Below are 72,089 nucleotides of genomic sequence, written 5' to 3' on the forward strand. Positions count from 1 at the left end.
AGGACTTTGTGGTATATTGTGATGTGTCGATCTTGGGGTTGGGAGCGGTGCTAATGCAGAGAGGGCATGTTATAGCATACATATCGAGGCAGCTGAAGCCTCATGAGATGAGGTATCCCACCCATGATCTAGAGTTGGGGGCAGTGGTGTTCGCCCTCAAAATTTGCTGTCATTATCTGTATGGGGTTCGGTGTACGATATACTCGGACCAAAAGATCCTGAAGTATTTGATGGACTAGCCTAACCTAAATATGCGGTAGAGGAGGTGGTCGGACATGGTCAAGGATTACGATTGTGAGATCCTGTACCATCCGGGCAAGGCTAATGTTGTAGCCGATGCACTGAGCCGCAGGACAGAGAGCGCCCCATTGCGAGATGTATGTTTGCGGTTGACTGTGATGGCTCCGGTGTTGGACACCATTCGTGGGGCACAGGATGAGGCTGTGAGATCAGAGAACCAGAAGCGAGAGCGAGTTGTCGGGATGGTGTTGGAGTTCGTTACCGACATCCAGGGGCTTATGACATTTCAGGGTCATATTTGGGTACCGTTCATGGGCGAAGCGCGTACCATTTTGATGCAAGAGGCTCATCGATCAATGTTCTCGATCCATCCTGGGGCCACTAAGATGTATTTAGATCTGAAGAGAGACTATTGGTGGCCCTGTATGAAGAGAGATGTCGCATGGTTTGTTGAGAGGTGCTTGACCTGTCGTAGGGTTAAGGCCGAGCACTAGAGGCCGCATGGTAAGTTGCAGCCGTTGGAGGTTCCCGAATGGAAGTGGGAACAGATTACCATGGATTTTATCACCAAATTGCCAAGGACTGTTAGGGGAGTCAATGCAATTTGGCTGATGTATGTTTCACTTCCAGATTCTGGAAGAAATTTCATGAGGTATTGGGTACTAGGCTGCATTTGAGTAATACCATCCCCAGACTGACGGACAGAGCGAGCGGACGATTCAGACGCTCGAGGATATGCTCCGGGCATGTGTGTTGGATTTCGGTGGGAGTTGGGACACGTATTTGCCCTTGGCAAACTTTTCTTACAACAACAGCCATCATTCGAGCATTGGTATGCCACCCTTTGAGTTGTTGTATGGGAGAAGGTGTCGGACCCCCATTTGCTGGGGAGAGGTCGGGCAGCGTATTATGGGTAGTACTGAGATCGTGCTTCAGATGACTGAGTACATACAGCAGGTCAGGCAGAGGTTATTGACCGCACAGAGTCGTCAAAGGAGTTATGCGGACAGGCGTCGGTTCGAGCTCGAGTTCCAGGTCGACGACTTTGTACTCCTGAAGGTCTCTCCTTGGAAAGGAGTGATCCGATTCAGGAAGAGGGGCAAGTTGGGGCCCCGATATATTGGTCCTTTTCGGGTGATCGTGAGGGTAGGCAGGGTAGCCTACCGGTTGGAGCTACCTACAGAGTTGGGGCATATCCATGACACTTTCCACGTGTCGCAGTTGTGAAAGTGTATAGCCAATGAGTCAGAAGTGGTACCATTGGAGGATATTCAGGTGGATGCAAGCCTGAATTACGCTGAGAGACCGGTGGCAATCAAAGATCAGAAGATCAAGGTCCTGAGGAACAAAGAGGTGCCTCTGGTACAGGTTCAGTGGCAACATCGGAAAGGACCCGAGTTGACCTGGGAGCCAGAGCGTAAGATGCGGGAGCAACATCCGGAGCTATTTCAGATATGAGACTTCGAGGGTGAAGTCAGATTCAAGTGGGGGAGAATTGTAACATCCGAAATTTCAGGTATTATATTTATTCTTTTTATTTTGTGTTTTGTGGAAGAACTCGGCAAGTTGGTGCGTAGAATCGTCGAGTAGAGACGCGATTTCTCACCCGGATTAATGACCGGACTCGACGAGTCGCATGGGTGGACTCGGCGAGTCCGTGCTGTTTAATGAAACCCTAATTTGTCGGGTTTGGGGCCTATTTAAAGGGCCATATGGCCGTTATTTGTGCTCACCAGCCCCCAGAGCGAAACCCTAGTGAACTTGAGCGTTTGGAGTGAGAGAAGGAGCCATTATCAACCTTGGAGGTGTCGTCTTGCAAGGGAAAGGAAGCTATAGCCAAGAGGAAGCAAGAGGGTTAACCTCCTGAAGATGTGAGGTCCAGAACGTCACGTTTGAGGTACTATTTTCGAACCATTTTCTGTTGAGGTGATATTCATGTTGATTTAGGGCTTATTGAGCCCTTTTGTTACCAGATCTAGTACTCCCATGGTCCCTTAAGCGAGTTAGATTCTGGATCTAGACTCATGGAGGTCCAGAGTGCCTCTTTGTCCATGCTTTATATGAGTCTATGCAGGTTTTGGTTTAGTATCATTATGTGTGAGGTTAAAACACCATTTATGAGTCAATGGGTGTGATATGAGTGCCAAGAAATAAAATTTGCGTGATAAATAAGCTTGGAAAGACTGGATCTATGAGCTAGTGGAACAGATCTGACCTCAGAAGGTCGTTCGGGGTTATGCATGGAATGCACTCGTCGAGTCCATTGGCAGACTCGACGAGTTGGAGCGAGTTGTTCCGTGTTTTCGAACCAGCGGTTGAGTAACCGAGTAGGGTGAGTGACTCGGTGAGTCAGAAGGGATTCAGGGGAATTGGGTCCCCATAGGGACTCGGCGAGACCACGCTAGACTCGACGAATTGGGTCGACCGTTGACCATTGACCAGAGTTGACCGGTGTTGATTTGATAGAGTTAGTCAACCCTAGTTAGAAAAGTGTTAATTAGAGATATATTTGTCTTATAGGAGGACTATAGCTCGGGAGATCGAGCACTAGTGATTTCAGGGATTTACGTGTTACCGAGATACGCGAGGTGAGTCTTCTCACTATACTTTACCTTGAGTAGGTAACCAGAGTTATGTGACAAAGTATTTGTATGCTATGTATGTTATGTGTTGTACTGCATTATTTCTATGTGATTTATGCTGTGCATGTTTATAGAGTTAGAACCGGAAGGTTCCAGAGTTAGAACCGGAAGGTTCACAGAGTTAGAACCAGAGGGTTCATAGGGTAGGGTCCACGGACCCACAGAGTTATAGCCTTGAGTGGCTAATATGTGTTATTTGTGGAATTTTGGGGAACTCACTAAGCTTTGTGCTTACAGTGTTTGGTGTTATTTGTTTCAGGTACTAGTGAGGATCGCGGGAAGGCGCCGGTCTGATCAGTACACACATGGGATTTTTATGTTATGAGATCTTGGGATTGTTATATGCTGTGAATTTGAGTTTCAAACAATGATGCTTTTATGAATAATAAATGAATTATGTTTTTATAAAATTTGAAAAATTCTTTTGAAATTTATGGTGTTACGAATGTCTTTAAGTTTCCGTATGATTCCGAATTTATCATACAAATAGATTCAATTTGATCTACACCATACCAGCTTCATACGTACATCTCTTTCTTCGAAATCTCCCTTCCAGCGAAGCCGTCATATCAGAACACCGAAGTACTCTGGTGTAGAGTACCTCTTAGTTCTTCTTTTTTCTGAAGAAATCCCTGAAGTACCACTCGTGCAGTACGTCACGTTCAATCCAGGGATTCATGCGGTTAATCTATCACTAAGGAATGTATACATAAGGGTAATATATAATCAAGGTTCTACAGGTTTAGAATTGATGATTCCACTTTAACTTCCTTTTCCTTGATGGAATGTGAGCTTAAAGAAGAATCGGTTAGTCGACTACCTTTTCAATCTTAATTATATACGACTCGTATACACGAGATTGTGATTGTGAAACCATGTACTAATTCTAATATGAACTTCAGGACGGAGAACTGCCCAAGCTTACGAGTAATCGCATCGTCATGTGAAAAAACTTTGAACGCAATATGACTCCCATAAACTGATCGCCCTACAGTCTAAACACTATGGAGATACAAGAACAGTACAGAAAACTTAGCGAACTACACAAAAATAGAATTAGAAGACTAGGCTTCTCACCCTGGAGAACTCCGGTCTTATTCTTCCAGAGATCAATGGATTGCATCGTATGTACCTCAGATATCGAGGAATCCGTCAAGATTTTCCATTAGAAATCATTTTCTCTGCCTCGCATAGATGAAGCGGTTGAGCAAACGCAAGGAAATTATTACTTTCAGAAATGGATCTGAGAGCCGAATATCACCAGTTCGAGTGTTAGGGAAGGATGTCCGGAATACCATCTTCCGAACTCAATGAGGATACTTCGAGTCCGTAGTGATACCCTATGGATAGGACCAATACACCCATAGTTTTCATGAGCTAAATGAGTAGGGTACGTCTTTCTTACTTGGATCAGTTCGTCATTTCTACATGAAATGACTTACTTATCTACCCTCATCGTAAGAAGGAACCCATGGAAGCATTACTCTCAAAGCTACTTTTCGCGAAGTTCACTAGGCACGAGTTTTGAAATTGAAGAGTCAAATTTCTATGACACACTGTTAGTGATGTGGGAAATTTTGAGTACTCTTACAATTTGTCAAAACCGTTGAGAATTTGTCGACACCAGAGACGCCGACAGTCATTCGCCAAATTTCAGGTCTTACAGACCTACTGTCATAGTTCATCTAGAACCCCTCACAAATCACAGGAAACCGTACGACTTTGACCCAGCAAGGGGTGGCCCTTGACTGGGAAGTTGAGCAAGAAAAAGAAACCTTTGGAATTCCAAGTGAGAGACCAAGTTCTTTCGGAAAACTCACTTTGGGAATGGCTTAATACGCTTCCTATCGCGTTAAAATCTAAATCCAAGATAGCTAGGACCTCCGAGATTCTTACCATGATCAGTCCTGTATCTCGCAGACTAGACCTACTCCACGAACTCAGTAACGAACATTCTACTCTTCGCGTCTCGATCATGAAACCATACCTTTCCGTTAGGACTCTTGTAAGTCCACTCGTCGAGATCCTCGCCTTCGTATTAGAACCGTAGTGACCCTCGATCGAGAGGTCAAGCGGACGAAGCAACGCCATCGCCCGTTAGTGAAGGTTCGTTAGGATACCAACTGAGAACCCGATTTCACTTAGGAGCGCTAGGACCAATCAATTAGGAAGTTTCCTCCTCACGACTCGATCATTCGTACCTACTTCCTTGCCTAAATTCTAATTTCGGGACGAAATTCCCTTTAACAGGGGGATGATGTGACAACCCGGAATTTCCATTCTGAACAAACCATATCAAGTGAATAGAAGTTAGAACAGTTACAGTCAAATTCCAGACTTCGGGTATAAGTTTGGCAGTTTTTCAGGATTTATACTTAAGGAGATATCAGGAGAGTGGATGTACTAGGGTTTTGTACAACACTGTTATTCCAATACTCTTGGATATTAGAGTTCATTCCGGGAATAAAAATATTTTCTACCAAAAATCTCAGGACTATATATAGAAATCTAAACCATATTCGTTCCTTAGTTACATTTACAACTAGAGAAAACCCAAATACTCTGTCATGGATCTTCGGGTTTTTATCCCAAATCGTGAGTACTTCTATCTAGTTGTATTATATAGCTTGCATTATGTTTTATAACATCGAAATCGAATCAAAACCCCAAGATTTGGGAGTTTACCACCCAACAACACTTGGAGAGTAAACTCCATTTTAAGGGCCAAAAGTGTGCCCAATGTCCCTCAAAGCCTTGGAGCTCAACCTAGGGACTACCATTACATGCTTAGACCACAAAATCAATTAGAAACAAAGGGTGAAAGTGAGTTCACGGCCAAGGAAGTTCTTGGGCCGTGAACTCCATTTTTAAGTGACAAAATGCCCTAAAACCCCCCCTTAATCCAAGAGACTAAATTGGACATGTACCTAAATGAGTTTAGGACTAGCAAACACACTCAGAACACCAAGAGAAAGGTGTTCACGGCCCAAAAAGTTCTAGGGCTATGAACTCCATAAAATGGTGCCAAATGGTGCCGTAAACTCTTCTAAAGCATAGTACAAAAGCCTAGTCTAATTCCTAGTTAATTTAGGGACATGAAAACACCATAAACATCCTCCCAAGGGAGATTATGGCCGTAATCTCCAAGGGATATCCTCCCAGGGCCGTGAACTCCTCAAAGGAGTTAAAAGGAAGCCCAAACACTTGTTTTAGCCTAGAAGCACTTCACCACTTGAGTTGTAATAATGTTAAGCTTCATTTAGGTGCCATATATAGAGTTTACAGCTAGGAGTTTACTCCCCTGGGCCGTAAACTCCAACACACTTGGTCTATTGACCATAAACTTCCATATGAGGTCTTGCACCCCTTTGTTGCAACCCATTAGCCTCCTAGCACTTGACCAAAGTGTTTTCCTCGCATTAGGATATTTATACATGTTTAATTAGTGTTATAATCACTAATTTTTTTATATAAATAAGTCTTCATATGTGATTAGGACCATTGTGCGTGTCTAAAGTCTTCACTTGACACCTAGCAGTCCTACCTCTTTAGTTCATCCGTATCACCCACAACAGGTGAGTTCATACCCCCTTAATCAATGTTTTAACTATTTTTTAAATGTTTTATGGGGGGGGATACAAGTAGAATTATGCTACTTATTATATCAATCACATGTGATTAATAATCAGGATTCAAATGGTTGGTTACTCATTAGCCGTTTTACCAAACACTTTACTTCAAATGTTTTTCATAAACACTTTGTGTGTTTAAAACTCCTTATTACATTGTACATTTTACTCTGTATGTTTCATTTCAAACTCATTTAAAATTGTGTTCCAAACAAATGTTTCTTTATACTAAACTGTTTATCAAACCCATGCCATCAAAACCGCTTTATACATTGACATCAAGTCGATCTTTTCTTAGATAATAATTATGTACAAAGGTTTTCCTTATACTTATATCTGTTCTTATATACTGCTTTCAAACCATTTTACAAACTGACATCAAATCATCTTCCTTAATAGTTTAAAACTCTTTAAAGATTTTATCAAAACTTATTTTATGCTTTTGTATTATCAATTGCATGCCTATATATATATATATATATATATATATATATATATATATATATATATATATATATATATATATATGTATAGATATATAAGAAATCTTTAAAAGACTTAGGAAGGCTATCCACCCTATTTCCTTTTCGCGCTTGAGATGTGGTCTGGTGGGATATCGGGTATCCGTCCGAAGGTCGTTTAAATATTAGTTATATATCATATGTACATATATAGTCATAAAGGTCCTTCCAGTTCATCCAATGCCCTTGGGTAGCAAGGGTATACATCCATGTCCATACGTACCAGTTAGATTACTAGTAAACTACCATATGGGTAGTTTAGGAAGATACTAGAACCATTACTATAACGCGATATCATACAATGAGTTAGTTCATTCATGAGTCAATACTTGCTAGAACATTACAATACATTATTGTACTTGCTAGATAGAGAGCACATACATTACAGCTAGAACATTAGAAAACATTACTATACTTTCTAGGTAGAGAGCACGTACATTACAGCTAGAACATTACAGTACATTACTATACTTGCTAGGTAGAGAGCACGTACATTACAGCTAGAACAGTTCATTACACTACGTATACATAAATACGTTAATCATTGTGATATGAATCGGAGCATGACTTAAATGTCATGGCCCGTGTTGTAGCCATAGTCTCTTGAAGGGAGAGCATGAGTTTGCGTATAGAACTATACTGGATTGACTATCTTACACCTTGCTGCTAGCTACAGCCGGACTTGCAGGTCTGTGGGTGCCAAACGTCATTTCTTTTTACGACCATACTTATGTCGTTGTTACCAGTCAATATTATAGTGCAATTAATCACATGATACCTTAATATAAATCCGTTTTAAGGTAGTTAGTACATCAGTAGTTCCTATAATACAACACTACAGTACTACATTAATTTCCCCTTTACATATATTTAGTGATCATTTCACTTAAACATTAAATGTAAAAACTATATTTTGTTAATGATAGTTACACTGGGGAAAATTACACACTTTTACAAGAAATGTACATTCAGAACAATTAGGTCTTGGTAGAAGACTACATTCAAAGCAGTTAGGTCTTGCTAGAAGACTCCCTTTTATAACAGTAGGAATCATAGGGATTTCTACGGTTTTTCAAACGTTTATTGTTGTTTTACAAACATTTTCATACTTACAGTTCAAATACGTTTTCAATAGTACAGTTCTTATACATACAAATACTTACATTCAAATTAAGACACTAAAATACTTATGATCTCACCAACTTTAAAGCTGATACTCTCTTTCAAAATTACTTGTATTCTCAGGTGATCAATAGACAGGTACCGATGCAAGGTTTAGAGAAGATGGAGCTCGTTCAAGACTCATCTTTCGTTCTGCTTTATGCTTTAGTGTTTATCAAAATTTGACAGAACACACTTGTATAATAATTATATTATTAATGCAATGGATGATGTTGCTGCTTGTTTACTACTTCACATTGTTGTGATATTGTACATGACGTCCTCCACAGCAGAACGTTTCTGCCGTTCTTGGTTTTGGGGTGTGACACTACATGCTAAATATCATCTTCCTCACCTGCAGATTGCTACTCATTATGATCAGAACTAGAGGGTGAAGGACTCTTTCATCTCCGTGCCATCTTCTTAACTTTCTTCGATGCGGAATGATCAGCTTTATCAGCTTTTCGCTTTTTAGACTTTACAGCCTGAGTAGAATGGCCTTCGGTTTCCACCTTCTTTGTCTCTGGATTCTTCCCTCTCTTAGCCGGCTTCTCAACAACCTCCAATGTCGCTTGCATTTCAGGAGTTAGTTGCCCTGGACCTTTGGGAGGAAGCTTCCGGTAATCAGCCATCACTTTACTTTCGTCGGAAACACACCGGTACATTGTTTCAAGAATTAATCCAATGAAGGAATACTTGGATGAATCAGTTATGATAATCTTTGTGGTGTGAAAAGTGGCTACGGAAGAGAGCATATCATCATTCATAACCGGAATCTGAAAAGACTTGATGGCTCTGCGAGTTACTATAGTCCAGAAACGACGACAGGAAATCTCTGAACATTTGGTTTAGGAGTTGAGACTTTGCACTGGTTGAGACCAGATGAGGGAACCGTAATCTAGATTGGTGCCGTTATAGAGACCATAGAGAGTGGTCATAAAACCTTTACTATTTCCATCCGACCCAGCTACCCGTTCTGCAAATCCCTTGTTGATAAGAGAAGTAATCCATTCCATTGAGGTGGCAAACAGGAGTTCTTGAATTTCTTCATTGTTGTTAGAACATCAGTATAATCCATCTCGTAGAACATTAAGAACAGTTGAGTCATAGTGATGAAATTAGGAGAGATGACAGACGCATCAGCAGGAAGCCCTAGCAATGAGCTGAGGCGGGCTTTGGAAACGGAGGTCTTGTGATTAAAGATCTCAAAGTAGATGAGTTCCTTGTTATTGTCATAAGAAGCAGTGGTATAGACTTGTGATAAAAGGGACATTGGCACAGATTCAACTTGCGTAAGAGCAATCACGAATGGAGAGTATTTGAGACACTCGACCACTTGTAGCATGTAGGCATCACATAGAAAAGGACTCAGTCGGATAACAAGATTCTGATTCGATATGATAGGAAGCAAGGGAGATGATGTAGTCTGATTGTGCTGAGAAGATGATTTCGCCATTGTTGTAGTAAAGAAGAAGATGAATAGTAGAAAATCGCCTGTTGTATTCAAGAGAGAAATCGAAAAAGGTAATGAGGTACAAGATGTGTGAGAAACCCATTATATACTATTGCCAGAAGAGTGAAAAAGTGCTCTGTGATGATTATGTGATCTCTGACATCGCCTGAAAAAGCATGATCTGAGAGCTTGGTTTCCCCAGATAGACGTCATCAAGCGTGGTATTAGGAGCCGTTTCAAATTCACGCGCCCAATTTAATGCTTATCCAATGACTCAGTTCGGATTATTACCCATATATGATCTCATCAGAAACGATCTTTAACACTCAACACAAATGATGTTTAACATGATTCATCCTTTCGCTTTACATTTAGTGACCTTCGTTCCATATTACATAGAAACACTATTGTTGTGAGATCCACAATCACAAATCTGAAATGTGTCGTTAATACCATAAACAAGAGTTTTGGAAAATCATAAAGATTTTCGTGCAAGAGTGTGCCAAAGATAAAGAAGTAAAACAAGATGTGTATGGGATGTGAGTGATGTCTAAAAAGACACGAAACAGATGATACCAGGCACGAATCTCTTCCTTTAAAGTCAAGAGAGACCTGAAGTCCTTGTGTGGTTCCCCGAAAAAATTGATAGAATGTTTGTTGATAAACAACAAAAAGCTTCTTTTCATAGATAGGCTTTAAAAGGGTGGCTTATCTTCAACCGAAATTGGATACTTAATAGAAGACCAAAAGTTGGGTGAAGTACTTGTGAGGCCGATGTGGTCTGTTGAACAAGTAGGTAGGATATAGTATGTAGTGACAGGATGTTTATTTGAAATCTCAAAAAAAAAAAAAAAAAACGAAACTGGATCTTTTTGGATAGAAATGCCTTGGTGTTAGACAGTTTCATAAACATCACACAAAAATAAAGTGAGACTTCATAAGATAACAAGTAATAGCTTGGATAGTAAAATTCACCATCAATTCATTTAAGGTATTAGATTTTGCGTTTCACTTAGCTCGTGGTGAACGTATCTAAGATCATAAACACATATTTTGTGTAATAATAAACCTTAGTGGTAATAGCTGAGAGTCTCAAGGGTTACTTTGGCGAAACGAAACTTGATGGAGAAAATAAAGGAGGAGGTTAAAGAATCGAAAGTAGCTCTGCTATATAAGAATGACAAAGCATAAAACTCCTATCTCATATGAGAAGAGTAAAGTACCTCATGACTTGAGTGAATTTACCAGCCTAATTGGGAAGAAACAATTCGTATGGATTGAATCATTAAGGCTTCACTCAGAGTCTTGGAGGCTTCGGTCTACATGCAACAATATGCTTCTAGGGACACCTAACTAGTTCATAAAACTCCCTCGCTCTACTACAAGTACATTTTGTGTTTTTGAGACCTAACAAAGAAAAGAAACCACATGAAATACAAAAGGAAAATATTTTTTGGTTTTTGTAATGTTTGAAATAGAAAATAAAATGTTTTTGTACTTTTGGAATTTTTGAAAAATAATAAAAACAAAAAATAAAACATTTTTTATTTTTGGAATTTCTGAAAAATTAATTAAAACAGAAAATAAAATATTTTTGTATTTTTGGAATTTCTGAAAAATAATAAGAACAGAAAATATAATATAGTAGAGAGGCGAGCAAAAAGATGAAAAAAAAATATAGTAGAAAAAGATGAAGCGATATAGACCGAGCGTTCGGTTCATTTCGGTTCCGAAGATTCCAGAGCTGAAATAGACCGAGCATTCCCTCTATTTCGCTTGTATAATTTTTAGATAAAAGGAAGGGGTTTCGGTACCGACTCTGCTTCCATCATTCCCAAGCGTTGTAATATTTTATTAAAGCTCGCTTCTAGTAAGGCCTTAGTGAAGGACCGAACGAAATGAACTTCCACATTGCTATCTTCAACATGGTCCTTGATGAAATGATATCTCAGTGCAATATCTTTAGTCTTGGACTGTACCGCCTGGGTCTTGGTACGTATTTCTTTATAAGTATTTTGCATTTTTGCCCTTGGACTCGGCGAGTTGAAGGACCAACTCGCTGAGTAGAAGCGAGACGGGACGCGGGATTCAAGTGATGGACTCGGCGAGTCGGGTCCCAGACTCGAGGAGTAGACCCTGTCTCGACAAAAACCCTAATCCGAGGGTTTGCACCCTATTTAAACAATGTTATGTCGGCCACAACGTCCCTTATGCTCCCAGAACACCTCTCATTGAAACCCTAGCCGTTATTGAAGCAATCTAAGCCTTGTTGGTGGATTTTGGTACTTGTAGTCTTAATAAGTAAGGAGAAAAGCTTGAGGAAGCAAGTAAAGACCAAGGGAACCCGAGTTTCTGCACCTTCTATAGTTCATTGAAGGTAAAAAGTTGTAACCTTGCTCTTTCATTTGTTAGATGCCTTTTGGGGGAGATTTAGGGCTTTTATAAGCCATTTTTGATGGCCAACTATGATTGCAAACATGCTTGGGGTTAGAGCTTCTGAATCACATCATTAAGGGGGTCACAAGGCAGCTGGGGACTGCTTTTGCACCCATGAAAGGTCTCATGCATCATAAGAGCTTGTTTTATGTCTTTTTGAGCTCACACTCCCATGCAAGCACGTAAAGTTTGACACTTTACGTGCTAGATCGATTATAGAAGCTTGGATGTACCTTTTGATCAAAGGATGTACATCAGAAATCATTGATTTAGAGTGTGAACGTGACTGACTCGGCGAGTCCGTTCCTGGGACTCAACGAATCCAAGGTTTTGAGTCCCATATCTGTTGAAGGTCAAAAGAACTCAGCTGAGTGTTAGAAGGGTTGTAACCGGACAGAAAGAGTGACCCAACGCATTGGACATAATTTTATACATGGAGTTCATGGGACTCGACGAGTACTAGAACAGACTCGGCGAGTCCAAGGCAATCTTCTTAAGATTGAAGATAAACTCGACGAGTTGGTCATGCAACTCAGCGAGTCGGATGAGTTTCATGCGATGTTCATACAAGAGAGGAAATCATCGAGTCAATGCCAAACTCGATGAGTCGAGACATAGATAAGGACGAGTAAAGGGTTACCGACTCGATGAGTTGATGCCCCAACTCGGTGAGTCGGGTCAACTTGAAGTTGACTTTGACTGGACTTGGACTAACCCTGTTTAGGGTTGCACGTGCTGTGTGTTGACTTGAAGGGTATCGTTGTCACACCCCCGAACCAGACGGCGGAAACGTCCGGGGGCTTGTGCGTGACTTCATCTTGAAATATCATTACAATGAATATACATGAAACATAACATCATACATCACCAAGCATTGGATTATTACAACTGGTAGTGTTTACATTTAATACATTGTTCCCTAACATTACGTGCCCAAAAAGTAGATTGTTCGGTACTAATTAAACAAGCAGCAAAACGTCACTGAGTACACTTATCCCTCCGATTTATCTGTTACCTGAGAATACAAGTATTTTGAAAAACATCAACATATGAAATGTTGGTGAGTTCATAAGTAATGTTTGAAATCCAATGTTTGTATTGTTTCGAAAGCCACCATAAAATCCGATATTTTCTGAAAATAGTATAGTGTAAAAAGTGTGAAGATCCATAAGTATGCTTGTTTGTTTTCTATATATGTAAACGTACGATTTGTAAAACTCGGTATGTAGTTCGTAAGTGTATTATTTAAAAACCCTAGGAAAACCCAACGTTTTCCTATCACTTTGCTTTAATTAGTTTATGTGTTGTTGTTTCGTTACGTTAGAGGTATTCGTTGAGCTCGGGAGGCATTGGGTATACAGTGAGTTGTGAATTGTTGTAACGTACGTTAATGAAAACGCGCAGTTAACAACCGTACAAGCAATCCCTTAGGCGTCTCTCGCACTTATTCACATAACCCAACCCTCCCGGACTTGTGTAGTCCCACGACCGAAGGGAAAAAAAGAGAAGGTGCGAAGCCCTCGGTATTTCCCTACGTCGTTCAAGACCATTGCGAATGCGAAGGGCCCGAAGCCCAACTCGCAATCGTGAGTTACCGACTTTACTAGCAGTACCGAAGGACCGTTGGGGACCAGTAGCACGTAGCCATTGAAAGTCCTTTTACACGAGGTTAAGTCGTATTGGACCCAACTACATGTAAGCAAGTATCCTTTGGGGCTAAAGATCATGTCATCGGGCTAGCTAGGCCAAACAAGCATGATTTGAAACTTTTGGGCCTAAGGAATATACGTCGACGTATAGAGTAGTTCCACGAGTGTATAGAGTTCCGAGAGTTCCATGTGTGTATTGAGCGTCGTAGTGTTAGTAGTTTTGGATTTGTTATTGATTCGAGACCGAATCAATTCGTTTGATAACGATTGTTGGTGATATTGTGTATTGTAATTCATCGAGAGTCGTAGTGTCAGTCTTGGTTCACAACGAGTGTATTGACGTAACATTGCAAATTTTCAGTTTACAACCCCTCTCTATTTTGTAAATTTACTTTTTCACCCCTTTAAGAAAATTAATTTTTCCGGTTTAGTCCTTAAACCATTTTTCTTGGCATTTTAACATCAAAATGTAACACCTTGATTTCCAAAAACAAAATTTTCATTTAAATAATCAATTTAATATTAAAAACACTTGTTTAAAATCTTATCCACATTCGAATTACAAAACATAGTTTCATTATCATTATAGTAGAAGACCAGGATCCTCCAAAACACAACTCTTTCTTCGGTGTGTACAATCGAACCGTTGCCATCCCGCGTTACTGTAAGAACCTGAAACAACATAACATAAACAATGTAAGCACGAAGCTTAGTGAGTTCCCCAATATACCTTACGCACATACGCCTTTCCAGGCCCTGACCTTCCGGTCAACTGTACAATGCCTTCCGGCCATGAGATACTCGCCTTCCGGCCCATAAGATATTTGCCTTCCGGCCCATAAGATAATTGCCTTCCGGCCCATAAGATAATGGCCTTCCGGCCCATAAGATAATTGCCTTCCGGCCCATAAAATAATTGCCTTCCGGCCCATAAGATAATTGCCTTCCGGCCCATAAGATAATTGCCTTCCGGCCCATAAAATAATTGCCTTCCGGCCCATACACATATATAACACATAATACAAATACTCTAACACATAAAGCACATATATCATATATCAACCTGCCTTCCGGCCCGTAACATATTCTAACACATAAAGCACATACACCATATATCATACCTGACCTTTCTGTCACATAATACTTTGCCTTCCGGCCCATATATAAGCATGTATATCACGCGTAGCAGCTAACTTTCCATTTATAGCATATAAACATAACACATAACATACTTGACCTTCCGGTCACACACAATCAAACCCTTCCGGGTGAAGTATAGTGAGAAGACTCACCTCGCGGACACTGGAAGATAGCAACTCCTGAAATCTCTTGCACTTGATCCTCCGAGCTACAAGCTCCCTGTCTCATCTTATATCTCTTTTTAATACTTCTATCTTCCACGTTAACTGACCCTAAAACGTTACACACAGGTCAACTCTGGTCAACGGCCATCTCGACTGGACTCGGCGAGTACCCTGGCGACTCGGCGAGTCTAGTCGTCCTCACCAATTCCTGCATGATCCCTTTCTACTCGTCGAGTATCCCTCTTGACTCGACGAGGTCCTCGTGGAAGAATCGCGGGGCCACCCCGACTCTACTCGCCGAGCCTGAAGAACAAACTCGGCGAGTCCCAGTGAATCTTCAAGCTACTCGCCGAGTCTGATCATCCGACTCGGCGAGTCTATGCCATGCAGTCGATCGAACTGCTTCCTGAGATACATATATTCTCGAATATACAAACATGGGACCTTCTGGACCTCTAAGGGTCCTAATACAAGGTTATAAACGTTGAATAACAACACAACAATCCATCTAGACTCCAAATGGGTTCCATAAACCCTAAATCTATATACACATCAATCACAGGAGAATGTAATCCGAATTATTACCTGAATGATGTACCTTCCATGTCCCCAAACTTCAGAACTCGAACTCCCTGCAGTTCCTTTAGCTAAAACCCTTCTCCTCCTTGCACAACAATTCCTTCAAGGTCACCAATGGCCTTCAAGCTTGCTCTAGCCGCCCCAGTCGCCTAGGGTTCTTCCCAATCGATCCAAAGTCGTGAAATGACGGCATAATAACCCTTATATACGACCCAATACTGAACGGCTAGGGTTTCCGCTGAACAGCGTCGACTCGCCGAGTCCATATCTGGACTCGTCGAGTCCAGTCGTGAACCCGCGACCAAACCTGCGACCCTACTCGGCGAGTCTGGCTCCAACTCGTCGAGTCTCCCCTTTAAAACACCCCCAAAATGCAACTTAACAATACTTGAGATTTTGGGCTGTTACAATTCTCCCCCACTAGAATTAGACTTCGCCCTCGAAGTCTCACTCTGAAAATAGTTCTGGCTGCTGCTCCCGCATCTCACGTTTCGGCTTCCCTAGACACTACCGATCTCTTCCGAGGCCGCCACTGAACCAATACCAGAGGTACCTCCTTGTTCCTCAGAACCTTGATCTTCCGATCTCCGACGGCCACTGGCCTCTCGGGTAACACAGGCTCGCATCCACCTAATCGTTCTCTAGAAGAACCACTGCTGACTCATCTGCTATACACCTCTTCAATTGCGACACATACAAGTGTCTTGGATCTGTCCCAATTCCGTTGGCAGCTCCGAACGGTAGGCCACCCTTCCTGCCTTCGCACCTTCACGAAAAGACCCAACATACCGGGGCCCCCCATTTACCCCTCTTCCTAAATCGAAACACCCCGTCAGAAATACGAAGTCGCCGACCTGAATCACATGCTCGAAACGGCGTCTGCCTGCATAACTTTCCTGCTAACTCTAGACGATCACTAACTCTCTTGCCATCACACACACATACTGAACTAGTCCCAACACTCGCAGGTTGAAAAACCCGATACACTTATGATATCCTCGAACATCTCCCAAGACGAACCACTAATATCCGTCCTATACCCTGATCAGAATCACACTGAGAATTCAAGATTCTCTATTCCCTTGCATCCTTTCTGAGTCTCGTCAGTCATCCCAACCCGGATGGGTTCCTACTTCACTGCTGCAAACACAATGCTCGAAACCATACTTGAAATACTCTAATCATAACTCTGCTCTGCAGCTTTCACTTTCGTGAACTTGCACCCCTTCGGAGTTACACACCTTCCTCTTTTCCTTTTTCCAAGGAACCCTCTTGGCCATAATGCCACTCCAACCGGTGCCACGGTGCTCGCCCCAAGCGACACCACCCTTTTTGCGTAACCGCTACCCACATACTCTGGTTCTCATTGCAGGGGCTCTCAATCTCATGCACTCTCTCCACTCATCAAAATCACTGCCTCAGCTAAACAAGATCACCAATCCCGGGGCCCGACTTTCCAATGTAATCACACTGCACATACCCCATCCGTAATCTCACACTGATCCAGCAATACCAACAGAGTCTCCAGCATGACTGGACCGACTCTCATAACACATACTAGCCACTCGAGGCTATATCTCTGTGGGTCCGTACACCCAACTCTGCGAACCCTCAGGTTCTAACTCTGGAACCTTCCGGTTCCAGCTCTAGAAACATGCACAACATAATCCCGTGGGATTAATGCAGTACAACCCATCACGTACCTCAAACATACCAATACTCTGATCACATAACCCCGGTTACTTACTCAAGCTTGATCCCGGCCTTCTCTCAGGCCTCCACCATCGAATGCCCTAGGTCTGTATCCCGCCCCGCATACCCGACACTCGCTCTCGTCGGCCTATACTCTGCGCTGACAAACACTGCTGAATCCCAACAGCTAAGCACCCTCATATACTCATCGATCTCCCGGAGAATTTTCTAATTCTCTCCCACTAAAACACTGACTAACTGCCACCGATCGTCATTAACGACCTTACCGAACAATCCTGTACAAAGAGAACAATTACACACTGACTGCTTCCCGCAAGCACAAGCAACCCTCAGCAAAACACACCTCCTCCCTGATCAACCCACTCACAAGAATCTAGTCCTTCAATCATCCACTCCACGACTGTAGATGCTACCCGACAATCAACCCAGTGCCGCATCTCCCCTAACAACCCCCACGGACGATAACCAAAGGAATCCGCGACAATAACCCATAACCAAACCCACAATCTGCCCAAAGGATGAACACCACATCGAAAACCGCACAAGACTACTGACACTAAAACACCAATTATAACCATACCCAACCATCAGGGAACAACGAATGCCAAAGCGAAAACCTGAAGCACCAATCCATAACCATGCCAGACCCGCGAAACAACGAATACCGCATCGAAATCCATACAAGATACCAGCACAACCAATACGCCAAATCAATGCAAGACAATTAAGACATCATGAAAACATCATACCCGCAGCTGCCTCCGGCACTGCTCCGTCTCCCTCTGTCGTACGCAGATAAACACGACCCTGAGCCCTCTGGGGCTCCGCTCCATCCTGTCCTCCTCAAGTCCCGAATTGGCACTGACTGCCAACAATCCCGTGCACAGTGCCCCTCCTTTCCGCACTTGCGGCATGCACCACCGGACCCGCAAGCTCCGATGTAACCCCTTTTTACTCGATCATCGACACCTATGGTCTCATGCTTTCCTACTGCATCTCTATACTCCACTTATTACTACTCCTGACAATTCTTGCTTTCTTACATACTGCACCCGGTTCTCCCCCACTAGGGTTCGAACCAACACCAATTAGTATACAATCAACCCACGACTATCTTTCACCAGCGAAATCGTACCTGCCCCAGTAAAGTGCTGTGCAACACCCGATAGTCCCTCCCCTTATGAAGTCAATCAATCCCCTATACTCTGAACCTCTAGCTAACTCTCCAAGAACTTCTCATCACGGCTGCCTCTAATCGTTCCAAATCCCATACTGATCTAATACTAAGCACCTGCACTGCTCGATAACATATCTGGCTCGCAGACTGCACCGCAGCATCATCGTTCCTCCCATCTCAGCTCATCAACCCGTATCCAATGCCGGATTTGTCCCAAGGACAGGGACTTACTCTCAACATAGTCGACAACTCTCCGCACTGCAAAACTCGTCTGAACTCTTCACTGCTACCACTATAACCCAACCTGTTATTCTCAATTAGGTGTGGTGTGGTTCTCGACTACCTCAGCCCCAACTGACTGTCTGTTCACGGTAAATCTCTGTCTCGCGGTACACCCGCTACCTGATGCTCTGAGGGAAGTCATTATCGATAACTACCTGCAGGGTGTACTCCCAAATCCAGAACTGAAACACCAGACCTCTCGCGTCTTGCACACGAGCATAAATGACACTACCCACCCAAAAAGGTGACCTCTCCTCTGTCGTCTGATTGCTCGACTCAACTGAAATTCTCCCCTGTCTTTGACTCTTACCAAAATACTCTGATAGGCACTTGTCTTTCCCCTCGAGGAACGCCTCTCCATACTCAATCATGGTCTACAGGCCTGAAACCCATAGCGTCCAATCTCTACCTCATCGGTCATAACCGGATAACAAGATAGCCACAAGCATCATCCACTATGAACCATGGTATTCATCCCATGACATCCCTCATCAACATGCTTCAGTGTATGGTACCTGAACCATAGCACCACTCCTCAATCTGCTCCAATGTATAGCACTCGGACCACAACATCTATCTCAATCTGTTCCGATGTATGGTGCCCGGACCATAACATCACTCTGTATCTGCTCCGATGTATGGTATCCGAACCATAACATCACCCCTCAATCTGTTCCTTAGGACCTTTAGGATGCCCCCTGTATCAAGTATGGGTCCTCTGCTTTCAGTAGTACGGGCCCATACTACCTGCCACATCTACCCATACTTTCCACACGGACCATCCCAGAGTTCCTAAGTAGCTGATAAACCTGCTCTTTCACCCACCTCATCGCGCGTGCTCGCTTTCCAGCGAAATCCTCTACTCTACCAGCGCACTCATCTGGCTAGGTTTACTCCCTAGTCCCTTCCGCTGTCCTCCCACTTCCTTGCTATCAGCTGCTGAAGAGTTACTAATGATGCCAGCCCTCTACCTCCTGAGTATCGTCATACTCACTTAGTAGCTGACTCCCATCATCGATAACTCCACAAAGCACAAAGCAAGCAGCATTCGAGCATTGAAGCATACATAGGACTCCCCATCTGTGGTAGCTCCACCTTCTCGGCTCATCCTCGGAAGTACCTCCGTACCCCGTAGCTTTACCCCTTGTGCGTTCTAACTAGATACTCTCACTCATCACATACACACAAAAGCATAACGCACATATAACAGCAAACCCTAGACTAAGGCATCACAAATCAGGCCACTCTAGTCCTAAGATGTGAAATACCTAGCCTGTCTCTAGCATGCAATAATGTCTCATAAAGTGCATAATAGATATTTCATAATACAAAAGTAAGGGTATTTTGGGAAATCACCGTTTGGCTCTGGCTGATTGTACACACTGCTCTTTCTTGCTTTCTCTTTGAACTCTTATTCACTTTTAGAAAACTATTTATTTGAAAACCTTTTCTTAATTCCTCAGTTTGAGTCCAGACTCACCTGTAGGCGCGTTCGAATCCCTCAAACCAAGGCTCTGATACCAATTGTAACACCTTGATTTCCAAAAACAAAATTTTCATTTAAATAATCAATTTAATATTAAAAACACTTGTTTAAAATCTTATCCACATTCGAATTACAAAACATAGTTTCATTTTCATTATAGTAGAAGACCAGGATCCTCCAAAACACAACTCTTTCTTCGGTGTGTACAATCGAACCGTTGCCATCCCGCGTTACTGTAAGAACCTGAAACAACATAACATAAACAACGTAAGCACGAAGCTTAGTGAGTTCCCCAATATACCTTACGCACATACGCCTTTCCAGGCCCTGACCTTCCGGTCAACTGTACAATGCCTTTCGGCCATGAGATACTCGCCTTCCGGCCCATAAGATATTTGCCTTCCGGCCCATAAGATAATTGCCTTCCGGCCCATAAGATAATTGCCTTCCGGCCCATAAGATAATTGCCTTCCGGCCCATAAAATAATTGCCTTCCGGCCCATAAGATAATTGCCTTCCGGCCCATAAGATAATTGCCTTCCGGCCCATAAAATAATTGCCTTCCGGCCCATACACATATATTAGACATAATACAAATACTCTAACACATAAAGCACATATATCATATATCAACCTACCTTCCGGCCCGTAACATATTCTAACACATAAAGCACATACACCATATATCATACCTGACCTTTCTGTCACATAATACTTTGCCTTCCGGCCCATATATAAGCATGTATATCACGCGTAGCAGCTAACTTTCCATTTATAGCATATAAACATAACACATAACATACTTGACCTTCCGGTCACACACAATCAAACCCTTCCGGGTGAAGTATAGTGAGAAGACTCACCTCGCGGACACTGGAAGATAGCAACTCCTGAAATCTCTTGCACTTGATCCTCCGAGCTACAAGCTCCCTGTCTCATCTTATATCTCTTTTTAATACTTCTATCTTCCACGTTAACTGACCCTAAAACGTTACACACAGGTCAACTCTGGTCAACGGCCATCTCGACTGGACTCGGCGAGTACCCTGGCGACTCGGCGAGTCTAGTCGTCCTCACCAATTCCTGCATGATCCCTTTCTACTCGTCGAGTATCCCTCTTGACTCGACGAGGTCCTCGTGGAAGAATCGCGGGGCCACCCCGACTCTACTCGCCGAGCCTGAAGAACAAACTCGGCGAGTCCCAGTGAATCTTCAAGCTACTCGCCGAGTCTGATCATCCGACTCGGCGAGTCTATGCCATGCAGTCGATCGAACTGCTTCCTGAGATACATATATTCTCGAATATACAAACATGGGACCTTCTGGACCTCTAAGGGTCCTAATACAAGGTTATAAACGTTGAATAACAACACAACAATCCATCTAGACTCCAAATGGGTTCCATAAACCCTAAATCTATATACACATCAATCACAGGAGAATGTAATCCGAATTATTACCTGAATGATGTACCTTCCATGTCCCCAAACTTCAGAACTCGAACTCCCTGCAGTTCCTTTAGCTAAAACCCTTCTCCTCCTTGCACAACAATTCCTTCGAGGTCACCAATGGTCTTCAAGCTTGCTCTAGCCGCCCCAGTCGCCTAGGGTTCTTCCCAATCGATCCAAAGTCGTGAAATGACGGCATAATAACCCTTATATACGACCCAATACTGAACGGCTAGGGTTTCCGCTGAACAGCGTCGACTCGCCGAGTCCATATCTGGACTCGTCGAGTCCAGTCGTGAACCCGCGACCAAACCTGCGACCCTACTCGGCGAGTCTGGCTCCAACTCGTCGAGTCTCCCCTTTAAAACACCCCCAAAATGCAACTTAACAATACTTGAGATTTTGGGCTGTTACACAAAACTTAATGATATTGATATTTTTCAGCACCTTTTTATTTGAAAACAGTTTTAGACCCTGAAAATACACTTTTTCTCGGTTGTAGCCCTTTATTTCGAAATTTTTACACTTTTGGCCCAAATTGGAAATTTTTTGCAACTTTGGTCCTTTTTAACTATGGAAAGCATTTTTGACCTTTGAAAAGTATTTAGAACACTAATAACCCACTGTTTTGCAGAAAAATAAGGTTCAGCCCCTCAAGTTTGGGAATTTTCGCATATTGGGCCCTATTGGGCCGAAAATGTCATTGTTAGCCCATTAAGCTTAAAATTTATATTTTTAATCCTCCAAAAGAGTATATTTTCAGAAAATACTTTATGGAAACTGTTTTGACTCATCTCACCCATCAGATTTCGAAATATTTCATTTTGGGCCCTTCAACTTTGTATTTTTAACCTTTTATGTCCAAAAAATGAGTTTTTAGCCCAAAGTGTGTGTTGTTAAGCCAATTAGCTATTTTTCTTGGTATAATTTATATGTAGTAGTATATTTTATGTTAGTATCATATAACATAAGGTATTTCTCGGTTTTTAGTGATTCAAGACTAGATCCAACATCATAATCATACAAAACACACATATAAGCATAGAAATCATACAAGACATACACATAATGATAGATCTACACATTTGCTTGTATTCACCCCCACAAAACTTTTAAAAACCGAAAACAAGGGGGTATGAAGCTCACCTTAGGGTGTGGTTTTCGGTTTTTGAAGAAAAGATGGAAGAAAGCTTGGTGATTTTTGGCCTTAGCACCCTTTTCTTGAAGATCTCGAGTTTGAGGTAGTTCTAGGATGCAAGATCACGATTTTTGCATGGATTAGGAAGAGATTTTGATAAAACAAAGAATCTAAGTCATAGATCCAAGCATAACCTTACCTTAGATGAAGAGTTTGTAGAAATATCCTCTTGAAAGCCTCTTAATTTTCGAGATTTTTTAATGGTGAGGAAGGATGAGTTCTTGAGTATTCTAGAGAGAATTTGTGAGGTGTGTGTGTGTGTTTGAAATGGCCGAGAGCAAGAGAGAGAGAGAGAGGGAGAAATAGACCTTTGAGGTGATATGCATGGAAACATGGAATAGGTTGCATGGAGATCCAAAAGACAATAATGAGGTGTCAATTGCAAGTCAACTCTCTTCATCTCTTATTGGGTTTGGGCCTTGGGCTGAGAATTTGGAAGGAAAAGGGAAAATTTGGGATTTTATGCCCTCTAGCCCATGTAGAAGTTAGGTTGGATGAGTTTTAACCTAAAAGAAATATAGTATGATTTTTACACTTTGTTGGACTAGTTTAGGTTATTCATGGCTCAAAATTCTTAATTTATTTCATTCTAGGCCCAATATGGACCATAATAATGAAATAAATTAATGTGGGTCCAATTAGAGCCCAATTAAGGGTTCTAAGCCCATGATAGTCAAATTGGAAGCTTATTGGTCCATTGAGTCCAATAAGGAAGTCCTAGTCCAAAATGGACCTAATCAAGAACTTCTAGGGTTTCCAATTGCTTGATGTAGTGACTTCAGGTTTAGTTTTCCATTGAGTATGCATCATACATGCTCTTGAGTTTTTGAATTCAACATTTACTTGAGTATAGTGATTACAAGACACAAAATTTCTAGTTGTGACATCATTCCCCCGTTAGAGGGAATTTCATCCCGAAATTCTGTTTGAAAGCTAGATATGAGAATGCTAAAATAGGTGACGATACTTTTGCTTCATTTGGTCTTCGCGTTCCCATGTGAATTCTGGCCCACGCTTTGCGTTCCACCGTACTTTCACGATCGGGATGCGACTTTGCTTAGTACGCTTCACCTCCCTGTCCATGATTTCAATTGGTTCTTTAATGAATAAGAGATTCTCGTTGATTTCGATTTCGTCAAGGGGAATGACGAATGTTTCATCTGATAGACACTTCTTTAGATTAGAGGCATGGAAGACGGGGTGTACACTGTTTAGCCCTGCGGACCGTTGTAGCCTATAAGTCTTTGGACCAGTCCGAGCAAGAATCTCGAACAGTCCGACGTATCGTGGGTTTGTTTTTCTCGTTTTCTAAAGAGAATCATTCTTTTCCAAGGAGATTCCTTTAATAACACGCGATCCCCGACTTGAAATCCTATTGGCTTACGCTGCTTGTCGGAGTAGCTCTTCTGTCGGTCTCGCGATGCTTGAAGTCAGGCTTTGATTTGGATTATCTTTTCTGTTGTTTCGCCAATGGTTTTTGGGCTCATAAGAATACTGGCGAGTAATCTGCACTTATGACTATAAGGAGTTTCGAAAGGAGCAATCTTAATGCTCGTGCGATAGTTGTTATTGTATGAGAATTCAGTCAAGGGCAACCGGGTATCCCATGACTTGCTGAATTCAAACACCTAGACTTATAGCATGAATTTGAGTGGTTGAATAGTTCGTTCGCTTTGGCTAGTGGTTTGAGAGTAGCAAACAATGCTCATATTTAGCTATGTTCCCATAGCCTTCTGGAATGACTGTCAAAGTCTTGATGTAATCATGTTGTCTCAGTCCGAGATGGTAGTTACTGATACTCCATGGAGTCTCTTGATCTGTATTGGCAGGAAATGGGCAGATCAGGTTAACCTATCGATAGTCACCCAAGTAGTGCCCAATTTAACTCTTGTAAAATAAGCTTCGTCTTTTGAATTTGAGAGTTTTATCCATCCACGTAGTGTTTTCTTCGCGATAATCTCCGACTTTGACGCTTTCAAGGCTGGTAGTAGGTGCTGACAGTGTTTCGTTCTCGCTTCGTGGGCAGACGAGTATGTTATTGATGAAAATAATGAAAAGGCTAACTAGGAATGATTGGGAAAACTTGGCTCGTAGGGTCCATGAATAGTGTGGGAGTATTCGTTAGACCGAAGGGTATCACAATGAATTTGAAATGGTTGTGACAAGTTCGGATTGTCGCCTTCTCGGACTTAGAGTTGATGATAACTGATTCATAGATCTATTTTAAAGAAGTAACGAGCTCCTTGGAGCTGGCCAAATAGATCGTTAGTCCGTGGAAGTAGGTATCGATTTCTAATGGGGAGATTATTCAATTTCCTAAAATCGATGTACCCTCGGAAGGATCTGTCTTCTTGAAAACAAGACCGGAGCTCTCTAGGATGAGAAGCTTGGTCTAATGAATCCTTTGTGCAACAATTCTACTCAGTTGACAGGATAACTTGTGAATTTTTGGCAGGAGTCAACCTATAGGGTGAATTGGCAATTGATGTGGTTCCCGATACGAGGTTGAATCGAAATTCGACCTGTCTCTCTGGGATATTCCCGAAAGTTCCTCGGGAAACACATTTGGAAAAATCACATGCTACTGGAATACCTTGTATGCCTACCTCTTCTTCGGTCTTGTCAACAACATGAGTGAGGAGAACGTAGTTCTTCTGGTGCAGGCACTTCTGTGCCTTCATGCACGAGATAGGAAAAGGATTGTTAGAGTTTTCGTGATTGGGAAGGTGAAGGCAAACGGCCTTCTCGCGACACATAGTATCAGCACGGTGGGGCCTTAACCCAACCATGACGATTATCACATTAAAACTCCTAATATTTACTGGCATGAAATCCATTTGTAATGAATGGTTGTTTAGTGTTAAGGTGTACTCCACATAAGTACCCTAGGTTAAATCGGTTTTTCCCTGTTGGCCATGTCCATTGAGAAGGCTTAGCTTAGCTTTGGGGATGTTGTGTTAGTAAGTGTTTGAATATGTTACTAATCGAAACTTCGCTCGGGTTTACCATTGAATAAGAGGTAAGCGAAAGAGTTTTCAAGTGGGAACATACCAATAACAACCGTTGGGTCGTGGACTGCTTCGCCTTGACCGCAGGTCAGGACCATTTCTGATCTTTCTGCACCTTGATTGTTATCCTTGGGGCAACTACGCCTGAAGTGACCGGTTCCTCCATACCCATAGCAGGTGTGAATGTTCTCATCATTGGTGTTGTTCTTAGGGTTGTTGCGATTGTTGTCATCTTCATTTGGCTGACGATTCTGGCATGGATAAGTTATACAGAATTTAGCGGTGTGATTCTTTCGGTTGCATTTGTCACAATGCATCTCCCGGCAGGCTCCACTATGATGGAATTTGCATTGGTTGCATTTTGGAAGGATTCCAACATATGGTCTCCTAGTTATTGGTGTAATAGGGGTCATGGTCTCATGAACAGCAACAACATATTGCTTCCTTGAGAACCCTTGAGTGGGATGTCCCTCTCTCTTACTTCCAGTCCTCAGTTTCCTGCTCTTAAACTTGGGGTTTCGAGTTCCTTGATAGGTTGTTACTTGTTGGTTTCCATGTTCGTCCCTTTGGCTGGAGTTGTCAATGCTATTCCCGCCTCCATTTGGGTTGTTTGCATCGATTTGTGCCATAGTAGCGGTTACTGTCGCCATTACCACAGCTTGAAAGGTAGCAGGGTCCATCTGCAGGAACGGTGTCTCACGAGTGCGCTTGTTATTCTTGCGAGATGGCATTTTCCTGCTGCTCGTTGATAATCTAGTTTGTAAGTAATGATCGTCATTCCTGGTTGTACTCTATAATACTTTGCATCTTGTTGTATAGTTCTTACTGCTTCCATCAACATCCCTATGATGTATTTACCGTAGTTGGTAATCACAGATTTGGCATGATCTTCACGTCTATCCTTAGAGTGTATTGGGTGCTTTGGTTTCGAGATCCTTAAGTCTCTAATGGTCTCGAGGGTTCTCTTGTGCATATAATTGAGTCTTTGTAGCGATATGAAATAAATATAACACATAATTGTTTCAGGGGTAAGTACCATCTCTAATACACGAAAGAGAGTCATGTCGGATAGTAGGGGGAACTAGAACAGGCTGATCCTAATCGTAGCGGGAAGTGTCTGGTGGTGATGCTGATGAAGTGGGTGCACCTCGGAGACGAGCTGCTTGTTGCCCGATACCTCATAGGCGTACTTTTCACACTAACCGTCTCACTCGGGAATCTCCGCTCACTTCCAATGTTTGCCTCTCATCTCTCAATATCAGATCGCAGTTGTTCCGTTCGATTTGGGGTGTCCTGAGCTTGGTTATCAATACCTCGGGTGCGTCGGACCAAGACTGGGAGGGCCTGGTCAGCGGGTCCTTCATGACTAAGATTAAAGAGACCTCAGCTCTTACTGTAGTGTGGTCGTATTCCCTACTGGTGACTCTATCCCCAAATATCGGGTGCCCGAGGGGGCATGGGGTCGCCGGGGTCCACACGATAAGTCGGTGTCCTGGCTTAAATAGAGGATTGATGTCATTGGATTCTGCACCCGTGTCGTCATCATCATTGCCCTCCGGCTCTTCCTCTTCCAGGTCCACTTATTGACTTGGCGGGTTCACCTGCGAGTTCTACTTCGTGTTCCTCCTGTGGTTCTTCCTCTAGGTCGAGCCACCCTACTATTCCTTGACTAGGGAGATAGGGTTTCCTGACTAATGATACTTGTCTATAGCGTATTGCACGAAGGACTATGAATACTAGAATCAAATAGCACACCAATTACTCCTATAATCCTACAACTATTGCATAGATTTTGTTGGGGTTCCCTTCTTGGAGATTAAGGGGTATGATTTTAGATTCCCTAGCTATCACGATTTCTTCAAGACATGTGATGGTTGTACCTTGGAGGGGATGTAGTTGATCAGGCTACATCCGCTCCTTGATACAACTAAGAACAGTCCTGGATTAACCGAGATACTAGTACTATCTTGTTTGGTTCGGTGTTAGGTTCTCGTTCATAATACAAGCAAGGGTGTTTTATTGTTATGTTTTACTTGTTTTGTTCAGAGTTATGTTAGTCCCTCTTTTGGTTTATAGTTGCATATCAATGTATGGTTAGATATGCTAGTTCACTATAAACAGAGCTCTGATACCAATCTGTCACACCCCCGAACCAGACGGCGGAAACGTCCGGGGGCTTGTGCGTGACTTCATCTTGAAATATCATTACAATGAATATACATGAAACATAACATCATACATCACAAAGCATTGGATTATTACAACTGGTAGTGTTTACATTTAATACATTGTTCCCTAACATTACGTGCCCAAAAAGTAGATTGTTCGGTACTAATTAAACAAGCAGCAAAACGTCACTGAGTACACTTATCCCTCCGATTTGTCTGTTACCTGAGAATACAAGTATTTTGAAAAAGGTCAACATATGAAATGTTGGTGAGTTCATAAGTAATGTTTGAAATCCAATGTTTGTATTGTTTCGAAAGCCACCATAAAATCCGATATTTTCTGAAAATAGTATAGTGTAAAAAGTGTGAAGATCCGTAAGTATGCTTGTTTGTTTTCTATATATGTAAACGTACGATTTGTAAAACTCGGTATGTAGTTCATAAGTGTATTAGTTGAAAACCCTAGGAAAACCCGACGTTTTCCTATCACTTTGCTTTAATTAGTTTATGTGTTGTTGTTTCGTTACGTTAGAGGTATTCGTTGAGCTCCGGAGGCATTGGGTATACAGTGAGTTGTGAATTGTTGTAACGTACGTTAATGAAAACGCGCAGTTGACAACCGTACAAGCGATCCCTTCGGCGTCTCTCGCACTTATTCACATAACCCAACCCTCCCTCACTTGTGTAGTCCCACGACCGAAGGGAAAAAAAGAGAAGGTGTGAAGCCCTCGGTATTTCCCTATGTCGTTCAAGACCATTGCGAATGCGAAGGGCCCGAAGCCCAACTCGCAATCGTGAGTTACCGAATTTACTAGCAGTACCGAAGGACCCTTGGGGACTAGCAGCACGTAGCCATTGAAAGTCCTTTTACACGAGGTTAAGTCGTATTGGACCCAACTACATGTAAGCAAGTATCCTTTGGGCCTAAAGATCATGTCATCGGGCTAGCTAGGCCAAACAAGCATGATTTGAGACTTTTGGGCCTAAGGAATATACGTCGATGTATAGAATAGTTCCACGAGTGTATAGAGTTCCGAGAGTTCCATGTGTGTATTGAGCGTCGTAGTGTAGTAGTTTTGGATTTGTTATTGATTCGAGACCGAATCAATTCGTTTGATAACGATTGTTGGTGATATTGTGTATTGTAATTCATCGAGAGTCGTAGTGTCAGTATTGGTTCACAACGAGTGTATTGAATTAACATTGAAAATTTTCAGTTTACAACCCCTCTCTATTTTGTAAATTTAGTTTTTCACCCCTTTAAGTAAATTAATTTTTCTGGTTTAGTCCTTAAACCATTTTTCTTGGCATTTTAACATCAAAACTTAATGATATTGATATTTTTCAGCACCTTTTTATTTGAAAACAGCTTTAGACCCTGAAAATACACTTTTTCTCGGTTGTAGCCCTTTATTTCGAAACTTTTACACTTTTGGCCCAAATTGGAAAAATTTTGCAACTTTGGTCCTTTTAACTATGGAAACAATTTTTGACCTTTGAAAAGTATTTAGAACACTAATAACCCACTGTTTTGCAGAAAAATAAGGTTCAGCCCCTCATGTTTGGGAATTTTCGCATATTGGGCCCTATTGGGCCGAAAATGTCATTTTTAGCCCATTAAGCTTAAAATTTATATTTTTAATCCTCCAAAAGAGTATATTTTAAGAAAATACTTTATGGAAACTGTTTTGACTCATCTCACCCATCAGATTTCGAAATATTTCATTTTGGGCCCTTCAACTTTGTATTTTTAACATTTTATGTCCAAAAGATGAGTTTTTAGCCCAAAGTGTGTGTTGTTAAGCCACTTAGCTATTTTTCTTGGTATACTTTGTATGTAGTAGTATATTTTATGTTAGTATCATATAACATAAGGTATTTCTCGGTTTTTAGTGATTCAAGACTAGATCCAACATCATAATCATACAAAACACACATATAAGCATAGAAATCATACAAGACATACACATAATGATAGATCTACACATTTGCTTGTATTCTCCCCCACAAAACTTGTAAAAACCGAAAATAAGGGGGTATGAAGCTCACCTTAGGGTGTGGTTTTCGGTTTTTGAAGAAAAGATGGAAGAAAGCTTGGTGATTTTTGGCCTTAGCACCCTTTTCATGAAGATCTCGAGTTTGAGGTGGTTCTAGGATACAAGATCATGGTTTTTGCATGGATTAGGAAGAGCTTTTTGATAAAACAAAGAATCAAAGTCATAGATCCAAGCAAAACCTTACCTTAGATGAAGAGTTTGTAGAAATATCCTCTTGAAAGCGTCTTAATTGTCGAGATTTTTGAATGGTGAGGAAGGATGAGTTCTTGAGTATTCTAGAGAGAATTTGTGAGGTGTGTGTGTGTGTGTGTTTGAAACGGCCGAGAGCAAGAGAGAGAGAGAGGGAGAAATAGACCCTTGAGGTGATATGCATGGAAACATGGAATAGGTTGCATGGAGATCCAAAAGACAATAATGAGGTGTCAATTGCAAGTCAACTCTCTTCATCTCTTCTTGGGTTTGGGCCTTGGGCCAAGAATTTGGAAGGAAAAGGGAAAATTTGGGCTTTTATGCCCTCTAGCCCATGTAGAAGTTAGGTTGGATGAGTTTTAACCTAAAAGAAATATAGTATGATTTTTACACTTTGTTGGACTAGTTTAGGTTATTCATGGCTCAAAATTCTTAATTTATTTCATTCTAGGCCCAATATGGCCCATAATGTTGAAATAAATTAATGCGGGTCCAATTAGAGCCCAATTAAGGGTTCTAAGCCCATGATAGTCAAATTGGAAGCATATTGGTCCATTAAGTCCAATAAGGAAGTCCTAGTCCAAAATGGACCTAATCAAGAACTTCTAGGGTTTCCAATTGCTTGATGTAGTGACTTAAGGTTTAGTTTTCCATTGAGTATGCATCATACATGCTCTTGAGTTTTTGAAATCAACATTTACTTGAGTATAGTGATTACAAGACACAAAATTTCTAGTTGTGAGAGTCGTGTAGGAATCAAGGAGTCGAAGGGAGTCCACTTGTGCACCGAGGATAATTCAAACACTACACGACATTGAGGTGAGTTACCTTCCAGTAGGGGTAGGTCTAAGGCCACAACGCCGATCCACCAAAAAGGAGTATATAGAAGATGATTGTCTTTGTGATAATTATCTTGCTCTGGTTATGTGTTCTGGTCATGAGAATTAATTGTATGACATGTTATGTGTGTAGTAGGGATTAGCTTCACTGATAGTGGTCCTTAGGACCTAGGGGTAGGTCAGTACCCGGATATGCCTGACTGTATGCTTATATCTGTTGTTGCATGCTAGTGGTAGGGGTTAAATAGTCCCCAGTTAACGGTTGAAAGATACCGATGGCAGTTACCGGTTGAAAGATACCGATGGCAATTACCAGTTGAAAGATACCGATGATGATTACTGGTTGAAAGATACCGATGATGATTACCGGTTGAAAGATACCGATGAAGGTTACCGGTTGAAAGATACTGACGATATTGTATGGTGGGGGACCTTACTAGGCTTTGTACTTACGGTTTTAGTTTTGGTTTTAGGTACCTCATCGTCGAAGGGGAAAGAGTCGGCGGTGTAGCAATGCATCACACACACACATGGTTTCCGCATTAAGTTTCTGGGATTGTGCTTTGATTTTCATTGCTTTTGATGTCATGGTTTGAGACACAACATTATGATTTTGTAAGGTTTTGTTTTATCGACAATGTTTTGGTAAAATTTTTATTAAACATACTAATTCAAAAATGAAATTTTCGGGCTTGAATTTTGGGATGTTACAAGTTGGTATCAAAGCCCTGGTTTGAGGGATTCGGACACACCCTCGGGGGTGTCTGCTCTCACACCAAGGGACTAAAATATTTTTACAATGAAATTGGTTTTCTAAAATCTAAATTGAAAAATTTTAAGAAAGACAAAGTGTGTGATGCGTGCGACCGGCCAGGGTCAAGTAGGCTTTCCCCAAGATACCCATACTTGCTATGTTATGTTATATGGTTTTGATTCAGAGAACTACATGCTAGAATAGGACTAAGGATCTAGGAGGATGCCTTGTGTGCCTGATATATAATTCTGAAAATTGCATGATAGTTAGGGCTAAGGGTCTAGGAAGGACGCCTTATATGCCTGTTGTATGAGCTGTATGCTAGGAATTATTAGTCAGCAGTAGGATGGCCTGTGTAGGTTATGCCTGGTTTGGTTACTCAATGCACGAATGCTGCTTGCTTTGTGATATGGGGGTTCTGGCCAACTTCAACTAACTAAGGAACGGATATGTAATAGTATCTGCAAGCTAGTTAGGGGGAGGTGGCGTGGACTCCTAGTGCAGCTGATGGCGGAGAGTAGGTCGGAGAGTGCCCTAGGGAAGCCTAGGATGAGGTCAGTGGAAAGGGTATCGGTAAAAGGGACTTGGTGAAGTCGAAGCAATCCTTGAGGAAAGTACGGGTAGATGTGGAAGGTAGTATGGGCCCGTACTACTGAAAGCAAAGGACCCGTACTTGAATCAAGGAGGGCCTAGATGGAACCTGCAAACTTGGAATGTTTTTGTGAACTCAGAAAAAAAAGGGTATATGTGACCCTGACATTTGTATGTTTATTTTCAGAATGGTGGTCACGCGACATGGTGCAGGAGGTTCAGGGTCGGGCTCGGGTGCAGGATCCAAGCATGTGGATGATGGATTACGCGAGTTCATCGCATCCAAGATCATGAGAGGTATCCTTGATGTGACACCGGTTATCTTCGGGTCGATCAAGGAGGGGATCATTGAGCTGATGGAGGATCGCCTCTGATCGTTCAGGAGTGATCTGGCGTATGGCTAGACGAGCACGCACACACTGTCGTTTAAGGACTTCAGAGGGAGTGGTGCGCTAGATTTCCATGGGGTGAAGGACCCTATTGACGCTAGGAGATGGATCACATACATCGAGTCTGCGTAGCTAACTAGCTTCTGCCCGGAAGGGTCGAAAGTCTGTTTTGTTGCAGGATGTTTGAGGGACCGAGCCAGAGATTGGTGGGAGTTGATTGGTGACACGTTGGGAGCCCCATCCATTGAGGCTATGACGTGGTTAAATTTTGTGGCCCGATTCAGGGCCGAGTTCGCACTAGCTGTGGAGCTTCAGAAGCTGGCCAGTGAGTTCTTCGATATGAGACAGACTACGGAGACTGTGGCGGAGATCACCATCGTGTTCCAGGAAAGGGCCTTGTTGGTGCCCCAGTATGCGGGTGATGAGGACATGAAGAGGACCCGCTACCATGACAGGCTACGAGCTGACATCCGGGAGCATGTCGGTTTTTCAGCTTGCCCTACCCTGGATTCCATGATTGCTAGCACTAGGGAGAGGGAGATTGACCTGGAGCACAATTGGAAGAGGAAGGTAGAGGAGGGACAGACGACGGGGGTTTGGGGAAGAATCCCAAGGGATCTGATGGTAGGCCGAAAGCCCAAATAGGACGGGACAACTGTGGGAAATGTGGTCGGTCACATGAGGGGACTTGTCGCACTGGGCTGGGATCAGGCTGCTATAAGTGTGGCAAGGTTGGGCATTTTGGCAGAGATTGTACTGCCCCTACTCCTACGATTCAGACATCAGACCTGATTTGCTTTCATTGCAATCAGAGGGGCCATAAAAAGGTCAATTGCCCTATAATGACAGCAGCAGTGGCGCTAGCAGTGGTGCCGACTCCAACGACAGCACGAGTTGTGGATGGTCGGAAGGTGAAGTCGGAGGCTCTAGTGGTTCGGAGCCGAGCATTTCAGCTAACAGCCGAGGAGGCACATGCTGCACCCAATGTGGTGACGGGTATGATTTCTTATTTATGCTTTTATGTTATGTCGTTGTGATTCTAATATATTATTTGCCTTGCTTACGATCGTTCCATGCGAACGGTATCTGAGTTTAGGTATTGTTTGATTCGGGTGCCACCCGCTCATTTTTCTCTCGTGCGCTTAGCAAGAAGTTTCATGAGTCTTCGGGCATGTTGGATTGCCCTCTAGAGGTTGAGATTGCGGACGACCGGTCTGTGCGAGCGTTAGAGGTCTACCGGGATTGTGTTTTGCGGTTGTTCGAGGAACATTACCTGGTGGACTTGGTTCCTATACCTTTGTAGGGGAACAAGGTTATTATTAGTATGGGATGGCTGAGCCCCAATGGGTCAGTGATCGACTGCACAGCAGTCAGTGCGGGTTAGGACCCTTAGTAGGGTAGAGCTGGTGGTTTAGGGCAAAAGGCCATAGCGAGGACCAGCCTTATGTTCGGCATCGAGGGCTTGGTGCTACCTCCAGCAGGGTTGCGCATGTTATGTCGCCTACGTTATGGATACCCGAGAGATGGGAAAGGTGACGGTGGGCGATGTGCCCGTGGTGCGAGAGTTTACGGACGTATTCCCCAAGGAGTTTCCTGGGATACCTCCGGAGAGACAGTTGGAGATCAGGATCGACCTAGTCCCTGGTGCGGCTCCGATAGCTAAGGAACCATATCCGTTGGCTCCTCCTGAGATGCAGGAGCTGTCTACACAGCTGCAGGAGCTGTTAGACAAGGGGTTCATTAGACAGAGCAGTTCACCCTGGGGAGCCCCGATTTTGTTTGTGAAGAAGAAGGACAGGTCGCATCGGATGTGTATAGATTATCGGGAGCTGAATAAGGTGACGGTGAAGAACCGTTACCCACTTCAAAGGATCGATGATCTCTTTGACTAGCTACAGGGAGCATCTTGGTTCTCCAAGATTAATTTGCATTCAAGATACTACCAGATGAGGGTCAGAGAGGAGGATGTGTAGAAGACTGTCTTTCGGACACGCTATGGCCACTATAAGTTCGTGGTGATGCCTTTCGGGCTAACATTGCTCCCGTCGCGTTCATGGATCTCATGAACCGCGTGTGCAGACCGATGTTGGTTCGGTCCGCGATAGTTTTCATCGATGACATCTGATAGGTTTAATACAAACAATCCTATGTGTGCATGCAACCCTAGTTGGATCTATGTTTTCACTATGAGACATACAACTTTATGAACACAAAATAAAACCCTGGCATGCTTCTATAATTTTCGAAAATTACATAGAAGTGTAGTAGACATACCTTTGTTGTTATATAGCAATAACAACTAGTTTCCTTGATCTCTTGAACTCTCTTGAACTCTTGAAAGCAAGCACCACAATTGTAGTGCCTCTAATGGCTCACAAACACCTTGAAGCAAGAAGGCAACTAAGAGAGAGAAGGGAATGATGCTAATTTCGGCCCTAGGGTTCCTTTGGAATCAAGTGGCCTTAAATTGAAGCATAGGGCATGTATTTATACTATAGGGTGCTAGGGTTTTAGTCTAAACCCTAATGGACAGCTTAGCCACCAAGCAGCCCAAGGAACCTTATGGAATAAGGCCTTGGACGAAAAATATGATGATCCTTCATCATAATTTCGTTCCCCCTTAGTCCATTAGGTTTCCTAGCCCAAAACTCAACTATCACACATTTGACAGTTTATACCCCTTTATTTAATTAATCTCTTTTAGTCACCAAATTAATTCCTAATTAATTTATGACTAATACTAATCAAATAAATATGATTTCTCCTTTAATATATTATTCTTATAATATATAAATAAATCATAATATCTCCTCTCTCTTATCAAATTACCTTGTCAAGTTGCTTTGGTGAAGGCAACCCAAAAGGACCATGCACACTCGGGTCAAGTATATACCAAATATGGTTACTGACTTAGACACTAATCCAACAGTCTCCCACTTGGATAAGTCTAGTAACTATATCTCACGTATAACTTCCGTACCCGATAGCAATCGTAGCTTTCAATAGCCGCTGTCAACTCTGATCAATAATCTGTCCTTCAGATAAGGGATCGTATAATCCTCTGTTCTAGATATCATGCTAACAATACTTATTGTCTAGCACTCTATTTCTTGATCTCTGATTTGTTCGACATAGAACTCAGTTGAACACATCAACTTTATCCTGACCGGGCCCGGCACATAAGTCAAACCAAATCATCAAGTGGCCGAGATATCGCTTTTATCCTCATAGAATAAAAGGAACAGAAAAACGTTGACTAATATGCCTTTATCATTTACTAGTTAAACCACACACAATAATACGTTTTATAACATCAAGTTACTGATGCGTTTTCGCATTATCAATGTATAATCAACTAGCAAACAATAACCATATCTCTAGGTTTAAAGATTATATGATATTATCATCTTGCGATCACTTGTGATAACATTCATGAAGTAATACCAGCAAGTGTGGGTCTATTTCAATGCTCAATACAAATTTCATAAGCACTCATAAACTTTGTAGCAAACCTTTGCTATGTCTAAAACTTTTCAGACAATCTACAAACAAATTTATGACAATCTTCCTTCATATCTACTTCCAACATATGAGCGATTGTGAACTGTTCGAATAATCTTATTATTCAGGAAGTCAAAACATGCAAAATCGACACAATAGATAAATAATCAACACAAGATAGAAACTTTCTTATAAATAACACACCTTTATTTAATCATCATTTGTTGAATATGACATTATCTATTACAAGTTTCCTACCTATCTAATCTAAACTAATATCGTCCTTCAGCCCTACGCTCCTAGCGTGCTGCAAATGCTTGACCCTACTCAGTCCCTTAGTAAGGGGATCTGCTGGGTTATCTTCTGACGATACCCTCTTCACAACGAGGAGTCCCTCTTCTACCCGATGTCTAATAAAGTGGTATTTCCTGTCGATATGTCGAGATCTGCCATGATCCCTTGGTTCCTTGGTTAAGGCAACCGCTCCTTCATTATCACAGAAAATTTCCACGGGCTCCTTTATGGATGGCACAACTCCAAGGTCTCCAATGAAGTTCTTCAACCATATAGCCTCCTTTGACGCTTCGCTCGCCGCAATATACTCTGATTCGCACGTTGAATCAGCTACGGTCTCTTGCTTGGAACTTTTCCAAGTTACTGCTCCTCCATTTAGGGTAAAGACCCAGCCCGACTGCGATCGGAAGTTATCTCGATCCGTCTGAAAACTAGCATCACTGTACCCTCGTACCCTTAAGTCATCACTCCCACCGAGAACTAGAAACCATTCCTTGGTCCTCCGAAGGTACTTAAGAATATTCTTAACCGCAATCCAATGTGCTCTACCAGGATTCCCTTGATATCTGCTGACCATGCTTAAAGCGAAGGCCACATCAGGGCGAGTACAAGTCATAGCATACATGATAGAGCCTACTGCGGAAGCGTAAGGTACTCGGCTCATATCAGCTATCTCTGTCTCTGTACTCGGGCTCTGAGTCTTACTCAGCTTGGTATTGCTTTGGATTGGCAACTCCCCTTTCTTGGAATTTTCCATACTAAAACGCTTTAGCACTTTTTCCAAGTATGTATCCTGATTGAGTCCTATCAGTCTCCTTTCCCTGTTTCTTACTATTCTTATTCCCAGAATATAAGCGGCTTCTCCGAGGTCCTTCATAGCGAAACATTTCCCAAGCCAGGACTTGACTTCCTGCAAGGTTGGGACATCGTTTCCTATAAGTAGTATGTCGTCGACATACAATACGAGAAAGCTTACTATACTCCCACTGGCTTTGACATACACACAAGATTCATCTTCACTTCGCAGAAAGCCAAACTCTTTAACCTTCTCATCAGAACAAAGATTCCATCTAGGAGATGCTTGTTTCAATCCATAAATAGATTTCTCAAGCTTGCATACTCTATTGGGATGCTTCACATCGACAAAACCCTCTGGCTGATTCATGTAGACATCCTCAGCCAACTTCCCATTAAGGAAAGCGGTTTTTACGTCCATCTGCCATATTTCATAATCATGAAACGCAGCTATGGCAAGCATCACCCTAATAGACTTTATCTTCGCAACTGGTGAGAAGGTCTCATCATAGTCAACTCCGGAAGTTTAAGTAAAGCCCTTCGCAACCAATCGCGCTTTATAAGTATGCACTTTCCCATCCATGTCCGTCTTCTTCTTGAAGATCCACTTGCACCCGACTGTCTTACGACCCGGTACATTATCAACCAAATTCCAAACTTGGTTGTCGTACATGGACTGAATCTCGCTGTCCATAGCCTCTTTCCATTTTGCAGACTCCGGGCCTGCCATGGCTTCCTTATAGCTGCTAGGTTCATCCAAATTTACCAGTGTACTATCACTAATAAATGTATCCCCTTCAGTAGTAATATGAAAACCATAAAACTGGGGTGGAACACTAGCCCTAGTGGAACGCCGAAGAGGTAAGGACACGTCAACAGGTTCAACAGGAGTTTCCTCCTCAAGTTGAGTGCCAGTGTCAGAGGTTCCTTCATCGCTTTGATCTTGAATTTCTTCAAGTTCAATTTGCCTCCCACTGTCTTCTTGGCCTATCAATTCCTTTTCTCGGAAAACTCCTCTTCTAGCAACGAAGACAACATTGTCACTCGGTCTATAGAAAAGGTAGCCAAAAGACTTCTGCGGATAGCCGATGAAATAACACTTCTCACTGCGAGGTTCTAGTTTGTCGTGAGTTTCTCGTCTTACGAAAGCCTCACAACCCCAAACCTTGATATGTGCCAACGAGGGAGCCTTCCCTGTCCACATCTCGTGAGGAGTCTTGGAAACCTTCTTAGTGGGAACTAAGTTAAGTATATGGGCGGCAGTCTCTAAGGCATACCCCCAGAAAGCTATTGGTAACGAAGTCCGACTCATCATAGAACGAACCATGTCCAACAAGGTCCGATTACGTCTCTCAGCCACACCATTCAATTGTGGCGTTCTCGGAGGCGTCAATTGCGAAACGATTCCACATTCTTTTAGATAGTCGTGAAACTCAAGACTTAGGTACTCTCCTCCTCGGTCTGACCGAAGCATCTTGATTTTCCTGCCCAGCTGATTCTCCACTTCATTCTTAAACTCTTTGAACTTTTCAAAGGTTTCCGACTTTTGCTTGATCAAGTAGATATATCCATATCTGCTATAATCATCTGTAAAAGTCACGTAGAAGCGGCAAGCATCCCTTGTGGTGGATCTAAAGGGCCCACACACATCGGTGTGTATGAGATCCAATAAACCCTCACCCCTTTCACAAGTGCCAGTAAAGGGTGACTTGGTCATCTTCCCAAGTAAACAAGACTCACACGTGTCATCGTCCCTAAGGTCGAATGACTCCAACACTCCATCCTTTTGGAGTTGGGCTATGCGTTTCTTGTTGACATGGCCAAGGCGACAATGCCACAAGCATGCTTTGTCTAGACTAGTAGACGAATCAATATTCAAAACATTATTTCCAAAATTATCAACAATCATCACTGATTCATAAATCCCATTACAAGGTAATGCATTGAAATAAAAGACACCATTCAAATAAACATTAATATAACCATTACTATTATCAAAAGAATATCTGAAACCTTGTCTAAACAACCCATGAAAAGAAATAATGTTTCTTGCCATATCTGGCGAATAATAGCAATTCTCTAAATCTATTCCTAACCCATTACTTAACACTAAAGAATAAACACCGACTTTGGTCACAGGCGACGATCTTCTGTTTCCCATAATCAGGTTCATCTTCCCATGCTCCATCTCCCTACTTCTTTTTAGGCCCTGCAAATCAGAACAAATGTGGTAACCACATCCTGTATCAAGAACCCATGAAGTAGCAAATGATGAGTTATTAGATTTAATAGAATACATACCTGCAAATGTGGGCTTGATCTTCCCATCTCTTATGTCTTGCAGATATTGTGGGCAGCTTCGCTTCCAATGGCCCTTTTGGTGGCAGTAGAAGCACTCTGCTTCTTTAGGGTCGGAAGAGGGTTTAATGGGGCCAGCTTTGGTCCCACTTGAGGACGAACCATCACGGGGTTTCCCCTTATGGTGGCTCTTACATGGAGCCTTCCTCTTTTTACCCTTTCCTTGACCTATCGCCATCACAGGAGCGGCCACAGCAGGCGACGGTGCAACGGATTTGTCTTTGAGGTTGCTTTCAGCAGTCCTCAAGAGTCCTTGGAGCTTGCTCAAGGAGACCTCCTCTTTGTTCATATGGTAGGTCATCCTAAACTGATTGTAGCAGGAGGGCAAGGAGTGGAGGATTATGTCAATAGCCAAATCCTCATCAAACTTAACATTAAGTTTGAGAAGACGATCAACATACCTCTGCATTTTCTGCAAATGAGAGGTTAGGGATTCTCCACTCCCCATCTTAGCGGTGATCATGCTAGTAATGATCTCATAGCGCTCTTGCCTCGCGCTCTGGTGATACCTGTCCAGCAAATCCTGATGCATTTCATATGGATACATGTCCTCATAGGACTTTTGGAGTTCGAGGTTCATGGTGGCCAGCATGATGCAGTGAACTTTCGTGGCATCACGCTCGTGGGCCTCAAAGGCAGCCAGTTCCTCAGGAGTAGCAACATCTGGGATGATCTTCTCAAGCTTTTCATCGAGGACATATTATTTGTCCTCGTAGCGTGTGATCATGCGAATGTACCTCATCCACTCGTTGAAGTTTGAACCATCAAATGTCACTTTCTGACACAAGTTCATCAACGAGAATGACCCAGAAGCGTTGTTGTTGTTGTTGTTAGCAGACATCTGAAAAAGAAAGGGACAAAGCTTGATTAGAAATGAATCCCTAATTAAACACCCAAATGAGAAATTAGGGCTAGGATCCAACAATATTATTTACAACTTAGAAAGGGATGCCGTACTCTAAAAGTAAATAACTTGAAGGTAAGTGAATGACGATTCACTAATTCTCACCATGAAAAACGAAAAAGCAATTTAGGTTTTAAATGTATTGAAAACTCCTAGATCTTTGAGATTCATTGAACTTTTCAATGGCATGTTTAAATCTCGATATGCATTTCACATTTGCGACTGGGATGCCGAGGATCGCAAACAAATTTGTGAATAACCATGCGAATTAACGTGGTGCACTCAACGTCACTATCACCTAATCAATGTGCCGGTAAACCACACACGCCTCATTGATCTATGACAAACATCGAGTCACCCTTCGCTACCTATGTGATCCCCAAATTGATGTGCCGGTTAACCACACGCGCTCCATCAATGTTTGACAAGGGTACGAAGTGTAATTCCATGGATTAGCATCATTTTCACATTTTACCCTAAAGTAACTAAGAGTGGGAATTTGTAAAATAGTGTAGTTACTTTAATATTTTCATTATACTTTTAATGAGGAATTAAGTGCCCTATCCTATCCGTTCGGCTAACGACCCTCCACCAGTCAAGCAAGCGGTAGATGTGAGTGTACATCCATTAAGCGCCATTTTATAGGCAGCAACCTTATACCCACCTTATAGACCGGCTTCGTGAATGAGGCCTACTAGCGATAAGACTAGCTTATTCTTATACATATATAATAATTAATCTTATAATATCATAATTGTATAAGGGTGTATTTTAAAGCATTTCAAAATACTAGTATCTTAATGTGTATTTAAAATTTTCGAATATTAAGGCTATTTAATTTAAAAATTTTAAACACCAAGAAAACTTTGATTTAATAATTATCAAAATTAAACAATTAATTTGAACTATTAAATATTTAAAGTTCATCATAAAATTAAATTATTAATTTAATTAATCCTTTTATCCCCTAGATTTTTAAATATATGGAAAGGATAATACAAGATCTTCAATTATCTAGTTTAAACAATTAAATGGATAATCATAAAGATAGCAATATCCAAATCCCTAAAATCTTGGGATCTTATCTTGGGGGGCAAGGGATTTTCGAAATCCTTAGGGTTTCTTAACCCTAATTTTCGAAATATGGAGGCTAGGCAAAAGAGTTTTAAGAAACCAAAAATCGCCAACTAGGGTTTTGCAACCCTAATTTGCGAAAATCACCAAGCCTTAGGGTTTACTTGCCATAAACCCTAATTTGTCAAATTCATAATATGCATCAAATCCAATTGAAAACAAAAAACCAATGGCTCTGATACCACTGATAGGTTTAATACAAACAATCCTATGTGTGCATGCAACCCTAGTTGGATCTATGTTTTCACTATGAGACATACAACTTTATGAACACAAAATAAAACCCTGGCATGCTTCTATAATTTTCGAAAATTACATAGAAGTGTAGTAGACATACCTTTGTTGTTATATAGCAATAACAACTAGTTTCCTTGATCTCTTGAACTCTCTTGAACTCTTGAAAGCAAGCACCACAATTGTAGTGCCTCTAATGGCTCACAAACACCTTGAAGCAAGAAGGCAACTAAGAGAGAGAAGGGAATGATGCTAATTTCGGCCCTAGGGTTCCTTTGGAATCAAGTGGCCTTAAATTGAAGCATAGGGCATGTATTTATACTATAGGGTGCTAGGGTTTTAGTCTAAACCCTAATGGACAGCTTAGCCACCAAGCAGCCCAAGGAACCTTATGGAATAAGGCCTTGGACGAAAAATATGATGATCCTTCATCATAATTTCGTTCCCCCTTAGTCCATTAGGTTTCCTAGCCCAAAACTCAACTATCACACATTTGACAGTTTATACCCCTTTATTTAATTAATCTCTTTTAGTCACCAAATTAATTCCTAATTAATTTATGACTAATACTAATCAAATAAATATGATTTCTCCTTTAATATATTATTCTTATAATATATAAATAAATCATAATATCTCCTCTCTCTTATCAAATTACCTTGTCAAGTTGCTTTGGTGAAGGCAACCCAAAAGGACCATGCACACTCGGGTCAAGTATATACCAAATATGGTTACTGACTTAGACACTAATCCAACAGGTCTATTCCAAGACGCAGGAGGAGCATGAGGAGCATTTGCGAGAGGTTCTACAGACTTTGAGAAGGGAGAAGTTGTATGCTAAGTTGTCCAAGTGTGAGTTCTGGTTGCGCGAGGTGCAGTTCCTTGGGCATCTTGTCAACCAAAACGGGATTTTGGTAGATCCGGCCAAAGTGGAGGCAATGATGAGATGGTTGGTTCTATGGTCTCCATCTGATATTCGGAGTTTCCTAGGATTAGCTAGCTGCTATCAGAGATTTATCTAGGATTTCTCCAAGATAGTGGTACCCCTAACCAGGCCAACGAGGAAGGTTGTGGTCTTTCGTTAGGGGCCCGAGCAGTAGGCTACATTCGAGACATTAAGGCAGAGATTGTGAGAGGCACCAATCTTAGCCCTGCCGGAGGGCATGGAGGATTTTGTCGTGCACTGTGATGCGTCCATCTCGGGTTTGGGTGCAGTATTCATGCAGAGAGGGCATGTCATTGCTTATTCTTCAAGGCAGCTGAAGCCTCACGAGGCAAATTACCCGACGCACGATTGGGAGCTGGGGGTTGTTGTGTTCGCCCTCAAGGTTTGGTGTTATTACCTCTATGGGGTTCGTTGTACGATTTACACGGACCATAAGAGTCTGAGGTATCTTATGGACCAGCCAAATCTGAATATGAGGCAGCGTCGGTGGATTGATGTGGTAAAGGATTATGACTGTGAGATCCTCTACCACCCGGGAAAGGCCAATGTGGTGGCCAACGCGCTTGGCTGCAAGGAAGCGCCGATCACGATATCTATCTAAGGACGACAGTGGTAACTCCGCTTTTGGAGCGGATTCGGGAGGCCCAACAGGAGGCCATGAAGGAGGAACATCGGAAGAGCGAGCGGCTTGTGGGACAGGGTTCCTCCTTCGACTATGACAGCCGATGATTATTGACACTACACCGTAGGGTGTGGGTGCTATACCTCAGGGGTGTGTGCCAGGTTCTGATGGAGAAGGCGCATAAATCTCGATTCTCCATTCATCCTAGGGCGACGAAGATGTATAGGGATCTTCGTCTGGACTATTGGTGGCCTTGCATGAAACGGGGTGTAGCATGGTACGTGGAGCGGTGCTTGACCTGCAAGAAGGTCAAGGTCGAACACCAGAGGCCACACGACAAGATGCAGCCGTTGGATATTCCATTGTGGAAATGGGAGGACATTACGGTGGATTTTATCACAAACCTTCCCAGGACCGCGCGAAGGGGGATTCGATTTGGGTCATCGTCGATCGATTAACCAAGAGCGCTCATTTTATTCTGATTCGGGAGAGCATCTCGGCCGAGAAGATGGCCGACATCTATATCAGGGTGGTGGTGGCACGGCACGGGGTGCCAGTGTCGGTGATTTCAGACAAAGATGTACAGTTCACTTCTAGGTTTTGGAAGAAGTTTCACGATGTGCTGGGTACTCAACTACATTCCAGCACCTCCTTTCACCCACAAACGGATGGCCAGAGCGATCGGACCATCCATACTCTGGAAGATATGCGGTGGGCGTGTGTGTTAGATTTTGGAGGTAGTTTGCATACTTACATTCCGTTGGTGGATTTCTCCTACAACAACAGCTACCACGCGAGTATCGATCGTCCTCCCTTTGAGATGTTATACGGGAAGAAGTGCAGGACCCCAATATGCTGGGGCGAGGTTGGCCAGAGGGTTATGGGGAGCACCGATATAGTGCTCAAGACGACATAAAGGATTCATCAGGACAAGAGCAGGCTTCAGATTACTCAGAGTCGGCAGAAAAGCTATGCCGATAAGCGCCGATCAGACCTAGAGTTCCAAGTCAGGGATATGGTACTCCTAAAGGTGTCACCATGGAAGGGCATTATCCGATTCAGGAAACGAGGCAGATTGGGCCCCAGGTACATTGGACCATTCAGGGTTGTAGCCTGGGTGGGCAAGGTGGTGTATAGGCTGGATCTGCCAGCCGAACTTAGTCAGATACACAACACCTTCCATGTATCTCAGCTGCAAAAGTGGCTGGTGGATGACTTAGCAATAGTGCCCTTTGAGGACATTCAGGTTGATGACAGTCTGAATTACATCGAGTGGCCTATGGCAATCATCGACCGGAAGTCGAAGGATTTGAGGAACGAGAGGGTAGAGCTCGTGAAGGTGCAATGGCAGCACCGGAAGGCCTCGAAATGGACTTGGGAGCCGGTAGACGAGATGATGGTGCATTACCCAAAGCTATTTCAGGAACGAGCAGTAGACTTCGAAGACGAAGTCTAAAATAAGTGGGGGAGATTTGTAACGCCTGAGTCTTGGTACGTATTTCTTTCTAAGTATTTTTCATTTTTGGCCTTGGACTCGGCGAGTTGAAGGACCAACTCGCCGATTTGAAGCGGGACGGGACGCGAGATTTAAGTGATGGACTCGGCAAGTCAGGTCCCGTACTCAACAAATAGACCCTGTCTGGACAAAAACCCTTATCCGAGGGTTTGCATCATATTTAAACAATGTTATGTCGGCCACAACGTTCCTTATGCTCCCAAAACACCTCTCATTGAAACCCTAGCTGTTATTGAAGCAATCTAAGCCTTGTTGGTGGATTTTGGTACTTGTAGTCTTAAAAAGGAAGGAGAAAAGCTCGAGGAAGCAAGTAAAGACCAAGGGAAGTCGAGTTTGTGCACCTTCTACAGTTCATTGAAGGTAAAAAGTTGTAACCTTGCTCTTTCATTTGTTAGATCCCTTTTTGGGGATATTTAGTGCTTTTATGAGCTATTTTTGATGGTAAACCATGATTGCAAACATGGTTGGGGGTTAGAGCTTCGAAATCACATCATTAAGGGGTCACAAGGCAGTTGGGGACTGCTTTTGTACCCACGAAAGGTCCCATGCATCATAAGAGCTTGTTTTATGTCTTTTTGAGCTCAAAGTCCCATGCAAGCACGTAAAGTTTGTAACTTTACGTGCTAGATCGTTTATAGAAGCTTGGATGTACCTTTTGATCAAAGGTTGTGCATCAGAAATCATTGATTTGGATTGTGGACGTGACCGACTCGGCGAGTCCGTTCCTGGGACTTGACGAGTCCAAGGTTTTGAGTCCCATATCTGTTGAAGGTCAAAAGAACTCAGTTGAGTGTTAGAAGGGTTGTAACCGGACAAAAAGAGTGACCCAATGCATTGGACGTAATTTTGGACCTATAGTTAAAAGGACTCGACGAGTACTAGAATAGGCTCGACGAGTCCAAGGCAATCTTCTTAAGATTGAAGATGAACTCGATGAGTTATTCATGCAACTCGGCTAGTCGGATGAGTTTCATGCGATGTTCATACAAGAGAGGAACTCATCGAGTCAATGCCAAACTTGACGAGTCGAGACATAGATAAGGACGACTAAAGGGTTAGGGACTCGACGAGTTGACGGCCCAACTCGGCGAGTCGGGTCAACTTGAAGTTGACTTTGACTGGACTTGGACTAACCCTATTTAGGGTTGCACATGCTGTGTGTTGACTTGAAGGCTGTCGTTGTCACACCCCCGAACCGGACGGCGGAAACGTCCGGGGGCTTGTGCGTGACTTCATCTTGAAATATCATTACAATGAATATACATGAAACATAACATCATACATCACCAAGGAGTTAAAGGGAGTTGACTTATGTGCCCAGGATAATTCAAATACTGCACGACATTGAGGTGAGTTACCTTCCAGTAGGGGTGGGTCTAATGCCACAACGCCGGCCCACCAAAAAGGAGTATATAGAAGATGATTGTCTTTGTGATAATTATCTTGCTCTGGTTATGTGCTTTGGTCATGAGATTTAACTGTATGACATGTTATGTGTATAGTAGGGATTAGCTTCCCTAGCAGTGGTCCTTAGGACCTATGGGTAGGTCAGTACCTGGATATGCCTGACTGTATGCTTATATCTTTTATTGCATGCTAGTGGTAGGGGGTGAAATAGTCCCCAGTTACCGGTTGAATGATACCGATGGTAGTTACCAGTTGAAAGATACTGATGGCCGTTACTAGTTGAAAGATACCGATGATAATTACCGGTTGATAGATAACGATGAAGGTTACCGGTTGAAAGATACCGACGATATTGTATAGTATGTGGTATGATGGGGGAACTCACTAAGCTTTGTGCTTACAATTTTAGTTTTGGTTTCAGGTACCTCATCGTCGAAGGGGAAAGAGTCAGCGGTGTAGCAGCGCATCACACACACATGGTTTCCGCATTGAGTTTTTGGGATTGTGCTCTAATTTTCATTACTTTTGATGTCATGGTTTGAGACACAACATTATGATTTTGTATGGTGTTGTTTTATCGACAATGTTTTGGTAAAATATTTATTAAAGATTGTAATTCAAAAATGAAATTTTCGGGCTTGAATTTTGGGATGTTACATGGAGTGTTTCACTGGATTGTGACAAATCCTTATTGCACTTTCTGAGTCACAGTAGAGGGGAAGTTTCTTCATACTAAGTCCATAATCTCTAAGCTGGCTTTGTATCCAAATTACTTGTGACGTACAGGTTTCTGCTGCGATGTACTCAGCTTCGGCTATTGAAGGAGACAAACATGTTTGCTTCTTGGACTGCCAACCGAAGAGTTCACCATCAAGAAATTGGCATCCGCCAGTTGTTCTCTTTCGTTCCAGACCACATCCACCAAGATCGTAAAATATTTTTCACAGCAACCACGTGAGGTTCTCTTGGATTTGCTTGAAACTTGGCACAATAACATACAGAGAACATAATATCTGGTTTAATAGCTATTAAATACATCAGAGACCCTATCATTTGACGATAGAGAGTCATATCAACAGCCGATTTATCCAGAGACGGTGCGAGCTTTGTGCCAAACGCCATGGGAACCTTCACTTTAGAATCTCCCATCACGCCAGACTTTGCCAACAAGGTCTTAGTATAAGCCTCTTTGTTTATCAATATGCCTTCTGGTCCCTGTCTAATATTCAGTCCAAGGAAAAAGTTAATTGGACCCATTGTGCTCATTTCAAACTTGGTCTCCATCAACTTTCTGAATTCAGCTATTAAGCTTGGATTTGTGGAGCCGAAGATGATGTCATCGATGTAAATATGAATTATCATTAAGTGTTCTCCTTCTTTCTTACGAAAGTAGGTTGGGTCAACCGAACCTTGCTTGAATTTCGACATTTTGAGAAAGCGAGTTAGAGTTTCATACTAGGCTATCGGTGCTTGCTTTAGACTGTAGACTGCTTTATCTAGAGCCTAACAATGATCAAGATAATTCTCGTTCACAAATCCAGGTGGTTGCTCAACGTACACCGTTTCTTCTAGTTCTTCATTTAAGAAACCACACTTTACATCCATTTGGAAAACTTCAAAGTTTTTATGTGCAAGATATGCCAGAAAGATTCTTACAGATTCCATGTAACAGCCCAAAATCTCAAGTATTGTTAAATTGCATTTTGGGGTGTTTTAAAGGGGAGACTCGGCGAGTTGGAGCCAGACTCGCCGAGTAGGGTCGCAGATTTGGTCGCGGGTTCGCGACTGGACTCGACGAGTCCAGGTATGGACTCGGCGAGTCGACGCTGTTCAGCGGAAACCCTAGCCGTTTCGTATGGGGTCGTATAAAAGGGTTGTTATGTCGTCATTTCACGTCTTTTGGCCGATTGAGGAGGACCCTAAACGGTTGTGGGCATCCAGAACAAGGATTGAAGATCATTGGTGAATTGAGGAAGTTATTGTTCAAGAAGGAGAACGTTTTGGCTAATGGGACAGCAAGGGAATCACGTTTTGAGTCTTGGGGACACTGATAGTGCATGATTCAGGTAACCTTTCGGATTATTTACTACAATGTGAAAGTGTGCATGGATTTAGGGTTTGTGAAACCCATTTAGAGATTAGATGGATTGCTGTGTTGTTATTCAACGTTTATAACCTTGTATTAGGACCCTTAGAGGTCCAGAAGGATCCATGTGTGTATATTCGGGAAAATATGTATCTCAGGAAGCAGTTCGATCGACTGCATGGCGTGGACTCGCCGAGTCAGATGATCAGACTCGGCGAGTAGCTTGAAGATTCACTGGGACTCGCCGAGTTTGTTCTTCAGACTCGGCGAGTGGAGTCGGGGTGGCCCCGCGATTCTTCCAGGAGTGACTCGTCGAGTCAAAGAGGATACTCGACGAGTAGAAGGGGAATCTGAGAGGATTGAAGGACGACCAGACTCGCCGAGTCGCCAGGGAACTCGCCGAGTCCAGTCGAGTTGACAGCGGACTGTTGACTAGAGTTGACTGGTGTGATTTCTTAGGGTCAACTAATGAGGAAGATAGAAGTATTAATAAGAGATATATGATGTTACAGGGAGCTTGTAGCTCGGAGGATCAAGTGTAAGGGATTTCAGGAGTTGCTATCTTCCAGTGACCGCGAGGTGAGTCTTCTCACTATACTTCACCCGGAAGGGTTTGATTGTGTGACCGGAAGGTCAAGTATGTTATGTGTTATGTTTATATGCTATAAATGGAAAGTTAGCTGCTACGCGTGATATACATGCTTATATATGGGCCGGAAGGCAAAGTATTATGTGACAGAAAGGTCAGGTATGATATATGATATATGTGCTTTATGTGTTAGAGTATATATGGGCCGGAAGGCAAAGTATTATGTGACAGAAAGGTCAGGTATGATATATGATATATGTGCTTTATGTGTTAGAGTATGTTACGGGCCGGAAGGCAGGTTGATATATGATCTATGTGCTTTATGTGTTAGAGTATTTGTATTATGTGTTATATATGTGTATGGGCCGGAAGGCAATTATATTATGGGCCGGAAGGCAATTATATTATGGGCCGGAAGGCAATTATCTTATGGGCCGGAAGGCAAATATCTTATGGGCCGGAAGGCGATTATCTCATGGGCCGGAAGGCATTGTACAGTTGACCGGAAGGTCAGGGCCGGAAGGCGTATGTGCGTAAGGTATATTGGGGAACTCACTAAGCTTCGTGCTTACGTTGTTTATGTTATGTTGTTTCAGGATCTTACAGTAACGCGGGATGGCAACGGTTCGATTGTACACACCGAAGAAAGAGTTGTGTTTTGGAGGATCCTGGTCTTCTATTATAATAAAAATGAAACTATGTTTTGTAATTCGAATGTGAATAAGATTTTAATCAAGTGTTTTTAATATTAAATTGATTATTTAAATGAAAATTTTGTTTTTGGAAATCACGGTGTTACAAATTGGTATCAGAGCCTTGGTTTGAGGGATTCGGACGCGCCTACGGGTAAATCTGGACTCAAACTGAGGAAGTAAGAAAAAGTTTTCCAAATAAATGGTTTTCTAAAAGTGAATAAGAGTTCAAAGAGAAAGCAAGAAGGAGCAGTGTGTACAATCAGCCAGAGCCAAACGGTGATTTCCCAAAATACCCTTACTTTTGTGTTATGAAATATTATTATGCACTTTATGAGATATTATTGCATGCAAGAGACAGGCTAGGTATTTCATATCTTAGGGCTAGAGTGGCCTGATTTGTGATGCCTTAGTCTAGGGTTTGCTGTTATATGTGCGTTATGCTTTTGTGTGTATGTGATGAGTGAGAGTATCTAGTTAGAACGCACGAGGGGTAGAGCTACAGAGTACAGTGGTACTTCCGAGGATGAGCCGAGAAGGTGGAGCTATCACAGCTAGGGAGTCCTATGTATGCTTCGATGCTCGAATGCTGCTTGCTTCGTGCTTTGTGGAGTTCTCGATGATGGGAGACAGCTACTAAGTGAGTATGACGATACTCAGGAGGTAGATGTTTGGCATCATTAGGAGCTCTTCAGCAGCTGATAGCAAAGAAGTGGGAGGACGGCGGAATGGGCTAGAGATTAAACCTAGCCAAGATGGGTGCGCGGGTAGAGTAGAGGATTTCGCTGGGGAACGAGCATGCAAGATGGGATTGGTGAAAAAGAGCAGGTTTATCAGCTACTTAGGAACTCTGGGATGGTCCGTGTGGAAGTATGGGTAGATGTGGCAGGTAGTATGGGCCCGTACTACTGAAAGCAGAGGACCCATACTTGATACAGGGGGAATCCTAAAGGTCCTAAGGAACAGATTGAGGGGTGATGTTATGGTTCGGATACCATACATCGGAGCGGATACAGAGTGATGTTATGGTCCGGGCATCATACATCGGAACAGATTGAGATAGATGTAGTGGTCCGAGTGCTATACGTTGGAGCAGATTGGGAGTGGCGCTAGGGTTCAGGTACCCTACACCGAAGCATGTCAAGGAGGGATGTCATGGGATGAGTACCATGGTTCGTAGTGGATGATGCTTGTGGCTATCTTGTTATCCGGTTATGACCGATGAGGTGGAGATTGGACGCTATGGGTTTCAAGCCTGTAGACCATGATTGAGTACGGAGAGGCGTTCCTCGAGGGGAAAGGCGAGTGCTTATCAGAGTATTTTGGGTAAGAGTCAAAGACAGGGGAAAATTTCAGTTGAGTTGAGCAATCAGACGACAGAGGAGAGGTCACCTTTTGGGTGGGTAGTGTCATTTATGCTCGTGTGCAAGACGCGAGAGGTCTGGTGTTTCAGTTCTGGATTTGGAAGTACACCCTGCAGGTAATTATCGATAATGACTTCCCTCAAAGCAACAGGTGGCGGATGTACCGCGAGACCGGGATTTACCGTGAACAGACAGTCAGTTGGGGCTGAATTAGTCGAGAACCACACCACACCTAATTGAGGATAACAGGTTGGGTTATAGTGGTAGCAGTGAAGAGTTCAGACGAGTTTTGCAGTGCGGAGAGTTGTAGTCTATGTTGAGAGTAAGTCCCTGTCCTTGGGACAAATCCGGCGTTGGATACAGGTTGATGAGCTGAGATGAGAGAAACGATGATGCTGCGGCGCAGTCTGCGAGCCAGATATGTTATCGAGCAGTGCAGGTGCCTAGTATTAGATCAGTATGGGAGTTGGAACGATTAGAGGCATGCCGTGATGAGAAGTTCTTGGAGAATTAGCTAGAGGTTCAGAGTATAGGGGATTGTTTGACTCCATAAGGGGAGGGACTATCGGGTGTTGCACAGCACTTTTCTGGAGCAGATACGACTTCGCTGGTGAAAGATAGTCGTGGGTTGATTGTATATTAATTGGTGTTGGTTTGAACCCTAGTGGGGGAGAACCGGGTGCAGTATGTAGGAAAGCAAGAATTGTCAGGAGTAGTAATAAGTGGGGTATAGGGATGCAGTAGGAAAGCATGAGACCATAGGTGTCGATGATCGAGTATAAAGGGGTTACATCGGAGCTTGCGGGTCCGGTGGTGCATGCCGCAAGTGCGGAAAGGAGGGGCACTGTGCACGGGATTGTTGGCAGTCAGTGCCAATTCGGGATTTGAGGAGGACAGGATGAAGCGGAGCCCCAGAGGGCTCAGGGTCGTGTTTATCTGCGCGCGGCAGAGGGAGACGGAGCAGTGCCGGAGGCAGCGGCAGGTATGATGCTTTCGGGATGTCTTAATTGTCTTACATTGGTGTGGCGTATTGTTTGTGCTGGTATCTTGTATGGATTTCGATGCGGTATTCGTTGTTTCGCGGGTCTGGCATGGTGATGGATTGGTGTTTCAGGTTTTCGCTTTGGCATCCGTTGTTCCCTGATGGTTGAGTATGGTTATAATTGGTGTTTTAGTGTCAGTAGTCTTGTGCGGTTTTCGATGTGGTGTTCATCCTTTGGGCAGATTGTGAGTTTGGTTATGGGTTATTGTCGCGGATTCCTTTGGTTATCGTCCGTGGGGGTTGTTAGGGAAGATGCGGCACTGGGTTGATTGTCGGGTAGCGTCTACAGTCGTGGAGTGGATGATTGAAGGATTAGATTCTTGTGAGTGGGTTGATCAGGGAGGAGGTGTGTTTGCTGAGGGTTGCTTGTGCTTGTGGGAAGCAGTCAGTGTGTAGATGTTCTCTTTGTGCAGGATTGTTCTGTAAGGTCGTTAACGACGATCGGTGGCAGTTGGTCAGTGTTTTAGTGGGGGAGAATTAGAAAATTCTCCGGGAGATCGATGAGTATATGAGGGTGTGTAGCTGCCGGGATTCAGCAGTGTTTGTCAGCGCAGAGTATAGGCCGACGAGAGCGAGTGTCGGGTATGCGGGGCGGGATTCAGACCTAGGGCATTCGATTGTGGAGGCCTGAGAGAAGGTCGGGATCAAGCTTGAGTAAGTGACCGGGGATATGTGATCAGAGTATTGGTATGTTTGAGATACGTGATGGGTTGTACTGCATTAATCCCCCGGGATTATGTTGTGCATGTTTCTAGAGCTGGAACTGGAAGGTTCCAGAGTTAGAACCTGAGGGTTCGCAGAGTTGGGTGTACGGACCCACAGAGATATAGCCTCGAGTGGCTAGTATGTGTTATGAGAGTCGGTCCAGTCATGCTGGAGACTCTGTTGGTATTGCTGGATCAGTGTGAGATTACGAATGGTGTATGTGCAGTGTGATTACATTGGAAGGTCGGGCCCCGGGATTGGCAATCTTGTTTAGCTGAGGCAGTGATTTTGATGAGTGGAGGGAGTGCATGAGATTCAGAGCCCTGCAATGAGAACCAGAGCATGTGGATAGCGGTTACGCAAAAAGGGTGGTGTCGCTCGGGGCGAGCACCGTGGCACCGGTTGGAGTGGCATTATGGCCGAAAAGGGCTCCTTGGAAAAAGGGAAAGAGGAAGGTGTGTAACTCCGAAGGGGTGCAAGTTCACGAAGGTGAAAGCTGCAGAGCAGAGTTATGGGTAGAGTATTTCAAGTATGGTTTCGAGCATCGTGTATGCGGCAGTGAAGTAGGAACCATCCGGGTTGGGATGACTGACGAGACTCAGGAAGATGCAAGAGAATAGAGAATCTTGAATTCTCAGCGTGATTCTGATCAGAGTATAGTACGGATATTAGTGGTTCTCCTTGGGAGATGTTCGAGGATATCATCAGTGTATCGGGTTTTTCAACCTGCGGGTGTTGGGACTAGTTCAGTATGTGTATGTGATGGCAAGAGGGAACTTGTGAGAGTTGATCTGAGAGGGAGAATGGATCTCTCAGTCGAACCGGAATGAGCAAAATGGGCTTTGGATAGGGGATCCGGTGGTTCAGGATTTCCTAATCCTTATGGGTTGAGTGATCGTTGAGATTTGGAGCAGAGTGCATCTTGGGTAATTTCCGATTACAGAGAGTGATGAGCAGTTCAGAGTTCGTACGTTAGTTGACAAGCAGACTCAACAGATTAAAGAGAGTTAGTGATCGTCTAGAGTTAACAGGAAGGTTATGCAGTCAGACGCCGTTACGAGCATGTGATTCCGGTCGGCGACCTCGCATTTCGGTCGGGGTGTTTCAATTTAGGAAGAGGGGTAAATGGGGGGCCCCGGTATGTTGGATCTTTTCGTGAAGGTACGAAGGTAGGAAGGGTGACCTATCGTTGGAGCTGTCAATGGAATTGGGACGGATCCATGACACTTGTATGTGTCGCAATTGAAGAGGTGTATAGCGGATGAGTCAGCAGTGGTTCTTCTAGAGAACGATTAGGTGGATGCGAGTCTGTGTTACGCCGAGAGGCCAGTGGCCATCAGGGATCGGAAGATCAAGTTTTGAGGAACCAGGGAGGTACCTCTGGTATTGGTTCAGTAGCGGCCTCGGGAGAGATCGGTTGTGTCTAGGGAAGCCGAATCGTGAGATGCGGGAGCAGCAGCCAGAACTATTTTTAGAGTGAGACTTCGAGGGCGAAGTCTAATTCTAGTGGGGGAGAATTGTAACAGCCCAAAATCTCAAGTATTGTTAAATTGCATTTTGGGGTGTTTTAAAGGGGAGACTCGGCGAGTTGGAGCCAGACTCGCCGAGTAGGGTCGCAGATTTGGTCGCGGGTTCGCGACTGGACTCGACGAGTCCAGGTATGGACTCGGCGAGTCGACGCTGTTCAGCGGAAACCCTAGCCGTTTCGTATGGGGTCGTATAAAAGGGTTGTTATGTCGTCATTTCACATCTTTTGGCCGATTGAGGAGGACCCTAAACGGTTGTGGGCATCCAGAACAAGGATTGAAGATCATTGGTGAATTGAGGAAGTTATTGTTCAAGAAGGAGAAGGTTTTGGCTAATGGGACAGCAAGGGAATCACGTTTTGAGTCTTGGGGACACTGATAGTGCATGATTCAGGTAACCTTTCGGATTATTTACTACAATGTGAAAGTGTGCACGGATTTAGGGTTTGTGAAACCCATTTAGAGATTAGATGGATTGCTGTGTTGTTATTCAACGTTTATAACCTTGTATTAGGACCCTTAGAGGTCCAGAAGGATCCATGTGTGTATATTCGGGAAAATATGTATCTCAGGAAGCAGTTCGATCGACTGCATGGCGTGGACTCGCCGAGTCAGATGATCAGACTCGGCGAGTAGCTTGAAGATTCACTGGGACTCGCCGAGTTTGTTCTTCAGACTCGGCGAGTGGAGTCGGGGTGGCCCCGCGATTCTTCCAGGAGTGACTCGTCGAGTCAAAGAGGATACTCGACGAGTAGAAGGGGAATCTGAGAGGATTGAAGGACGACCAGACTCGCCGAGTCGCCAGGGAACTCGCCGAGTCCAGTCGAGTTGACAGCGGACTGTTGACTAGAGTTGACTGGTGTGATTTCTTAGGGTCAACTAATGAGGAAGATAGAAGTATTAATAAGAGATATATGATGTTACAGGGAGCTTGTAGCTCGGAGGATCAAGTGTAAGGGATTTCAGGAGTTGCTATCTTCCAGTGACCGCGAGGTGAGTCTTCTCACTATACTTCACCCGGAAGGGTTTGATTGTGTGACCGGAAGGTCAAGTATGTTATGTGTTATGTTTATATGCTATAAATGGAAAGTTAGCTGCTACGCGTGATATACATGCTTATATATGGGCCGGAAGGCAAAGTATTATGTGACAGAAAGGTCAGGTATGATATATGATATATGTGCTTTATGTGTTAGAGTATATATGGGCCGGAAGGCAAAGTATTATGTGACAGAAAGGTCAGGTATGATATATGATATATGTGCTTTATGTGTTAGAGTATGTTACGGGCCGGAAGGCAGGTTGATATATGATCTATGTGCTTTATGTGTTAGAGTATTTGTATTATGTGTTATATATGTGTATGGGCCGGAAGGCAATTATATTATGGGCCGGAAGGCAATTATATTATGGGCCGGAAGGCAATTATCTTATGGGCCGGAAGGCAAATATCTTATGGGCCGGAAGGCGATTATCTCATGGGCCGGAAGGCATTGTACAGTTGACCGGAAGGTCAGGGCCGGAAGGCGTATGTGCGTAAGGTATATTGGGGAACTCACTAAGCTTCGTGCTTACGTTGTTTATGTTATGTTGTTTCAGGATCTTACAGTAACGCGGGATGGCAACGGTTCGATTGTACACACCGAAGAAAGAGTTGTGTTTTGGAGGATCCTGGTCTTCTATTATAATAAAAATGAAACTATGTTTTGTAATTCGAATGTGAATAAGATTTTAATCAAGTGTTTTTAATATTAAATTGATTATTTAAATGAAAATTTTGTTTTTGGAAATCACGGTGTTACATTCCAACCTTGCAACAGAAGCGAAGGTCTCCTCATAATCTATCCTCTCTTCCTGGCAATATCCTTTCACCACCAGCCTTGCTTTGTTGCGAATGCCATTACTCTCCTTGTCCAATTTATTCCTGAAGACCCATTTTAAACCGACCACAGATGCATCATTTGGTGTGGGAATCAGTCTCCAAACACGATTACATTGAAACTCATGAAGTTTGTCTTGCATTGCTTGTACCCAATCAGAGTGATCAAGGGCAGCATTGACCGTCTTCGGTTCAATTTTGGAGACAAACGAATTAAACATGCAATATTCAACTTGAGAGTATAAAGCATTTGGTTTCACTTTAAGTTGGGAGCGTGTGAGAACACACTCAAAAGATTCACCAATTATTTGTGTTTTAGGATGATCCTTTGTCCATTTCGTGAGAGGAGGGTAGTTCGGGTCATAAACAGGATCCAACTCAGCATTTACTTCTTCTCCGAGGTCTGATTGTTCGTCTTCGTCATTTGTATTTTCATTCTCCCCCTCAAAATGGCGAAATGTAATCCATATCGGGTTCAGTACTCTCCCCCTCGGTTGGCCATCATTGGTTGTGGTAGGAGTTGAGTTCTCCCCTTCAAAAGGAAATCCGGTTGAGTTTGATAATCACGAACCCTCCCTCTTGAATGTAGAGATATCTCTTGGAGGGTGAGGATTGACTTTTGGCTGGTGTGGGAGGATCACTTTCCATGTCTTTAGTAGCATCATCGATAATCTTTGTCACACCCCAAAACCACGAACTGCGGAAACGTTCAGGGGTGGAGGACGTCATGTACAGTATCACAACAGTGTAATATAATAAACAAGCAACAAAATCATCCATTGCATTATAAGTAAAGTTTTATACATGTGTGTTCTTTCATTGTAATAAGACACCAAAAATATACATTCCCAAAATAAAAGACAAGACTTGAATGTTCCGTCTTCTCAAAACTTGGCCTCCGTACTTGTCTACTGGCGAATTGAGAATACAAGTTATTTTGAAAGCGAGTATCAGCTTTAAAGCTGGTGAATTCATAAGTATATAAGTGTCATTGCCTTGTTTGTGGAAAATCTGTTATGAAAGCCATGTAAACCTTTAAATGCAAATGTTGTGTTAAGTATGAAATCCCTAGAAAAACCCTTATTTTCTATAAGTATGAAATGTAGTCTTCTAACAAGACCCGAATGTTCTGTACGTATGAAGTGTAGTCTTCTACCAAGACCCGAATGTTTTGCAATGACTATGTAAAATGATAGTTTTTCTTTTCTGTTGACTAGTACCAAAGTACTTGGTCTAACTCCTCGTTTATGTGAAAGATATCACAAAATAAAGTAAGCAGGAAAAATATAATCATGTAAGCGTTAGCCGGAGGTACTGGTGCTAACATGACGAATGTAAATGTTGACCCGAGGTACTAGGGCTAACATATTACATATAACCTAATGGACATCCGAAGATTGTCCAATTGTCCTCTGTAGCAGCAGCAGGTGTAAGGAAGGGTTAGTCCCTGTAAAGGTACTCCTAGTATAAATAATAACCGTAGGCATCCGTAGATGTTCATTACCCACTGTTGCTAGGAGATGGGTTCCGTAATGGTTAGTCCCGTACATATATCCCGAGGTACTGTGGGATAGAGGCCCATCTAGATATCCCGAGGTACTATGGGATAGGGTCCTGTCTTAGATATTCTGAGGTACTGTGGAATGGGCAGGAAGATTTACACAGAAGGTACTAATAAATCATCCTCGCAATTTAAGATACAAGTAATCCTGTTAATGTACACAGATAAGTGTATCTACGTAAGGTACTCGTATAATGCGTTCATGTAAACGTGTTCATGTATCGTGTAAGTATATGTAAAGGTACTCATGTATCAGGTAAACATCTGTAAGTACTCATGTATCAGGTAATGTACTAGTATAGACTCATGAATGAACTGACTCTTGTGTGACTCCTTGTAATAGAATTAATGTTTGATATCTTCAAATTATCCCTATGATAATCTACTGTAATATAACTAGTTGACCATGTAAGTTTACCCACTCTTACTGCTCAAGAGTATGGGAAACTAAATGAAAGATGCAAACTATGACATCAATACATATATAAGAATATAAGTGTATATGCATAGTTTAGTTCAGGAATGGAAAATGATTTTTGTAAGACATCTTATGGGTTTTGAACAATAATCAACAATTACTTGATGTCATTTAAATAAACATTTCAGAAGTAAAACATTTGGTAACAATGTGCTTTTAAGATGTAAAACCATTTCATGCATAACATTTTGTAGTATGTGAAATCTGTTAAATGACAAACACAGTTATAAAATACATATCAATGATTTAATAACATGTTTGTTTCTACTTGTATCCCCCCCCTATTTAAAGCATTTAAAATCATTTAAAACATTGGTTAGGGGTATGAACTCACCTGCAGTTGGTGATTGGAATGAACTGAACGGTATCGGATTGCTAGGTGTCAAGCGAGGACTTGTGCACACACTACGATCCTAATGAACATATAATCACACATATATGCACTCAATTAGACTTAAAGACAAATTGATAATGTTTAAGACATCCTAGACATAGATAACACTTTATATAAGTGTTTTAAGCCGTAAGGACTTCAGCTAACCAATTGTGGGATAGGGTACTTGCGTTTAGGGTTTCCAAAGGACCCTATATGAGAGTTTACTCTCCTTAAACCATCACACATGGAGTTTACGGTTGTAAACTCTTGAGTTTACGGCCGTAAACTCCCAAACATGTGTGTTTGGTGTGTTTTGAAGTCCAAGATGCATTCTAGAATTATTCTAACCTAGTGGCTATGTTCTTGGAAGGGTTTAAAGCCTAGAAGTACTCCAAATAGGAGTTTACGGCCTCAAGGACATTTCCCCTTGGAGTTTACGGCCGTAAACTCCCTTGGGGTGATTCTTTGGTTGTTTTCAAGCCTCTTGTACTAGTGGGTTGTGTTCTAGACTTTTATTCCTAGCATATGAAGGCATTAGGCACCAAGTAGTGCCCTTTTTAGGAGTTTACGGCCCAAGAACCATGTCTTGGCCGTAAACTCACTTGTTTAAGTGATTTTGGTGTGGTTTGGTCCTTCCATTTAGTGGGTACAATTTCTTGTAAAGGTCTAGGGCCTTAGGTGTCATGAAAACACCCTTTGTGACCATTTACATGGAGTTTACGGCCTAGGAGAGTTCTGGGCCATAAACTCACTTTCATTTGTGTCATTTGATGTGTTTAAGACCTTAAGCTACTTGGGGAAATAACCTAGATGCAAGCCTTAAAGTCCTTAAGACCACAAATCACCATTTAGGGCTAGGAAATGGAGTTTACGGCCTAAGAGAGTTCTGGGCCGTAAACTCCCAATCTTGGGTGGTTTTGTGTGTGTTTTCATGTCCCTAACATGTATACCTAATGTTCTAAGGCCTTATCCTAGCACCAATGTCAGTTTTGGCTTTGTTTCGGGAGTTTACCGCCCAAGAACACGTTGGGGAGTAAACTCCTAGATCTCATGATTTAGTCGTCTAAATCATGTTATAAGCATCTAATATGTATTCTAACACTACTAGAAAGAGTTACTCACAATCTGGGATAAAAACCCGAAGATCCGTCAGAGAGAAAATGGCTTTTCTCTAGTTGGAATTGTGAATAATGAATTAATTTAATTCAGAAAACTATTTATAGTCTAAAAATATTTTGACAGAAAATATTTTTATTCTCGAACTTGGACTGTAACATTATGAAACTTGAAATGTCCAAATTTCACAAACTCAGGAGCATCCACTCTCCTGATATCTCCTAAAGTGTAAACCCTAATGTACACAAACTTGTTCAGAAAAGTCCGAAAATCACTGAAATTGGTTTGGCTTCTATTGAATAGATATTGTTGGTACAAATGGAAATTTCAGGTTGTCACATCATCCCCCCGTTAGAAGGAATTTCGTCCCGAAATTAGAATTTAAGCAAGTAAGAAATTACAAATAACTAAATAAAAAGGTGAGGGTATTTCAGTTTCATCTGATCCTCACGTTCCCAAGTGAATTCCGGTCCACGCTTTGCGTTCCAGCGTACCTTCACTATCGGGATATAGCTCTGCTTTGTTTGCTTGACCTCTCGGTCGATGATCTCTACTGGTTCCTCCACGAAGTTGAGGCTCTCGTTGATCTCGATCTCGTCGAGTGGAATAACAAGAGTCTCGTCAGATAGGCACTTTTTCAAGTTTGACACGTGGAAGGTAGGATGTATGTTACTGAGTTCTTTCGGTAGATTGAGCTTGTAAGCCACAGGGCCGATTCTTGCGAGAATCTCGAAAGGCCCTATGTATCTTGGATTGATCTTCCCACGCTTTCCGAAGCGTATCAAGCCCTTCCAGGGTGAGACTTTCAGTAGGACTCGATCGCCCACCTGGAACTCCAATGGTTTACTACACTGGTCGGCGTAGCTTTTCTGTCGGTCTCTAGAGGCTTTTAATCGTTCACGAATTTGAACGATCTTCTCTGTCGTTTCCCGGATGATCTTCGGACCTGTGAGAGTGCTTTCGGGAACTCGTCCCTTAGCTAACTGGGTATCACGAACTTCAGCCCAGCACAGAGTGGATCTGCACTTCCGGCCATAGAGGGCCTCGAATGGAGCTGCCTTTATGCTCGTGTGATAACTGTTGTTGTAGGAGAATTCGACAAGGGGTAAATGAGTATCCCAAGCTTTTCCAAAATCAATCACACAGGCATGCAACATATCTTCTAGTGTTTGGATAGTCCTCTCACTTTGCCCGTCGGTCTGTGGATTGTAGGCTGTACTCATGTCCAGCCTAGTTCCTAGGGAACTTTGTAATGACTGCCAGAACCTCGAAGTGAATCTACTATCACGGTCTGAGATGATAGATAAAGGAACACCGTGCAGTCTTACAACCTCCCTAATGTAAGTCCTGGTAAGTTTCTCCATCTTGTCTGTTTCTTTGATCGGTAGGAAGTGTGTAGACTTGGTCAGTCCATTGACGATGACCCATATGGAATCAAGTCCACCCGTCGTCTTGGGCAACTTGGTTATGAAGTCCATAGTGATCCGCTCCCACTTCCATTCTGGTATCTCCGGTTGTTGTAGAAGACCGGAGGGTTTCTGGTATTCGATCTTGACCTTTGCGCAAGTAAGGCATTTACTCATGAAGGTAGCAATATCTGCTTTCATGTTAGGCCACCAGTATAACTTTTTAAGATCCAGATACATCTTATCTGAACACGGGTGGACGGAATAATGAGTGTTGTGAGCTTCGGTCATGACCAAGTCTCTGAAGCCACCGTGTTTCGGTGTCCAGATCCGATCCATGAGGTATAAATCTCCGCCACCCTTGACTTCCAAGTTCTTATCCATTCCTCTAAGGGCTTCACCCGCCACGTTTTCAAGTTTCAAAGCGTCGAGCTGAGCCTCCTTTATTTGCGTGGACAAGTGTGAATGGATTTTTAGAGTCAAAGATTTAACCCTACGACCAGTATATTCTTTCCGACTTAGGGCGTCGGCTACTACATTGGCTTTACCCGGATGATAACGAATTTCGCATTCGTAATCACTAAGTAGCTCGACCCACCGTCGTTTTCTCATGTTGAGCTCCTTCTGGTCGAAAATGTGCTGTAGACTCTTATGGTCTGTAAAGATCGTGCTTTTGGTACCGTATAGGTAATGTCGCCAGATCTTCAGAGCAAACACAACTGCTCCTAGTTCAAGATCGTGGGTTGTGTAGTTAACCTCATGTGTCTTCAGCTGTCTCGAGGCATATGCTATGACTTTACCTCGCTGCATCAGAACACATCCGAGTCCTTGATTGGATGCATCGCAATAGACAATGAAGTCTTCTATTCCTTCGGGAAGGGTTAGTATCGGGGCGGTGCACAAGGCTCGTTTGAGCATTTGGAACGCTCTTTCCTGTTTCTCTTCCTAGTCGAAGGCCACGCCTTTCTAGGTCAGAGTTGTAAGAGGTTTCGCTATGCTGAAGAAGTTCTGAATGAACCTGCGATAGTAGCCAGCTAGACCTAGAAATTGACGAATTTCAGTAGGTGTCTTTGGTGCTGACCAGTTCTCGATGGCCTTAATTTTGGAAGGGTCCACGTGTATACCTTCTTCGCTAACCACATGGCCCAAAAATTCGACTCGTCAAATCCAAAATTCGCACTTCGAGAACTTTGCGTAGAGCTTTTCCGTTCGCAATGTTTCTAAGATTTTACGGAGATGTTGACCGTGCTCCTCCTTACTTCGGGAGTAAATGAGTATGTCATCAATGAAGACGATGACGAACTGATCCAAGTAAGGACGACACACCCTATTCATCAGATCCATGAATACTGCGGACGCGTTCGTTAATCCGAATGGCATGACTACAAACTCGTAGTGCCTGTAACGAGTTCGAAAGGCTGTCTTGGGAACATCTTCCTCTAACACCCGTAGTTGGTGGTATCCGGATCGTAGATCTATCTTTGAGAAGTAGTTGGCTCCTTGAAGTTAATCAAATAAATCGTCAATGCGGGGCAAGGGATAACGATTTTTAATGGTAAGCTTGTTGAGTTCTCTATAGTCGATGCACATGCGAAACGATCCATCTTTCTTCTTGACGAACAAGACCGGTGCTCCCCATGGTGAGAAGCTTGGTCGAATGAATCCCTTCTTGAGAAGTTCGTTAAGTTGACTGGAAAGTTCCTGCATTTCAGCCGGTGCAAGACGATAAGGAGATTTGGCTACTGGGGTAGCCCCTGGCACTAAGTCGATTATGAACTCGACTTGGCGTTGTGGTGGTAAACCGGGAAGTTCTTCTGGGAATATGTCGGGAAAGTCACGCACTTCTGGGATTTTCAGGATGTCTATCTGTTCTTGGCTGGTATCGACGACGTGTGCGAGAAATGCATGGTACTCCTTCCGCAAACACTTTTGTGCTTGAATGCACGAAATGATGCGAAGGCTCGTACTAGGTTTGTCGCCGTAGATAATTAAATTTTCGTTGTTAGGAAGGTTAAGACGAACTGCTTTCTCGAAGCACATAATGTTGGCACGCAGAAGGCTCAACCAATCCATACTGATGATGACGTCGAAACATTTAATGGTAACTGGCATGAGATCTATCTTGAAAGCATGGCTATCTAAAGTTAAGGTACAACCTACGTATATGCAGTTTGTACTCTCTGTTTTCCCGTTAGCCATTTCTACTGTGAATGAACTATCTAATGCACATGGTTTTTGTTTAAGCAGGTGTGCAAATTTGTGACTTACAAAACTTTTCTCGGCTCCACTATCGAAAAGTATGCAAGCATAAGAGTTATCGAGGAGGAACATACCAATAACTATTGTAGGATCAGCTACTGCTTTCTCGTGGCCTAGGGTCATAACTCTTCCCACTCCTCCAGCCATCCCTGCTTTAGGGCAGTTCCTCTTGTAATGGCCCACTTCGCCACATCCGTAGCAAGCTTGGCCCATCCCGGTGTGTAGGACCTGGGCGGCTTGAGTTGTTGGAGCCTTGCAGTAACAGGCGGTATGCCCTTTCCTGTTGCAGTTAGAACACTGCATCTCCTTGCAAGGTCCGTGGGGGTGGTAGTTGCACTTGGTGCACTTCGGGAGAGTTCCAGCATATGTTTTTGCTGGTAAGAGGTTGGCAGGAGCAACAGGAGTTACTGTGGCAGCATTGATCACCACATGTTGTTACTTATTGGAGGATCCTTGCGGAGCCCCTCTTTTCCTCTTATTCCACCCCTTCTTGTGGTAGTCGGGGTTGGACTTCTATGGTACCGGTGTAGGGATTGTTGTGTTCTGAGGTTTTCGGTGATCGATGAGGGATTGTGCCAGTTCCTTAGCGCTATCAAAGGTAATAGGCATGGAAGCGATCACACTTGACTGGATCTGGGGCGACAGTCCCCAGATATATCTCTCGATCTTTTTGCTTTGGAGAGCAACCATGTCGGGGCATAAGTTTGCCAAATCACAAAACCTATTTGTGTAGGTAGTGATGTCGGACCCAACCATTTGTAGACCCCAGAATTCTTGCTCGAGTTTTTGTATTTCACCTCGAGGACAGTATTCCTTCATCAGCATGTCCTTTAACTTTTCCCAGCCGATGGAATTCGCCACCACCAAAGTTAAATAGTTAACATGGTTGTTCCACCATGTTAGTGCTCGGTCAGAGAAGGTACAAGTTGCAAACTTGACCTTGCTACCCTCCTGACAAGCACAGATTTCAAAGACGGATTCCATCTTTTCAATCCATTGTCTCAACACCATAACACCCCCAGTTCCATTGAAGCTGCGGGGTTTAGCGTTAGTGAAGTCCTTGTAGGTGCATTCCCGAGGGTGTCCATGGCTTTCACCGTGGTTCGAGGGTGGTGCACCTATTCCTGATCCACTAGGGGCATGAGCGTTGATTGCTGACACAGCAGCTGCAACTGCTGCTGTGAAAGCTGCCTGGAACATAGTGGCATCAAAAGGATTAGGTGTTTGAACAGGTACAGGCGGTGGTGGAGGTAGTGGTATCGGTGTTTCGTTGATTGGATTTCTCCTTGTACTTCTGCGTGGCGGCATCTTTAACTATACGTTTAGAAGATGACGACATGGATAAGAATTAATGAAAAATGAATGTGTCTCACGGACTAAATTCCCATAGCCCAACAACAGAAAGAATAGCATGACTTAGATGAAGAAGATAGCATTTGGTTAATAATTTCCATAAGATTAGACATCTATCAATAATACCGGAATCACAGATGTAACTAGTTCGGGAAAAATGACCTAGAGTAGGCCTTACATCAACCAAGATGGAAAATTTTGACAGACTTAAGATTAGACAAAAACCTAACAGGTCTAAGATTTATACAGACAAAAAATTAGACCAAAGTTTTACATAAACTAGGTTATATCCAAAAGATGAGATGACGATATTCTATCGACGACGAGAACTACTAGCATGAGTCCTCGATCCCGTCAGTAGGCGTTCGATGTCCCTTATACGCCTGTCCGACCTCGCTTGTTGAGCTCGAAGTTCTCTAACTTCAGCTCGGGGTTCAGCAAGTTCCCTTTGCAGATTTGCATTGCGGACCGGAGTCCTTTCATGAGCAGACTCTAGTCGGCGAATGTGGTCAGTGTTAACACCAGAGTTGGCGTCTACTTCTAAAACTCGATTATTAGTCGCTTGAGCCATTAACGTGTTCCGAGAAATCCTACGCACCATGATTGGTAGGACTCTATCAGCAGAACTTCCTTCGGTGAGGTTGTAGAAACTTCGGTCGCCGTTGTAAGGAATGGGCTGACCTTGTTCCTGACTCCATTCAGTCAAGTTAATGGCCCATAAGGGTGTGGGTCCTTGAAACACAGGGCGAGGGTTCAGGTTTGGGTTTTGAGCAGCCGGGGGTAGGTTGTTGACTTCTGGCTCCGAGTCAGAACTATCGGAAAAGCCCTCAGCATGGTGATCATCCAAAGGGATTGGGTGATCATCTTCTGGCTCTGCCTCTAGCCAACCAGCATTGCCTTGGTTCGGAAAGTACGGATCGCCGTGGTGAAATCCAGCCATCTTAATCTACACGAGAAAAGAGATATAAGAAATAGCTAAAATAGACGAACTAACTAAGATAATTACAGTAAGATCAAATACCCATATGGTATTTCTTTATGGTTGTGTTGGTATGTTTTTAGAGCTGTTGCCACATCACAACCATTCTTGGCCATATTCTAATCACTCCTCGGACCAGCATAGTTGATCAGGCTATGCCATTCCCAAGACTGACTATATATCCCCAGGCTTACTTGTGATATCCAACAATCGTAATACTTTTGTTCTTGTCATTGTGACACTGATTTTAGTATGAATGCAGGCACGTATACTTTGTTAAATATTTTATTATTTAAAAGTATAACTCTTAGACAGAGTGTTTTAATCCCATGTATTTATAGTTAGTATATCTTTTATGGGTTGATATACTATATTCACTATAAATAATGCTCTGATACCAATCTGTCACACCCCAAAACCATGAACGGCGGAAACGTTCAGGGGTGTAGGACATCATGTACAGTATCACAACAGTGTAATATAATAAACAAGCAACAACATCATCCATTGCATTATAAGTAAAGTTTTATACATGTGTGTTCTTTCATTGTAATATGACACCAAAAATATACATTCCCAAAATAAAAGACAAGACTTGACTGTTCCGTCTTCTCAAAACCTGGCCTCCGTACTTGTCTACTGGCGACCTGAGAATACAAGTTATTTTGAAAGCGAGTATCAGCTTTAAAGCTGGTGAATTCATAAGTATATAAGTGTCATTGCCTTGTTTGTGGAAAATCTGTTATGAAAGCCATGTAAACCTTTAAATGCAAATGTTGTGTTAAGTATGAAATCCCTAGAAAAACCCTTATTTTCTATAAGTATGAAATGTAGTCTTCTAACAAGACCCAAATGTTCTGTACGTATGAAGTGTAGTCTTTTACCAAGACCCGAATGTTTTGCTATGACTATGTAAAATGATAGTTTTTCCTTTCTGTTGACTAGTACCAAAGTACTTGGTCTAACTCCTCGTTTATGTGAAAGATATCACAAAATAAAGTAAGCAGGAAAAATATAATCATGTAAGTGTTAGCCGGAGGTACTGGTGCTAACAAGACGAATGTAAATGTTGACCCGAGGTACTAGGGCTAACATATTACATATAACCTAATGGACATCCGAAGATTATCCAATTGTCCTCTGTAGCAGCAGCAGCTGTAAGGAAGGGTTAGTCCATGTAAAGGTACTCCTAGTATAAATAATAACCGTAGGCATCCGTAGATGTTCATTACCCACTGTTGCTAGCAGATGGGTTCCGGAATGGTTAGTCCCGTACATATATCCCGAGGTACTGTGGGATAGAGGCCCATCTAGATATCCCGAGGTACTATGGGATAGGGTCCTGTCTTAGATATTCCGAGGTACTGTGGAATAGGCAGGAAGATTTACACAGAAGGTACTAATAAATCATCCTCGCAATTTAAGATACAAGTAATCCTGTTAATGTACACAGATAAGTGTAACTACGTAAGGTACTCGTATAATGCGTTCATGTAAACATGTTCATGTATCATGTAAGTATATGTAAAGGTAATCATGTATCAGGTAAACATCTGTAAGTACTCATGTATCAGGTAATGTACTAGTATAGACTCATGAATGAACTGACTCTTGTGTGACTCCTTGTAATATAAGTAATGTTTGATATCTTCAAATTATCCCTATGATAATCTACTGTAATATAACTAGTTGACCATGTAAGTTTACCCACTCTTACTGCTCAAGAGTATGGGAAACTAAATGAAAGATGCAAACTATGACATCAATACATATATAAGAATATAAGTGTATATGCATAGTTTAGTTCAGGAATGGAAAATGGTTTTTGTAAGACATCTTATGGGTTTTGAACAATAATCAACAATGAGTTGATGTCATTTTAATAAACATTTCAGAAGTAAAACATTTGGTAACAATGTGCTTTTAAGATGTAAAACCATTTCATGCATCACATTTTGTAGTATGTGAAATCTGTTAAATGACAAACACAGTTATAAAATACATATCAATGATTTAACAACATGTTTGTTTCTACTTGTATCCCCCCCTATTTAAAGCATATAAAATCATTTAAAACATTGGTTAGGGGTATGAACTCACCTGCAGTTGGTGATTGGAATGAACTGAACGGTATCGGATTGCTAGGTGTCAAGCGAGGACTTGTGCACACACTACGATCCTAATGAGCATATAATCACACATATATGCACTCAATTAGACTTAAATACAAATTGATAATGTTTAAGACATCCTAGACATAGATAACACTTTATATAAGTGTTTTAAGCCGTAAGGACTTCAGCTAAGCAATTGTGGGACAGGGTACTTGCGTTTAGGGTTTCCAAAGGACCCTATACGAGAGTTTACTCTCCTTAAACCATCACACATGTAGTTTACTGTTGTAAACTCTTGAGTTTACGGCCGTAAACTCCCAAACATGTGTGTTTGGTGTGTTTTGAAGTCCAAGATGCATTCTAGAATTATTCTAACCTAGTGGCTATGTTCTTGGAAGGGTTTAAGGCCTAGAAGTACTCCAAATAGGAGTTTACGGCCTCAAGGACATTTCCCCTTGGAGTTTACGGTCGTAAACTCCCTTGGGGTGATTCTTTCGTTGTTTTCAAGCCTCTTGTACTAGTGGGTTGTGTTCTAGACTTTTATTCCTAGCATATGAAGGCATTAGGCTCCAAGTAGTGCCCTTTTTAGGAGTTTACGGTCCAAAAACCATGTCTTGGCCGTAAACTCACTTGTTTAAGTGATTTTGGTGTGGTTTGGTCCTTCCATTTAGTGGGTACAATTTCTTGTAAAGGTCTAGGGCCTTAGGTGTCATGAAAACACCCTTTGTGACCATTTACATGGAGTTTATGGCCTAGGAGAGTTCTGGGCCGTAAACTCACTTTCATTTGTGTCATTTGATGTGTTTAAGACCTTAAGCTACTTGGGGAAATAACCTAGATGCAAGCCTTAAAGTCCTTAAGACCACAAATCACCATTTAGGGCTAGGAAATGGAGTTTACGGCCTAAGAGAGTTCTGGGCCGTAAACTCCCAATCTTGGGTGGTTTTGTGTGTGTTTTCATGTCCCTAACATGTATACCTAATGTTCTAAGGCCTTATCCTAGCACCAATGTCAATTTTGGCTTTGTTTCGGGAGTTTACCGCCCAAGAACACGTTGGGGAGTAAACTCCTACATCTCATGATTTAGTCGTCTAAATCATGTTATAAGCATCTAATATGTATTCTAACACTACTAGAAAGAGTTACTCACAATCTGGGATAAAAACCCGAAGATCCGTCAGAGAGAAAATGGCTTTTCTCTAGTTGGAATTGTGAATAATGAATTAATTTAATTCAGAAAACTATTTATAGTCTAAAAATATTTTGACAGAAAATATTTTTATTCTCGAACTTGGACTGTAACATTATGAAACTTGAAATGTCCAAATTTCACAAACTCAGGAGCATCCACTCTCCTGATATCTCCTAAAGTGTAAATCCTAATGTACACAAACTTGTTCAGAAAAGTCTGAAAATCACTTAAATTGGTTTGGCTTCTATTGAATAGATATTGTTCGTACAAATGGAAATTTCGGGTTGTCACAATCTTTTTAGGTTGTCAATTTTTTTTATCTACTACATTCTCTTCTGAATGTATTGATTTCTAAGGTTCATCAAAGAGCATCATGTACTCTTCAAATAGGTTTGAGATTGGAACCAAGACTTGGGCTGATTCTGGAAATATGTCTTCTTTAGTACTTTTGCTTGTTTGAATATTTTTCATATAATTGTCATCAAAAGACACATAGTAGGTTTCTTCAATCTTCCTGGAGCGTTTATTCAAAACTCTATATGCCTTTGATGTAAGCGAATAACCAAGAAATATCCCTTCGTCTGCTTTTACGTCGAACGTGTTTCGGTTCTCTTTGGAGTTGAAAATGAAGCATCTTGAACCGAAAACGTGAAAAAAAATTTACGTTGGGTTTACGTTTGTTCAAAATCTCGTACGGAATAATGTAAAATCACTTCTTGAGGAACGATCGGTTCTGAGTGTAGCATGCAGTTGCAATAGCATCATGCCAGAAGAATACTGGAAGAAAAGCGAAGCTCAGCATGGTTCGGGCTGCTTCACATAGGGAACAATTTCTCCTTTCGACAATCCCATTCTGTTGTGTTGTGTAGGGAGCAAAGAAATAGTGAGTTACTCCCTTTTCAGCCAGAAAGGCATCAAAGTCTTTATTTTTGAACTGAAGCCCGTTGTCTCTTCTTATGTTCCAGACTACCTTCAACAGTTGTACTTCCACTTGCTTATTGAATTCTTTCAACTTGGGAGTTGCCTCTGATTTCTGTTTAAGAAAAAAAACCCAAGTGAAGCGTGAAAAATCATCCACTATTACAAGAATAAACTTACTACCACCGATGCTATCGATAGCCAAAGGGCCACATAGGTCAATATGTAGAAGTTCAAGTGGTTCGATGATCTTTGTATTGATACGAGTAGGATGGCTTTTTCTGCTTTGCTTGCCCATTTTCCATGTTGCACATAAGTGTTCTTTATCAAACATGAGAAGAGGAAGACCTCAAACAAGATCACCAGGCACCAACTTATTGATGTATTTGAAGTTCAGGTGTGAAAGCCTTCGATGCCACAACCAGCTCTCATCAGATTTCGCTTTAGTCAGCAAACATATGGTTGGTTTTCGTCGAATTGGGTTGAGATTTAGAGGATACATTTCTCCCTTGCATTGAGACTTTAACAAAACCTTTTTAGTTTGTTTCTCAATTATCTCTGAGCCTTCATCATTGAATGAAACTTTCAAACCGTACCCACAACTAGTTGAGAAACACTGATGAGGTTGTGTTGTAGTCCTTCCACGAAAGCAACTTTTTGTTTAGAGAATTCTCCATTAGTTATGTGACAACCCAATACTTCAACTCTTTGTAATGACCTAAAAAGTCAAGTATTGTAACCACTTTTGTGTTAATGAAATTAACTTTGATAATATAATGTCCAAAAAGTTTCTATTTAATTACCTACTATGTTTGATGTCATTAAACCGTGATCGTACTTATAAAGAACGCCCAAATCCGACTTCATATATTGAAGTTATGATTTTCCAAGTCCGGCTTAGCAACAGACAGCTAAAAACTCGAATCGGAGATCGAGCGGCTTTTTGCCGGAATGACCTAAATGAGAATCGAAGGTCTCGACAATGGTATTTCAGCGGTAAAAACTCTGGCAAAATCTGGCGTCCGATTAAGAAGTTATGAATTATTAACGAAATTTTCTTAAACGCGTTATTTTAATAATAAATAATAAAAATAATTTCGAAATTTGCCGACGGAATCTAAACGAAAGTTGTAGAGCGTAGTCTCACCTACACGTGGATATAAAGAACGTCAAAAACGGAAATCATATGTAAATCAGTTTTATACTAAATTTGGTGAGTTCATACCCTTATAATCAACACTTTTAAATGTTTTATAAATACTTTTATATGCTTTTAAGAGGGGAATACAAGTGAAACACACGATTATTATCGTGTGTTATATATAAAGTTTCATTATACACTTTTATCAACGGAAATCATATGTGATTTATAACTATTATAGGGAAACTTTTGTATGCAAAATATATCACGATAACATCATAGTCTTGGAAATGGAAAATGTGGTTATATATGTATATATGTTTATATTGGTACTATATAACTTATAACTTTTTCATAGCAAGTAAACATTCTTACTAAGGATTACTATACAAACAAGACACACTTTTAGAAAACTATAATCGGTATAGTTTTGCGAGAACATTACGAACTTTTACATGCTAGAAACACTATTTCAAGCAATTTACTTTCACATACAAGAACTAATGACCATTTTCATATGTAAATCAGTTTTATACTAAATTTTGTGAGACATTAACTTCACGTACGTTCGAGTACGCATTTCAAGTCCTATATTATATACCAGAATCCCTTAGAGGGGGAGCCTGGTGTTTGTGTATAGATCTATATGGGCTTGACAACCCGCGCCCTGACTGTTAGCTACAGTCCAC

This window comes from Lactuca serriola, chromosome 2 (assembly GCF_051521515.1).
Source record: "Lactuca serriola cultivar US96UC23 chromosome 2, Lser_US96UC23_V15, whole genome shotgun sequence".
Classification (NCBI taxonomy): domain Eukaryota; kingdom Viridiplantae; phylum Streptophyta; class Magnoliopsida; order Asterales; family Asteraceae; genus Lactuca; species Lactuca serriola.